This window comes from Durio zibethinus, chromosome 15 (genome assembly GCF_047325235.1).
Source record: "Durio zibethinus cultivar Kanyao isolate XHJ-2024 chromosome 15, ASM4732523v1, whole genome shotgun sequence".
Lineage (NCBI taxonomy): Eukaryota > Viridiplantae > Streptophyta > Magnoliopsida > Malvales > Malvaceae > Durio > Durio zibethinus.
Window position 1 is genome coordinate 13226980 of NC_143176.1, and position 65662 is coordinate 13292641.

At 29.9% G+C, this 65662-nt stretch overlaps 1 protein-coding gene across 1 annotated transcript; it reads right to left on the reverse strand.

The window, feature by feature from the left end:
• Positions 1-31655: 31655 nt before the first annotated feature.
• LOC111301800 (transcription factor Pur-alpha 1-like) lies at positions 31656-38594 on the reverse strand. Its single transcript, XM_022897773.2, has 4 exons — positions 37889-38594; positions 32714-32854; positions 32342-32581; positions 31656-32230 (listed from the first exon to the last, which is right to left on the reverse strand). Exons 1-4 carry the CDS (start codon positions 38258-38260, stop codon positions 32054-32056), a joined length of 930 nt encoding a protein of 309 aa, XP_022753508.2. The 5' UTR covers positions 38261-38594; the 3' UTR covers positions 31656-32053.
• Between the last annotated feature and the right edge of the window lie 27068 nt (positions 38595-65662).

Consider the following 65662-nt stretch of genomic DNA (forward strand, 5'->3'; position numbering starts at 1 on the left):
TGGCAATGGTACTTTACTTATTATTATATTACTTGTACAATTCTATATGCTTGCAGATTGCCTAACAAAACCCTAAAACCCTAAAATCTTAGATCTTGAAACCTTAAAACAGGTCCCTAAATCCTAAAAACCCACATATTTAACCTAGACCTTAAATTTCACTTCCAACTTTAAATTATCATCCAAAAATCATTTAAATTGTAAAAACCTCGACATAAGCCCATGCCCAAAACCGTCCTAAAATTCTAATGATACATATGAAAGTCTCATATGAAATAATCTATTCTCCAATACTGCCTAGAGGATAGGGTATCTAGAGAATTTTATTTCATAAAGTTATTCGTATAATTCCTTAACCTAAAATAGTAATAGGATTAAACAAAAGAATAAAACTAAAAACAGCATCTTCAGTATAATTAGTCATATTTAAACTATGCCTAAAGGTTGAAAAGTCTAGGTGGTCTTTTTATATCTAGGGAATCGATCCCAAAATTGCATTTCATCATGACATTCTTTTGTATTTTTTTAGATTATTATTTGCATTCATTCTACATGCTCTTATTTTTTAATTATTATTATTAATTGGTTAATTGTAGCATTATCGATTTTTTGTAGAAAATGTTAAAAAAATATGGATTTTGAAATAAAATTAAAATAACATTTCAAGAGTAATAATTTTTGGTACTTTGCTTAGATGTCGAAGAGTCATCAACAATTATCATCTTCAAAGGATGTTATTTTGATTCTAAAGGAATGTCATGGTGAATCTTAGGTGAAAAGAGTTATCTTTAAATTTTACCTAGATGTTAGAGAATTTTAAAGTAATTATTTAACCTAAAAATTTTATCAATATTCCTAAAGAGTTTTAATAAAATTGATTTTTTAAAAGTGAAAGGAATTGTTATTAAATTTTAAATGGAAACAATTTTCATCCAAAATAAAAAATAAACACATAATTAATTGGTATTATTTTTTAAACAGGTGATGTGGGGATGTTAATTCTTTCCTACGTATAAGCATACTCTCGAACCCAGCTCTGTTTTCAAAGACTAAAAATATCATTTTAATAAACCTTATTTTTTTTTTTTTTTGGTTTTATTGAAAGGATAGCTTTTAGTGGTCAATCACACCTAACACAAAAAAAAAAAGATTGGTGGCAACTCTCTTTGTTTTGAAACTTTTAAAATTTGTTAGTGATCCCCAAAACCGTTGTGACAATTTTTGTTTGCCAAATACATTTTTTAGAAAGCAAAAAATAGAAAATAAAAGCTATTTTCTAGAAAATGAAAATAAAAAATAAAAACAAAAAACATTTTTTAAACCAAACAAACCTTAAAATTTTGGTATTATTATAAATCATGTATTAAGTGGTGGAACTTGAAGTAAGACAAAATGTTATTTTTTAGGGATAGATTGGTAAAAGAGGTTAATTGGAAGCCTGATTAGGATGTAAAAGTAATGTTAAAAAATTTTCTATCAGCATTCAAAAGGTTACTAAAAAGTCAATTGGCAAATCTATGGATACGCACATTAAGAAAGGAATCTTAGTGGTGAAACGAGGATTTGAAGATGACAATTAAAGTTAAATAGGGGTGCTATTTGAATTTAAAAAGCACTAGGGATGAAATGAGTTATCTTAAGTATAAAACGGCAAGAAAGGAAACTAAAAAGTTTATTTAAGATGAGGATTCATGAGAAATTATATAGAAAACTAGAAATGAGAGATTAAGAAAAAAAGTTGTTCATAATTGCTAAGATGAGGGATGAAAAGAGTAGGGATCTTAATGGCATAAAATGCACCAAAGGTAGTGATAAAAAAATTATAGTGAAAGATAAGGAGATTAAAAAGAGATGGAGAGATTATTTTGATAATCTTTTTAATGGCAATTTTGAGTATGATATAGGTGAGCTTAACATATCTTTTAAGGATATAAATCATATGTTTAAATGTAATCTTAAAAAGGCTTTGAGAAGGACAAAGGTAAATAAAGTTGTAAGACTAGATGGAATCTCAATTAAAGTTTGGAAATGCTTTGGATAGGGATATGATGGTTAACATATTTTTTCAACAAAATTTGAGTACTCAAAAAATGCTAAAAAAATCAAGGAAGAGTACTCTAGTGCCTTTGTACAAGAATAAAGGTGATATACAAATTTATTCAAACGATTGAGGAATAAAGCTTATGAGTCATACCATGAAACTTTAGGAGAAAGTAATTGAATATAGGTTGTAATATGAGGTCACTATTTCTAAAAACCAATTTAAGTTTATGCTTGGACACTCCACAACAAATGCAATTCACATATTAAGGCTTTTATTTGAGGGTATTTGAGTAAGAAAGAAATATCTACATTTGGTATTTATCGACCAAGAGAAAGCATACAATAGAATTGCTTGAAAAGTGCTTTGGTGGACCTTAATGAAGAAATGAGTTCATTTAAAGTACATTAACATAGTTAAAGATATGTATGAAGGAGTTGTAATGAATGTGAAGACATTTGGGTGCTTGACTGATAGCTTTCTCCTTACCTCAGGACTGCATCAAGGCCAGCACTAAGTTCATTTCTTTTTCCATTAGTTATGGATGAGCTCACTAGACATATACAAGACAAGGTGCCATGGTATATGTTATTTGCCAAAAATAAATCTTAATTGTTGAAACTAGTGATGATCTTAATGCAAAATTTGAATTATGGAGGCATATGCTAGAGTCTCAAGGCTTTAGATTGAGTAGATCTAAAATTGGGTATATGGAATATAAGTGTAGTAGTCATAAGGAAATGAGTGTTAGTGTGATTAAGTTAGATGCTGAGGTAGTACTAAATAGTTGTCATTTTCGATATTTAGGATCAATTATTCAAAACTATGCTGAGATAGAAAATAATGTAAATCATAGGATTCAAGTAGGATGGGTGAAATGGCGAAATGCATCAAGTGTATTGTGTGATCGCAACATACCTTTAAAGTTAAAAGCAAAGTTGTATAAAACAACTATAAGGCCTACATTGTAATATAAGACTGAGTGTTAGGCCGTTAAGACACAATATGAGAAGGAAATAAGAGTAGCTAAAATGAGAATGCTTAGATAGATGTGTGGTAAAATTAGAAAAGACAAAATAAAAAATGAAAAGATTCAAGGAAAGTTAAGGGTAGGCCAAATTAAGGAAAAAAAGAGAGAAGGCACTTTTAAATGGTTTGGACATATGAAATATAGGTAAATTTGTGCACCAATTAAAAGAAATAAGCTTCTAGATTTGGGAGAAATCAAAACTTTTAAAGGTAAACCATGAAAGATATGGATATAAGTAATAAGAAATAACATAGAGATTAAGTAGTAGATGAAAAGTTATTTTTAATAGAAAAGAGTAATGCAAGAAAATTTAAAACTACGACTTAATATGAATTTTTTTTGGCCTTTCATACAATTGACCCTAGAATCATGAGATATAAGGTTCAGGTTGTTGTTGTTTTTCTATTGCTATGAAAAAAATATTATGAATATTTGAAATATCTAAAAAAATTAATAAAATATTAAAATATTAAAAAAAAAGGATATTACAATGAATTTTTATTCCATACATATTTTTTCACGACTAAATTTTTTGGTTTGGGTTTGCAAATTAAAATTTTAAACTAAAAAATCATATATATTTTTTGTTGTTTAGCATTAAAATTGAATGAAAACAGCTTTTAAAGTAAAGATTACTTTCAACAGCAAAAACTAAAGCTTAATACTATTCAATTAACCAAAACAAAAAATTATCATTAGTATTTATATTAATATGAAAAAAAAAAACTTTCTTACATTTAAGATTGAATATGAGCTACAATCGTACTTACCAACATGATATGTGTTTCATCTAATAGGGTATTGGGCTTTTTTCATGAACTAGTTTAGGTAAAAAACTATGTTAGCTTTATAGTTGAGATAGTGATCCAAGAGGGGAGAGTGAATTGGATTTCTCCAAATTCTTCCCAAACAATGATTTCAAAGTAATTGAATGAAAAATTAAAAACAATATCAAAATATAATGCAAATAACAATAAATTGATAATCTTAAACCAAATGCAAGGTAAAGAGATAGAGATAGAGAAATTAAACACAAGGATTTATAGAGGTTCAGTTTTTCTCCACAAGGCACCTACGTCTTCTTTTTAGGTTGTCCACACCAAGGCTTCAATCCATTAATCTTGAATTCAATTACAACCCTATCTTTTTCTCTCTAGAGCTTAAGATAGAAATCTTACACACTCTACCTTTCAAGCTAAGTAGCAACCTCTTAATTTCACAACTTCGAGAGGATACCTCACCTTTTGATTACAAAATCATTTAATAAAAATGCAAACTAAAAATATCTCTCAAAGGCTAGGTGTTTACCCAATGAAGTATATAGAAATTTGATGAATGAATAATAATAATGATTTGGATACAACAAATACAAAGATATAGACTTTAAAGCTCTAAAACTCTTAATTCTTTGAGAGAATGAATATATGACTTGTTTGATCTTGCTTTCTTGATTCATCAACCTTCTTAGTGTGTTGGAGTCGCCAATATATAGAGAAATTGAAGAGTTAGCCGTTATGGAGGCTTAGGAGAAGAAAATAGCCATTAAAAGCATGAGAAACTAGCCATTGGAGTTGTTCCAAGGCATACCCGATCGATCTCTATCATGAAGGGATCAATTGGTTTACTTTTGCTACCCATTTCACGCTTGGAAAACAAGACCCAATCAATCCCTTCCATGAAAGGATTGATTGGTTCACTTTTGGAAGCCAATTACACCTTCAAATCACACTACCCAATCGATTTCTTTATATAGTGGATCGATTGGTTCAAGGGGGTGATCGATCCCCTACATAGGGTGATCAATCCCTTCTTCAATTAGGAGCACAATGCAGCTTTCTAGATAAAAATACAATCGATCCTTTCCCTGAAGGGATTGATCATATCCATGGTTGCGTGGTTGTCTCTTATTTTGCACTTTACTTGCTAATTTGATCATATTTTGAGTTATACAAATCCAAATTACAAACTGTTTAAAGATTTAAAAACTAGACTTAAAAGGCTTTCTATCCATACATCACCTAATTCATTGTGTACAAATTATAGTGAATTTTCAAAACTACCCCTTATACACTTTTTAGACAACTACAAAGTGTCTAGTAAAAGTTCAAAATCTTTTCTTACAAAATTTGGATTTTCATTTTGTTTGATCCATTAGAAAGTACACTTAAAGAGCTTTCCAAACATATAAAATTCAAATATTAAAACTTTATGAATTAATACTGAAAAATAAAACAATTTTAATGTTGGAAAACTTTATTCTTGTAAAACAACTTTCTTAAGTTAATCTATTTCTCAAAACTAATATTATTAAAATTGTATTAAGTCAAAATGAATAAATTCACTTTAAATACAAAAATTGAACTTTCATTTAAACTCAAATATATAATCTTTAAAGATAGATTTGGTTTGAGAAATAAGAAACCAAGAAAGATTTGTTTAAACTTTGAAAATCATATTATTTATTTAGTACCAAAATATAAGACTTAAGAACATATACTAAATAAATCTTTTTCAAAATCTTGATCAAGCTTATTTAGCTTAATGTTATGTCATTTCAAAATAAGGATCAATTCTATGCTAACAATTTCTTCCTTTTTGATATGACAAAACTTAAAGATAAATTTGTTTGATAAAAAAAAACTTTCTTTAAAACGTTTACGATTTTGAAAAACATTTTGAAAAACTTCCCCTTAAACAATGCAAGGTAAAACTGCCCCTCAATTAATGCGTCTTAATCCAACACAACTCAACAAATATATGTTGTCAAATATATGAAATAAGAACAATAAAATATATGCATGTCAAGCACAAGCAAATTTATCTATATGATATTTCTCTCCTTTTTGTTATAGCGAAAAGGCATGAGCATATTGATGAGCGAATAAAAACAAAGAGGCATTATTAATAAATATATTCATGAAACATTTCTCCTCCTTTTTGTTTGTGCTTTTTATACCAAATGTTTAAGCTCCTATATCGATTGCTATAAGCATACAAGAAGAAATATCTCTAAACTCTCTCCCCCTTTTTGTCATTTCAAAAGAAAAAAAGATCAATTCAAGGCATGGAACAAAATGCTTAATATCAATAATATCAAGAATATTTTGAATGCATGTAATCAAGTATAATATGCATAATGAAGTTCACATACATGTATTCAAGCATAAAAGTATAAGTGTATCAAATTTTAACATTTTCGCACAAGTCATCAAATTTACTATATAAAATTTATGACCGAAGGATAATGAATGATATGCAATATTCTCATAAATCATGTTAGGATAAAATGTGCTTAGAACCTAAAACATCAATAGCAATTAAGCATAAATTCAAAAACATGCATACAAGCTCATACTAATTGTTAAAGATATGTTATCTTAAAGCATACCCATTGTTATCATACAACAAATCAAGCAAAATTATATTCTAAGATTTTTCCTCCTTTTCAAAACAAGGATTAACTAATTTAAGGCACACACATTTTTGCATGAAAGGTACAAGCTATATCAAGGATAAGCACATAAACAAGTGTCCATGAAAGTTAAAAAATTCTTTAGTAATTTTGATACCAATTGTTACCAATTTTATTCAACAACTTTCACAGACCATACATACTTTAAGTATATGAAAGATTCATTCAATGCTTGCATAAATAATAATAGTAATCTTTTAGAAGCTATCCTTTCCAAAAGGAACCAAAAGCTCATATGTGCATAATAAATCATAAGTACTAATAAGTAATGAGGTTCAATCATCATGTATTAACAAATATTATATAAGCATGATTTGCCAAACATGATGAGCACATATGCTATAGCAAAGAAATAATGAAGGCATAATTATTCAAATATAATCCAAATTATTTCAATGTATAGCAAAGTGCTTAACTCAAACATATACAAGTATTCAATCATATATTTCAATCAAAATCATACAAACATATGCAAAATACATAAACAATATGACTAATTCAAAAAATATGCAAGAATTTAGGCACAATTTGGTGCATGCCATCGCAATGATATTAATCAATGAACATGTATATAAATTTCAAATTTATAATTCATAATCTATGAGTCAAATCAATTTAAAGATGAAGAAATCAATATAGCCATCTCATAGTCACATTCAAAGATTCATCTGAAATGAATATTCTTGCAATATATATATATATATTAATCACATCAAGGCAATCAAGAACTATGCATAAATACTAGTGAAGGTGAATTAATCAATCCAAGCTTTCAAGAATATTAGAACAATATCTACCAAGTGGCTTGGTGATTAATTTGTGCAAAGTGTTCACAAATTCAAACATAATATCTCATTTGTGCACATATCAAAGCAAGCATTTATCAAATTAGGCATTAAACATTATAAATCATAGGCACGTAGCATAGATTCAATACAATTACCTCAATCTTTATCAAGCTATGTTGTTGTGCTCATTGTAGTTGAGTGAGGCTTTGAATCATCCATTCCACATCATTTGAGATAAGTCTTTGATGTACTTGGGCTTGATTGATGAAGATGACATGCTTTGCTTGCTATGCCTGAAATTTCAAAAATGTAGGCTCATTCAAGCTCATTTCAAGTTCTCCTAGCATATACTTAGAAAAATTTCTTGACAATAGATTTTCATTAGAAGTACCAAGAAAATCAATTGATAAAAATTATGCTAATTATTAGAAAACAATTCCATATTATAAGTCATTATAGGTAAAAGAAAATTTATTCACTAAGCACAAGTTGCCAATTGCAAGGGTGATATATTTAAGCTAGAGGTCATGTATCAAACTAAGTATCAAATATCACAATATTGGCACTAAAGCTAAAGTTCTCATGTAATGTGCAAAACATGAATAATTTCTAGGTCATTTAGAAGTATTGAACACAAAGAAGATATATTCAATATTCATGTATATTCAATAAATCACCAAAGAATATGTCAAAATAAATTTTAAGCCATATAAAACCTAAAAACTCAATGAAGACATTTATCATCAAAACATATTCAAGAAAGTTTTAGCACAAAAGCATAAATATGTCTACACAAATTATAAGCCATAATCAACAATAACTTAAGCTAAAAATAAGCATCATAAGAAAATCACTCACTTAAGTCATGTTGCAGCATGTCAAGTAAAGTTAAATAACATTTATCATATAAGCATACACTTGACGAGAATAATAGATGAAGTAACAACATATTTCATTTACGAACAAGTAATTTATTATATTCAAAATCACAAATCAAGAGATATATCAATTGAGCACAAAGGTCCAAAATATTTCATAAAATTAATAAAACATTTAAGCACAAAAATAAGTATATTTCGTAAAATATCTTTCACAATCAAGAGATAAGCAATTCAAGCAATTTAAACCACACACATTAAGATCAAATTGAATTAATGATCATACAAGCATATGTCTTGACCTAAGACTAAAGATGAATCAAGAATCAATATATTCCATTTAAGCATATAAAGTTCATCAATTCATCAACACAAGAAAAGAAATAAATCTTGAATTAATAAGGACAAAAAATTAAAGCATATTTCAAGACTATTAAAAAAAATCAAAAGATGAACAATCAAACATCAATATTTATGATTTAAGCATAAGATGATCATCAATTTCTAAAATCACAAATCAATAGTTATAACAATTATGTATAACACAATCAAGTTTAAAGAATTCACAAGATCCAAGCATTATAAACAAAATAAGTAATTTTAAACATCATGGTCATATAGGCATGTTCAACAATCACAAATCAATATGTATAAAAATCACAAAATCATTTCCATCATGCCAAAATCATTCAAACAAATATATTTATAAAAAAATACAATAGGATAAATCATTTGAAGCTTAATATTTCCAAGATTTTTATTTTTGATATTTTGAAGCTTATTTTTGTTTGAAAAAGACCTTAATAAATCTTATAACCAATCAAGCTCATTTTTAACCAACTTGAACTATTCCAACAAATTTCAAATGACAAAAAAAAGTTGTTCAAGTGATCATTTGACATTAAAAGCAAGGAAATCAAAATGTCAACTCCTAATCCCTATATTTTCTTAAAAAAGGCTATTAAGATGGGCAAATATGTTTAAACACATATTTAAGCTCTTCAAACCATTTAGAAAAATTTTATATCACACATTGAAAAAGTCTAGCATTCAAATGCTCTAGAAAGGGCATTCAAATCTTTGCTTTGTATTTCATAAAATTTTGGCGTATTCAAATGCCTTAAAGAGCATTTGAATACTTTTTTGCTGTTTTAAAAATTAACTATTACTTTTTAAAATTTTGCTTAAGGCATTCGAATGCGCTATCAAGCATACGAATGCTCAAATTCTAGAAACCTAAAACTTGATCAAAATATTCCAAACAACAATGGCAATTTTCATTTTGAATGTTTCAAAACATTCATAACAACTTTCCATTAAAAAATCACACAATTTTGTGTAATAGTTCAATAAATTTTCAAATGCATTTTGGTAGAAACTTAAGAACATATCAACAAATTTGGTGTTTTAAGACAAACATCGAAACAACAATGAATCAAACCAACTTGGCTCTAATAGTAATGAAGGATAATCTATTAATATGATGAATATGATCATATGTCAAAATACTATGAAAAACTTACTTGATTTGCAGAAGCATAATGAAAGCATTATAGAAGTGTTGTAGAAGTGACACTGACTTGATTCATTGGTCAAGAATGAGATCGTGCATTCAAAAATAATCCACTATCCATAAAGTAAATCTTTAAACATCAATGTAAGAGATTTCTTAAAGATTTTTCTTCTTTCTGCCAATTTTTTTCCTTTCTTTTTTGGTCTTTATGTTACTCATTGCATAATCCAATATCAATAAAATGCATTTCATACTTAGATTGGATGAACATATTCATCCTTTAATCATGACAAATTGTATGATGAATATTGAGAGAGGAAGAGACTCTAATTGCATCCTTTCATCCTCTTTTTATATGGCCAAATGCCATTTCATATAGACAAAGAATAAGGTGGTAGTTTGTGCATGGTTTGAATTCAAACTTCAAACAACTGCCTAACAATAGTGTATGTCTTGGTTTGATGGTGTATGTCTTGGTTCAAACCAAAATATTCTCAATTACTTAATAGGAGTTATATTATGGTTTAGGTTCTACCCAATATGGGTAGACCTTTCCAACAGTGACAATTAAAATATCATATCTTGATTTGAGCAACCTTTAAACATTAAACACTAAATTAAGAAATTAGCCAATTTTAAGGATATTAGAAATCTTGGATCATAGCAATATAAACCAACTATTTGCAAACAACAAAAATGAGCAAAAAGTGAAGTTAAAAACCTTGTATACCTAAAACAGTTTATAACCTTTGTCAAAGGTTTATTTGTAATTAGAATTTAGCTAGAAAATTCATTTTGAAAATGATTCTTGTGTTTTCAAATTCTAACATTTTGAGATTATTGGGAATGAAATGATTTATCCCAACTAGACTCTATTGAGTCCTAATCTATGTTTGTTAAGCTAGAGTATGTTGAACCTCAATCACTTGAACTTAAAGTCCACCATTGAAAACGTAACCTCTTTTCTTCAATGAAATTGCATTTGATTTTGAGTATATTCCTTTTCACATTGCAATAATGAAAGTTCAATGAAGCTGGATGAAAATTTTCCTTCATCTAAATTAATCAAATGATTAAAGAATAAAAAGAAAAAAAATTTCAATCTAAAATGGAGGAAACTTTAATAATTAATCTTGTAAGTAAACCTATCAATTGACCAAGTCAAGCTAGGTTTGGGTCGAGATTGGGTTATTTCGGGTCTTAAAAATATTAGGTCAATTTTAGGTTGGGTCATTTCAGTTTTGGGTAAGGTTGTTAATATCATAATGCACAATGTTTTGATTTTTTTTAAATGGTATATATAGGTGCCAATTATTTCGACATATTATTTTAAAATTTTCAATTTAATAGAAATATATTTATAAGTATACATGGATTTATACATAATAATGCTACTAATAATATGCACAATAAATATATAATATCTTCAAAAACCAAATAAATAAGTTTAAAACTACAACAAATTATATCATCAATTCATCATTATATTTCTAAATATTTAATCAGATCATGTGACACTTAAATAAGCATTTTTCTTTTTCATGTAAAAATATATTAAGATAAAAATAAAGAGATGGAAAAGAAACTAATTTTAGCTCTAAGATTTTTAAACTTTAAGAAGGAGCACAATTGCTTTATTGAAAAAGATTGAAATACTTGTAAACTTTCATTTGAAAAAATAAAGTTAAAAAAAAAAAGACAATGCAACAACTTTCAAGGGTTATTCGTTTAGTAGTTTAATTTTTATTAGGTTAAAAAATAGTCAAACAACAAAAGACAAGATAAAAATGACAAAATGTTTCACATTCACGTACAAGAAAAAATAAGCTATTCCATTGAAATTCATCTAAACCAATTAAAACCAATGAAAATAATCGATATTATTATGTACCAAGTCTATTATGAAAAACCAACCTAAGTGTATCGTATTTTCTAGTTTAGGCCAATTCGGGTTCGAGTCATTTCAATTTAGGTATTTTAAGTTTGACACTTACGTTATTTAAGTTTAGGTCATTCAAATTTAGGCATTTTCAAGTTCAATTTATGAACTTTCAAAATCAAATTAGATTAAATTTAAATATATTATTTAATCGAGTTAGAGTTAAATTTTATTATAATTTTGTTAAAAGATAAAAAAGTAAAAAAAAGATATTTTAAAAATAAATATAAAAATTATAATTTGCATGCTTTAAATTAAAGTTAATTTTTATGTAATTGAAAAAAATGTGATTTTATTAGGTTTGATATATTTAAATATGATACGATGGTATGACACCAAAATGATATAAAAAAAATATGAATTTTAGAAAAATAAATTTTCTATTTAGTAATGTTGACATAAATTTTGGCACATGTAAGACATAGAAAATACATTTAATTAAACGATGCCATATAAGTTCACCTATAAGATACGTGAAATATGTTTATCACGGTTGACATGTTTAATAGTTTTTTATATTTATTTTAATTTATATAAATAAAATATAAAGACTACTTTATATTTTTAATTACAATTCTTAATTACATATTTTAATATAATCATATAAAAATTATTTCAAATATTTAATTATGATACATATTTAATATGCAATTATTTTTTTATATTAACAATATAACTATAATATATATAAATAATCATTTTATTATAATTGTAACTCATTATTTAATAGCTTATTATTTTGAATTTTAGAATAATTGTAACTGATTGTATAATTTATTTTAAATTGCATGATTGAAAATTAATAATATAATTATAGCATAATCATAACATATATACACAAATCAATAACTTGTTTTATGTACTTTATTCTAAATCACATGATAGTTGATGCTCATATATAATTATAAAACATTTTTATATACTTTATTCTAAATCACATGATAGTTGATACCTGTGTATAATTCTAAGAGATTGTATAATTTATTCTAAATTATACATTGATATGTATACCCATGATAATTAAAAATATATAATTTATTTTTAATCATATTATAAGAAATTTTATAACATAACATATATAATTTATATTAGTTTGATATTAAAAATATATTAATTTGATATTTTCAATAATTTTAATAAAAATTCATTTGTGTTATATTTATTATTTTTATTCATGTTATATTTATTATTTTTATCAAATTAATGTTTTTTAAATAAATTACTTTTTATTTAGTCTCAGGTTATTTTAGGTTAATTTTTCAAGCTATTTCAATTTCAAGCCATTTCAATTTCATCTCATTTCAGTTTTGGGTTATTTTAGGTTCAAGCAATTTCGGGTTTGGATTGATTTTGGGTTTGGGTTGTTTCTAATTTCAAATTGGATAGGTTCATGTTATTGACTTTTTATGGTCAAATTGAGTAGGGATGGCTCTAGTTCGGGTGAGTTAGACAGATTTTCGAGCTTGGGCCAAAATTGACAATTTTAGTTGGAAGTGATGAAATACCTTCAACAAGTTAAAATTGGTTCAACTTTAACTTAGAAAAAAGTAATTCTCTAATTAAATTGTTGCATGAATTTAAAGACATTTAAGCATAGTCATGTAAAGATATACTAAGAATTGATCCTAATATTGGTTAACACATGATCCTAAACTTATTTTGAAATGAAACCTGTTAAGGAAAAAACTTAAAAGGAAATGAGGACTAGATGTGGAAAATAAAAGATGAAATCACTAAACAACTCAGTGCTTATTTCTTGATTATATCTAGTTATCCTTATTGACATACTAAAATTGTTGTAGCCCTAAAGAAAAATGACATGGTTAGGATATGTGTTGACTACTGTGATTTAAACAAACCCAATTTTAAAGATGATTTCCCAGTACCACTGATCGATATTTTGATAGACAACATTGCTAGGCATGAATTGTTTTCATTTATGCTTAAGTCATATAATCATATCTTATGGCACCAAAAGATCAAAACAAAACTACTTTTACTACACAATGGGAGATTTTTTGCTACAAGGTGGTGCCTTTTAGTCTGAAAAATGCATGAGCCATATAAGGCTGCCATACTTTTGCATAACTTTATCCATAATGAAATAAAAGATCATGTAGATAAAATGAATATGAAGTAAAAAAATTGGTAGGCACATATCCCAAATTTATGAATAAAACATTAAAATAGACAAAAAGAATATCAAATCAATTTTCAACAAACCACCACACACCATCAAAAAGGAGATCAAAAGATTTCTATTTATGATTTAGCACATTGGTAAGTTTATCTCAAAACTTATTATAGTTTGCAAGCAGATCTTCTAGTTTTTAAAAAAGAGTAAAACAAGAATGAAATGGCTAATGCCAAAAGCTTTCAAAAAGATAAAGACATATTTGAAGAGTCACCAGTGTTAGTCCCATGTAGACATGAAGTTTTTAATAATCACGGAAACAATGATTGGGTGTATGCTAGTGTAGGACGATGAAAAGAGATGAAAAAGTTATTTATTACTTGAGTAAATAGTTTTTTGACATATGAGATAAATTATTCATGGGTGGCAAAAACCTTTTTAGCTTTATTTTGGGTAGTTTAGAAATTGCATCACTATATGCAAACTCATGAATGATGTTTAAGTATTTTAAAATGCTTATTTGAAGCTCATAATTTCACTAAAAGGATGTCTACGTGGTTAGAAATGTTATTAGAATATAACTTGAAGTATGATGCAGAAAAGCTATTAAAGAAGGTGTTATATTCAATTTCCTGTCAAAATTACTAGTGGATGATCAAGCAAGCAAAGATCTAGAGTTTCTAACAAAGCCATAATAGAAATAAAGCCATATAAATGAAAAATGTATATTGATAGTGCTTTTGACCAAACAAGTAATGGTGCCAAAATTGTGATCATAGGTCTAGTTGGTGTAAATATGCCTTTATCCTTCAAACTAAATTTTCTTGTCCCCAACAATATGACAAAGTATAAAGCCAACTTAATTGAATTACAAGCCTTGGTATCTTTAAGGTTACATGTAGCAAAAGTTTATGGTAATTCTTTCCTAGTCATTGCTTAAGTTAAAAGAAGATAGAAGACAAGATATGAAAGAATGAAAGAATACCAATTCTTACTAGGAAAACAATAGAGTAGTTTTGAGAAAGTTTCCTTTATCTACCTTCACATGACACTGAATTGTTGGAAATTAATCATGTAAGAAAAAGTAACATATAGTGAAATTATGTTTTTTCAATTTGCAAAACCAAGGATCACATGTTAATATCATTAGATGCAAACCTATAAGGCAATAGCAAAAAAAATTATTTACCAAGTCTTTTTTGATATGGGAAGCACAATTCCTTCAAAAACATCAAGCTAGGTTGTAGCAAACCATCAACTATCAAAGTCTACAACCTCTAATGATAGTTTATACAAATAAAGAGAGAAAAACCTCCTTCAAGGATGAGAAAGAAAATCTTATCAATACTATGCTAGTAGTAATATCAATTGCTTTTTTAGTTTTCTAGGTATTTCCCAACATATGACATTGAATGAATGAAATAGGTAGAGGCATCATAACCTTCTTTATATAGAGGCATATTCAGTGAAGACCTATGCCAATAGGTTTGGTTTTCAAGGATTTTTTAATTATTTACACTCAAAGTTATAATAACTTAGAGTACTAATATATTTATTACTTGAAAATCACAAGCATGATCCTAGGAGGTTTAACTATCTTTCTTTTTTTGTGTTTCATCTATATTCGTTACATTTTTTTATCATGTTTGAGCAAGAGAATGAATCCATCATTGGTATCAAAGCATTTCTTAAATAATGGGTTTAAGGCATTGTATAAACAAGAAATGAGGTGAATTTTAAAGGCACTTTCACTAGCTTAGTTGCCATTTTGAAAACACTTCATTGGCTATAAATTACCTCATCAAGATCACCAATTAAAGCTTGAAGAAGTAGCAAGTATAAAAAGACTATAAAAGGCCAAAAATGTAGAAGGAAGTGTAGACTTTGGTGTACAAGTGTGAACACAAAAAGGAAGGCCAATGGACGTGTTAACTTGGACAATTGGAGACCCGTAATTGGCTATTTGAGAGATGCATTCGATCTTAGAATCACATTTGCTACATGACTTAAAGACGAAAATATGAAAAAAGTTGCAAATTTGGAGACTTTCGAAGATTTTAAATAAGTTCAAAATATTTGATTGTGATTGCAAGTGCTCAGTCCATTCAATTAATAAAGTGATAGAGTAAAGTATCATTCCCTTGAAGACTGAGCATTTGGGAAGTCTAGCCTAAGTACCCATTATCAATACATTCTAACTATATTTATCTTGATGAAAGGTTTAAAGAATGAATTACCCTACTCCTAAGCTAAACAAGTAAAGGCATGTAATGTAAAAACAAAAAATGTAAATGCTAAACTTAAGCATGTAAATGAATTAAAAAACATGCATTTAAAATCTAACATCTAGAACTTGAAATCTAATGAAAGAAATTTATAAAAGCAAAATATGAACTGGATTTCAAAACACAAAAATAGAAAACACTTAGAATTTAATACAAGTGAACCCCAATCTAAAGTAGTAAAAACATCACATGTAAATGTGCATGAGATTAAAATGTTCCTAAGCTAAGTGCAAGGAATTTAAGTGCAATTGAATGTAAAAACATCAATTTGAACTGGATCTAAGTACATCATATTGAAAATGCATGAATTAAATGCAAGGAAATTGAAGAACACATAAAATCAAAACTAAATCTAGTGCAAGAAATACAAATTTCTAGAATTTAAACCCTAGACCTACACTTATAGAAAACAAATGAACTTTAATCAAACTAAAAGAACATAAATCAACAAGTAAACTTTAAATGCAATAAAAGAAGCTAGCTCAAACAATGAATTAAAAAGCTCAATGAACTAGTAACAAAATTAAGTACAAAAATAGAGAAAACATAACATAAAGGAAAAAAAAGCCAAACAGCCATAAAAAAATCAATTAAATTGCAAGGAATTAAAAAACATGAAGTAAATAAGTAAAGGAACAACTATAAATCAAGAAAAAAATGGATCGATTGCCTAGCAAAAAGAGAAATCACTACAAATGCTGTCACCACCTGTTACTGCTAGATTACTAACCCAAAATTTCAAGATTTTTAGAAAAAATTTAGATTGAACTTGACAACAAAATTTTTTAGATCTAAAGTCGTATGAAATGAAAGTATTCAAAAAAAATTTGAAGTAAGAAAAGTAATAATTGAAGGAAAAAAGCTATGAAAACCAAATAATGTTTAAAACAAAATTTGCCAAACAACATTGAGATTGTAAAGGAAAAGAATGTGAAAGTTCAAGAAATCTTAAAGAAAATTAAAATGTATTGCAAGAATCTTAAAGTGCATGAAATTTAAGTGCAGAAAAGTAAATTTTGCAAAAAATATTAAAGGATTTTCTCTCCTTATAGCCCTCTAAATGCAAAGGGGGAAACTGCCTAGAGAGAAAAAATGTAAAAAATATAAAGTGCAAAAAATGTAAATCTGGCTAACTCTTTAAAACTCTCCCTCTTTGGCCGGTTCCTCTTTTATTAATAGGCAAGGAATGATGTGTTTAAATCAATCAAATTATAGAAAAATGCCACATAGGTTACCCACTAAGTTAGATATTTCAATGTCATTAAGATTCCTTCATAAGCTTCCTCATTTGCTCTCTTCTCTTCACTTATCTTCAAGCTTTCCTCCTTTGATCATTTGAGCTCCAAAATATAGCATTATAGCCAAAGGGAAACCTCCTTATTACCATATAAGTAGCTACTATTGGTCTCTCTAATTGAATCACGAAAATGGCACCAACTTTTCTTTATCATCAAGGATTGCACCCAATGGTTAAGCTTGGTTCCTTCCTTTCATTTAGGCCTAAATTGTTGTGGTTTCTCCTCTTTAAAATTCATCCAATAAATAGCCACACAAATGCCAAATAAGGCATGAACAATTTCAAAAAAATTTTGCTCCTAAAATTAGCTATAAATCCACTATAAACACTAATAGCACTTTTCCCTCTTTTAGATTATGTATGCTTACTATAAATGTGACCATTACTTCCATAAGCTAAAAGGGATTAAAAATCATGAAAATAATAAAAACTTCAAGCTTGAAATAGAGTTTCAATCTTAATCATGCAAAAGGGAGTGAAGAAGAAAAAGTAAGAAATTTTTCTCTAAAATGGCAAGCGAACATGGTTAGGACACTAGGTTGGCCTTTGAGTGACTTTTCCACCAAAATGCATCCAAAAGACTCCAATTCATGGGTTTTCCTATTTTTTCATGATTTTACCTACACATAGAACAATTGTGCCTTTAGGAGTATTTTTGCCTAATTTTTTTAAGGATAAAATGTTAAATCACTATAAAAAAGTTGTAGAAAGCTATGATAATTCTATAATGTCATCCTAGGTGGCATTTTAGAGGAAGCTCATTGGTTATTCTAGGTCTAGGATTTCTTTGTAAATGGGGTAAAAATGAGTGGCAATTGTAGTTTTATTTCTTGCATTAAAATTTTTTTTTTTGCTTGCATTTACATTTCTCTTTAGGCAACTCTTTCCATTTTCTTTTTAAAAGGCTGTTTTGGAGATTTTTCTTTACTTTTCTTGCACATTTTCTATTCAAGCACTTTATATTTTAAATTTTCTATGCAATTTACAGTTCTTTAAATGTTCTTTACAAATTTACATGCTATTTACTTCAAGTTCTTTTAATTTTACATTGACTACTTAAAGATGCTTGGTTGATTTCCTGCATTGCACAGCTTTGATTTCTCATTTGATCACTGTAATTTTCTTGCAATTTTTCTATAAAATTTGTATTGCATATTTGGAACTTGTTGATTTACAAACCAGGAAAATTTCATTACAAAATTTACATTACATTTTCCTTAATAAATCTTAGAAGTCTTGGTTGGTGTTACTAGTAAAAGAGAAGCAGCGATTGGTGCTACTATTGAGGCTTCTCTGGCAAGCTAGGCGATGGTCCACTCTTTTTCCTTCCTATTCCTTGTTAATTCTTGATTTTAGATGTTGTTTTACTTTTGCTTGCTTTTAATTAATGCATTTACTTATTGATTTCTTAGTTTAAATGTTATTTGGTTTTGTGTTCTCTATTTCAAGTTTTGATTTTAATTTAGTTCATTGAGTTTTCTTTTAATCATTTTAAGCTGATTTTTTCTTTAAATCTTGTATTTTACTTATTTGAATTCATGTCCTTAGTTTCTCTTAAGTTCATTTTTTTATTTTGAGCTTGGATCTAATTTTTTGTACAATGCACTTTCAAGTTCAATTTTGAAATTTCATTTTTGGTTTTGAATTGTTTTCATGCATTCATTTTAATTCCTTGTTAGATGTAGGTTATATTAATGTTCATTTACATGTTTTCTATCAATGTGCTTAGATCTTTGGTCATGTTCATCTTCGTTTATGCATTTTAATTTTCAGTTTTAATATTCTTACATGTAATTTTTTGTTTTCGCTCTTTTATGTTCAATTGCTTTAGTTTGAATTTTAATTCATTTTCATTTCAGTTGCAGCACATTTTATGCATTCTTTAATTATAGCATTACCTTTCTTTCTTTTAGATTAAATATAGTTTGAGATATTGTCTATTATCACTTAAATCTAGGTTGACCCCTAAATCAATCCTCAAGGGAACGATACTCAACTCATTACTTCTATTAGTTATTACTTGAATGTCCTGTGTACTTGAAATTTACACCCAATCAAATTTTTAGTGTCATTGCTGGGGATTTATTGCTAAACCTTAGGATTAATATCAATACCATAACATGCTCAACTATAGTTTAGTTCACACTTTAATTTATGTAGCTTTAATGTAGATAGATAGTGTAAATAGCTTTAGTACACACAGCTATTAAGTTTTTTTTTTCTCATATTTTACTTTACTTTCTATGTAAGGATTCAATACATATAAGGCCTAGCACCATAAGGACCTTGCTAGATTTTCTTCTAATGATTACCTCATGCAATAGCCTTTATAAGAAAAAAATGCTAAAAGAAAGTCAACCCTTCAAGCCTTATTCACAAAATTAAACTTTTAGTTAATACGATAGAGGCCATTAAGGCTAGCCATGATCCTAAACTTAATCTTGTCCATTAATTCCCAAGCCAATATGAAAATAGTAAAGTGTATGATGGAGACTACTATAGTGATAGGTGTTCATATGATCAAAACAAAACACCTACACTACTTAGAGGTGAGAGGTTTTCTTAATCACATGTAAGACACTGGTTTGGGGTAATCTTTTAGTTCACCACCTAGGTACGCCCAAATTTATCCTATAAAGCCTTCATTTTTGTAATACCTTAAATTATCACACTACTCTCCACTATCACCATAGTGCTTTCAAATTTTCCAACATCTTAATCTATCACATTACCATCCTTTACCATAGCGTCATGCTCCAAAGCATCATGTTCTCAAATTTTACAAGATCTTAATCCAAAATAACATGCAATACAACTTCATGTTCCATCAACATTACCTCTACAAAAGTATAAAGCATCACTTGAAAAAATGTCAACCAAATTCCAAGATAACATTCTCCAAGATCATACTAAATTCTTCCAAATCTAGAAGGCTTTTCTTAGGAATATTGAGCAATTAGGTCAAAATGTCACTGTCATAAATAGTTGCTTTCAAGATTCCTTGCCTGGCAAAATAGAGCCAACTCTTATATGGATAAATAAAAAGAAGTGCACATCTAAGGATGATATAAGGAAATGAGGTATAGTGTATTGGGATGTGATGACATAAAGGAGCTATTATAGTGGAGTTGCCAACATTTGTTATAGTTGTGAAAGAAAAGAGAGTGGAAATTAAAGATAATGCTAGGGTTAGGGAATTTGATGATATTGGATCACTTAGAGAAGTTGAGAAAAAGAAATACATTCGAGAAGAAATTAAGCCTAAGATTCCACTCGTGTCACTTTTTGAGTTTTTTAAAGATCAATTACCCGTTTATTTGAGAATCGATGAGGTGGATAGATATGTTGATAAAGTGAGCTTACCAGATAGATCTTTTAAGCTTAAGGATGAGAAAGAATTTATTAGTAAAGAAATTACTTATCTAATAGCTTATTCACTTTATAAGCTTATGCTTTAGACATCTTATTTTTTGAGCTTCCTCAAGATATACCATATATGAAAGAAAAGTTAAGTGAAAAAGACTTTATAGATGATGGATCAATTTCCTATAATGAATCGTAAAAGGGTCATAGTAGTAGCCTTATTCAAAAAAAAAAATTTGAGTCTCGTAGTATACATATGCCATTTCTTCGATTCTTTGAGATTTCTTTGTACTATGAGTTAGAAAAGCATGTGTTTGCAAATCCATTATTCAAAGATAGTGATGAGGGTTGTTTGACTTAGCCCTTAGACACAACCCTTGTCAAGCTTACATTTATACCATTCATATATTTTCCATTGGGATACCAATATCATTTGTATTGAAGCCAATGACTACCAATATTAGTCTATATTGTGATATATTTATAACGTTTTTAAAGTGAGACACAAATTTACCATTAAGCATCGCATCTATTTAAAGCTTATCATTACATATTTGGTGCTAAAAAATAAAATAAAATGGGTAGATGCAAGAACAAAGTCTAGTGTGATTCTCTAACACTAATGAAAGTCAAGTTGTGGACTTTAAACAAGTGTTTCTTGGGAGGAAACCTAAGCATTTAAAGTTTCATGTTCTTTTCTTTATGTTTTAGTGTTTGTTTTTAGATTTTCTAAGTTTTAACTTTTTTTTTTCTATTATAGGAATTTTCTTTGTTTTGTTGGTTCAATAAAAAGGCAAATTAGAAGCTTCCAAGTTGTGGCCATTTTGCTTTCATAATGATAGAGGAGTTTCCTTCACCTTCTTTTATACTTCATTTTTTTTCTATCTATACATCAAGAAAATTTGACCTTTCAAGTTTGGGTGTAATAGAAAATTTTGCTCAAAATTTTTCAAAAAGTTTTCTTGATATGTGTTTGACATGTTTTAGCTTGAATCATTACTACATTTTTTTTATTAGTTATTCATAAATCTAATGATAGGTAAAGATTAAAACTGATTATAGCTTTAGAAAAAGATTGAGTATTGTGTTGAATATGAGATGAATCCTTTAATTAGTGACTTTTCATTATGAGTTTTAATTATGAGATGAATCCTATTTTTTTCTTTAAACTAAGTAAACTTGTTTGAGTTTTCTATAAAAGTTGTATAAAAGCTTAAAGAAGGAGGTGGCATAAAAAGTAGGTTCAAGCCATTGTATAAGTAAAAAATGAGCTGAATTTTGGAGGCATTTTCACATGCTTAGTTGGCATTTTGGAGAAAATTTATTAGCTATAAATTACCTCACTTGGATCAACAAGTTAAAGCTTAAAGAAGTAGCAACTGCAAAATGACTACAAGATGCCAAACATGTAAAAAGAAGTGGAGTTTTTGGTGCACCAATGTGAACATAAAGGCCAACTGACATGCTAACTTGGACAATTGGAGACTCTTAATTGGCTAATTAGGAGATGCTATGGAACCTAGAATTACATTTTCTACATGACTTAAAGAAGAGAAGAAAAGAAGAGTTACAAACTTGGAGATTCTAGAATATTTTAAATGAAATGAAAAGATCTTCTCTAAATAGCATTCTAGGTGGCATTTTGGAAGAAACTCATTAGCTATTCTAGATCTAAAATTTGTCCATAAGTAGGGGTAGAATGGGCAACAATTTGTACTTACTTTTATATTTTCTCTCTAGGTAGCTCTCTTTATTTCCTCTTTTAAGAGATTGTTTAGGAGAATGTTCTTTACTTTTCTTACACATTTTCTATTCAAGCACTTTAAATTTTATGCAATGTACAACTCTTTTAATGTTCTTTACAATTTTACGTGCAATTTTATATTGATTACTCATTGTTTGGTTAATTTCTTACATTACATAATTTTTGTTTTCTTATTTGATCATTGCAATTTTCTTTTAATTTTTCTCTGAATTTATTACTACATATTCTTCACTTGTTGAATTACATATTTGAAAATTTTCATTACAAAATTCACAATAGATTTTTCTCAATAAATCTTGGAAATTTTGGTTGGTGTTGCTGGCAAATAAGGAATAGTGGTTGGCATAGTTGTTTAGGCCTCTCCAACAAGCTAGGCAGCAGTTCACTCTCCTTTCTTTTTTATTCCTTGTTGATTCTTGAGTTTAGATGTTATACATTTGCTTGCTGTAAATTGATACATTTACTTGTTGATTTCTTAGTTTGAATTCTATGTGGTTCTGTTTTTTTCGTTTTCAATTCTAATTTTGATTTAGTTCATTGAGCTTGCTTTTAATTATTTTGAGCTAATTTTTTTTACTCATTTAATTTCATGACCTTAGTTCTTCTTAGGTTCATTTTTTTTGTTTTAAGCTTGGATTTAAGCTTTCATACAATAAAATTTCAAATTCTATTTTGAACTTTCATTTTCGGCTTTGAATTGTAGTTTCGATTTTTCATTCTTTTCATGCATTCATTTCAATTCCTTGTTAGGTCTAGGTTGGATTAATCTTCATTTACATGCTTTTTATCAATGCATTTAGATCTTAGGTCATGTTCATTTTTGTTCCATGTATTTTAATTTTTAGTTTTAATTTTCTATCTACGTATAATTTTCTGTTTTTACTTATTTATGTCAAATTGCTCTAGTTTGAATTTTAATCATTTTTATTTCAATTGCAACACATTGTAAGCATTTTTTTAGATTAGATCATTACCTTCTATTTCGTTCAGACTAGATATAGTTTGAGATATTGTCCATTAGTATTTAGACTTAGGTTGACCTCTACATCAATCCTCAAGGGAATTACTCAACTCAGTACTCTTATTACTTAAATAGCCTGTGCAATTATAGTATTTACCTACAATCACCAATGATAAGGCAAAAAAGGCTTATAAAGTTCATATGGATGATATCACACAAGCCACATATGTCAAGTTGGCAAACATGTCTCCCAAGCTTCAAAAGCATCATGAAACCATGAATGCTCAAGACATTATCCTTAACCACAAGGAAAATTGTAGTGAGAGGTTCAACATCTCTAAGCAATTATTCCAAACTAAAATGTTTGAAAGTAGTATTATAAGGCCTTAAATACTTAAAGTGATTGGGAAGATCATAAGGCTTAAGCATATTGGTTGGACTATGGATCATAAGCTAAGTATTAACTTAGTTATTTCTTCACTTCTTGAGAGTTATTCATAAGTCGTGTTAAATTTCAAAATAAACAAAGTTGAAACCACCTTGTTAAGTTTGTTGAATATGCTCAACCAAAATGATAAGACCATTAACAAAAAGAAAACCTCCATTAATCTTGTTTTTTTTTTTATTTCTAAGGGCAAGAATAAGAAAAAGAATAAAGGCCTTTACAGGGGAAAAAAAGATACGTGAAGGTTTTTTAAAAATCTAAAACTTAATGGTGGAGTGAAGAAAGATGAAGTAAATGGGATATGCCATCATTGTGGAAAGCCAGGTCATTGCATGCATAATTGCAAGGATTATCTCGAGATCGTGAAGGGGAAAAAGCTTAAGGAAGTTTCCACTTCAGGTATGAATATAAGATCACCACTTTTGCAAGTTTGGTATATAATACCTTGGTTTTTAGATTGGTTCACTAATATGTTTGACATATTTTAAGAACCAAGACAAAGGAGCAATGAAGATGAATGACCAAAAAACTTGTAGGAAAGATGTGAAACTTCCTAGCTAATTTATTTGAGTTAGTTGTTAAACATTTGGATATATATTTAGACTTTGATGCCATGTTAGATGTTTTGAGGATTTTGTTTTGGCCCTATAGCTAACTTTGGTTATTTGATATGTTTTGGACATATGAATAAATATTCATATAGTATATAAATTGTTTTGGCTAACATGGGATGCTTAGCTTTTCTAAATCTTTAAATTAGGAAACAAATAATATGTTATCTTGGATTAATCTTTTCTTATATATGGCTTTGATGAATTATCACTAAGATAATTCGTTTATATGTTTACATGCATAGTCAATTGAATAAGGATTAAAAATGGTGATATTAGTTTTGATTATGAATTATAAAAATGAACTTCTTATTCATGGAAACATGATAATGTATGTAAAACAAACATAAACTTAAGTTTCACAATATGATTATGAAATATATAATCGGTTAAGCTTTTTGATAGAGATTAATAGCTTTTAACTAAGGATGTACTATTATCATAAATTTATCAAATAAGAGACTCCAATGGCAAACCCAAAATCCACTTAGCACAAAAAAGATTTCAAATTGTGATAATAAAACAAGTATCCACATTGGATGTGTATACCTAATTTTAAGATCACAAGTAAAAATTCAAAAAGAGTTTTGAATGGAAGTCTCCATAAAAGTGAAAGGTTCACTTACATATATGAAACAATAGAAGACTAATAATGCTTTAATTGTTAAAGTATATTTGTTTGAAATTCAAATGCATAATATGCATGAATGCATAAAGGCTTAAACTTTAGCAAGATGCATTATGATGCATTACTCAGATGAGATAAGTATACTAAACAAAATAATGTATGACATTGGAATTTAAAATCTAACTTTTGATTAGAGAGTTCAAATAGGTTGAATTTTTGAAAGGTATAAAGAAAGATGCCAAATGTGCATATGGAAATCAAATGGGTGTAGTAAGACTACCTCACACAACTTACTATAATGAGATGCATAAACATACAATTGGGCTAGTGATGGTGAATAACCAGTTGATTACTATAGAGAAGTGGATGCATATGAGATGCATGGACTTCAATTGGAATAATAGTAGTGAATCTTAAAAGATTACTACATAACCATGTTAAAAGAGTTTAACACACAAAATGACGTAAATGCCACGGTGAATATATAACCAATTTGGAATAATTCTAAAAGGTAGATGGGATTGCATCTTTATGTTCATGATCAAATACAAACATTTTTGTTTCAAGGCTACAAAAAGGTACACATTTGAGTCATTAGCTTAAAAAGCTAAATAAAGAGTTAATGATTTGTTAAAGGAACAATCAAGCCATTAAAGGATCCAAGTCTTATTATGATTCAAATATGTATTATGATAAAATAATATGATCATCAAAGATATGAGCAAATGTAATCCTAAAAGGATTGCACTAAAAGCTATCATAAAAAAGACATAATTGCTAAGTGAAAGAGTTTGGTATTGGATACGTTAGCAATTAGCTCAAGTGCAAATGGGAAATTGTTAATGTATGTACCTTATAGCCAATCGGTTGGCCAATGGACATACAACTAAGTTGTATCAAATCACTATATTTTAGTGATTAAAAGGTTTTTCTCCATGATTAGCATGAGAATAAAGATTTATCAAGGTGCTAATTGGATAAAGCTTTTGCAACATAATGGCCTTGCAAAAGAATTGTAAAGCATTATATTTATGAGATCCTTATGCATCAAAGTCATATATTTAAAACTATTCCTGATCAATGTATTATTGAGATAAGGCATCAATAATACTTAAAGATTGGTACATGTTAAGCCTATTTACATATGAAGTAAGTAACTAATCTTATACATTAAAGTATAGAGATACTCTGAGAAAATATGTGGGTGATTGTTAGAGAACAAGTTCATTGAACATAGCCTGCAATAAGAACTCCATTTGGTATCTCACTCAAGTTTCTATACAAATGTTCTCATGTGTCATTTGTATAACTAGTCTTTTTCACCTATAGGGCTCAGGGTGCTTGATGCCTAAAAAAGGTGCTTTTAGGTATGATCTCAAGCATGTGAAGATGGATAAGTGATCATGAGAGGATTCATCACCCCAAGTGATATGAGGAGACATATCTCATTTGTTATTGGCTTTTGTTGACTTATAAAGTTTTTGGCCAAAACATGTTGATGAATTTAAAAGAAAAAATTTCTTGTTAAATTCATGCATGTTGATTAGAAGCTATAAGTACTAATATGAAGGGTGTTCTTGAGTAGACATTACACTATGCTCATGCCTTTTGAGATATATGTTAGAAGGATCAAATTATACTGATAGACTGAATATCAAAAGTTTAGGTCGAGACAATCTTAACTCTTCAATATTTGGGTGGTCATGATGTATTGCTAAATATTACTCATGATTTATGAATAAATGTTGGTCATCTTTGATTAATTTGAGTTTAGATTCATTACCAACATATTGGAAAATCTAATTGGTTATACATTTAAGGTAACATTGTTGAATTAAATTCAGATTATTTAATTAAGTTGGACTTAATTAAAGAAAAAAAAAGGTTCAAAATTAGGATTTTCAAAGACCTAATTAAAAAAATATAAAACTTACATTTTTAAGTGTTAGGGCTTAAAATTAAAAAGCATTAAAAATGCTCCTCATACTCACTTGGCCAAATACAACACAAAATAGTAGGCAATTAAGAATTGCAAGGTTGTAACACAAAAGGAAAGTTATAGCAAAATTAAGGTTTCTCTTCAGGTTTAGCTGCACCATATCTTCCATTAAAGAAATTTTGTTTTCTTTCTCTTTTTGATACCTTAAGGAATTAGGCCAAGATAGAATTGGTTTCCCCTTTGATTTGTGAAATCAAACACTTGCTAGCACGACTTTAGAATCCTACTTTGAAAAGGTTTTGACAATAATTACTATGTGAATTATCATTAGAGGCCAAACAATTGGGTAGCTTTGGTCTTGATCACCTTTAGTTTCAATCACTAAATAGGATTGGTTTTACTCAAAATTACAATACCTTTAAGTATTGGTATGATTGTAATTAGATATGTGTGTTTACATGTTTTATGTTGCAACACAAACACAAGTATGATCCTTGGACATCTCAACTTGATTTTTTTTTTTTTATTCCACTGCATTTTGTTTACATATGATGTATGCTTTCATGATAATTTTAATCCTTGATGTAGAGACAAAACCAACACCAGTAAAGTAGGTCAAATCCTAACTAGTTTTATCATGATTTGTTAAGTCACTTAAGGTTACGGTAGAATGAAATAGGTTCTAGCTCACCAAGAAGTTTAGGATTTAAAATAATGAGAATAATCATTTAAGATTTTAAAACAATATCTTAATGATTAAAAATTGCATAATGACTTATATGTATTGGTTTATGTAGAATATAAATATCATGAAAACAGTTTGTCACTATGCAACATATTTGATGCAAACAAGCTTAGCTTACTAGGCCAAATTTCATGTAGTGGTTTCTCAATCTTAAGATTCTGTTAAAACAAGAAAAGAAGACCTATGACTTCAATAATCCCATCCTTGAGAAACCTACTACTAATGCTAATGAGAAGGATTGGGAAGCCTAACGTGTTCATTAAAATGACCTCAATCTAGCCACATATGTGATATTGGCCAATATGCCTCTAGATCTCCAAAGCAACATGAGACTATTAATACTTAGGAGAAAATCCTAAACTGTAGAAAGTTGTTCAATAAAGAAAGCCACACTAAGAGGTTTGATATCTCAAAGGAATTGTTCTGATGTAAGATGTCTGAAGATGGCCTTGTGATTCTTTCTTCACTATCGGAGAGCTTTTTTCAATTCGTCTTGAACTTCAAATGAATAGCTTGGAGGTTACCTTCCTAGTGTGGCTGAGTATGCTTACACATGCTTAAAATGCCATCAACAAGCAAAAAGCCACCATTTCTCTAGTTTCTTCCCCAAAGAAAACCAAAAAAAGAAACCAAAGACAAAGTTACTCAAAAAAGCAAAGAAGGATAAGACTTCTACCTTAAAGGCTTTCAAGCGTACTGGTTGGGTGAAGAAAGATAAGGAAAATGATAAGGGGATATGCCATTAGTATGGTAAGTCAAGGCATTGGGGAGCAATTGCAGAGGTACATTGATTTCATGTAGAGCAAGAAACATAAGGAAGTTTCTACTTCAACCATATTATGACAGTATTGTATTTAACTACTTTGTATATGATACTTTCTTTAAAATTTTGGTTCTCATTTATGTGTGACATATTGTAGGGATTAATGACAAGGAAGAGTGAAACAGAATGGATCAAAGAGGTGACAATCTTAATATTTTGCCGACCTAGAAAATGGATGTTTTAGAAACGTTCGAATTACTATTTTGATTTTATGAATATTTAATGTTTTGTGGTTGGCATTAAAGCTACTCAATAGAGGATGTTTTGTGATCACTAGCATTGGATGCTTAGCTTTTATTATTATTCTTCTAATAATAAATTGCATAGCCTACGGAATTAGTTCCATATCTTGGTGATAATTCTATAAAATAATAGAATTATCATAGGGTGATTTTTGCTTGATTCTCAAGTATATTCATGTAAATATATTCCTAATTAGTTAAATTTCTCATGTCTAGGTAAATTTTAGCAAAATAATATAAAGGAGACAAATGTGCATGATTTGGAGTAATTTTGGATCATTTTGGAAGCAAAAATAGCAAAGTGGTCGAACCTAGTGCAATTGGAGGAGAAACTGAGTAGCAAGGTGTTTGAGTTAGAATTGTGCTAAGCAGAGGAGTAATGAAGCTTGTTTTAAGTGTTCAAGTTATGCTAGCAAGTGAGTAAAGTACCTAAGTCTGCTATTAAGCTAAATGAAGATTGAAGGAATTAAAAGAAATTACATTTAATATCAATGAAGAGAGGCAGCAGCTATGTGCAGTTTATGAAACTATCAGGAGCTGGAGTTTAGCTTATTTTGGGACAAGGAAATTATTGATGAGTTGGAATTTTGATGACCTATCGTTGGCTGAATTTTGAGGAAAAAATCACAATATTTTGGAGCTAAAATTTGGAGGAAAAGTGGCAGCAATTTTACTAGCAGAAGTGGAGTTAGTTTTTCACTTCTAGTGTGAACACAATTTTAACACTCTAAGACTCTAGGAAGACTTCCTATTGGCTGAAATTAGAAGCACTTGGATCCCTTAAATGAAGCTCAAAGCCTTCCAAGAAGATGAAAAGCAGCTGTTACCACTTGAAGCAGATAATGTGACGGTTAGGGCTTCTTTAGCTTACATGTCAGCTGAGTTGGCAGAATAAAGCTCTCTCATTAGTCCGAACACCTCACCATTTGTCTAGAAATACCCTAGTTGCTGCTATTTGAAGCAGAAAAAGTGTAGAGAAGTGTTAGAGTAGCTTAGAGAGCTCATTAGAGAAAGATTAGCATAGGAATAGTGTAGATTTACTTTCTTGCATATTTTCTAGAATTTTCTTTTCTTCCAAACGGCTTTTATTTTTTTTTCTTTAATTTTTCCAGCAGTTTAATGTTCCTCTTGTTTTTTTACATTTAGTTACATTCAATTTACTTGTTAATTTCTTTCAATTCAACTTGTATTTTCTGTTCTTACATTTTCTATTTTCATTCACTTTCTTAGCTGCCAAGAACTACATTTTCTTGCACATTTCTTTTCATTTACTTACATTTAAAGCAATTTTTCATTTCCTTTGTTGTTCTAAGCAATTTTACATTTTATTTTACTTCAATTAAATGCAATTTCCATTTGATTTCACTTGTTGCCTTTGATTTTCAGTTGTGATATTCTTAGAATTTCTTAAACTTTTCACCATGATTTTCTTATGCACTTTTTGGGAATTTTTACTGCAATTTCTTGATTTCTTGATTTACATTTCTGCAAATTTTCACTTTCAAATTCGTTCTATATTGCTTGCAATAATTTTTTGAATTTTTGGTTTTTGTTCTCTGCCTTCGGCATTGTCCTGTTCAGTTTTGGTTGTTGTTTTATTGCATTTCTTTTATATTTTGCATTCATTTTAGAATTTTATTTTAATTACATGTTCCTTTATGAGTTAATTAGCTTGAATCTAAGTTTGAGAGCTAAACACCGTAGGATTCTAGAGAAAACCGATAAATGAAGAGCATGAGTACAGAATTACGTTTTCAAGGAATTCTTGATGATTCGTGGCTTTTTGGTGATCTTTGAGGAAGGTTGGTGATTTTGAATCAAGCTTTAGGTAAGAAGGCGTAACTGATGATATTATTAGCCTCAGGTTATTTCCTTTCTCACTTGGGAATAGAGGTAAGAGTTAATTAACATCTATGCCACCAAATTCTATTACTACTTAAAATGATTTAGCATAGAAATTCTTGACCAAAATTTTCCGTCCAGCGAAGGCGGCCAATTTGAAGAATAAGATTACAAACTTTTTGCAAAATGATTTTGAGACCTTCTATCAGGCTTGGAAAATATACAAGGAGTTGTGAAAGATATGCCTAAAAAATGGTTTATTCACACCAAACGATGCGAGATATTATTTATTTTAATTAAAAAGTTTTAAAGTTTCATTTTATAAAAACTATCATTCAAATTTAGATTTAACTCTCTACATATATATCAATCTTTTATGAAAAATCTTGAAATGTAACTAAGTCAATTAGCTAGTTGATGTACTAACCTTTCACAGGATACTCTATCTAGTATCACTGAAACAATTCTAGGAAGGATGGTAAGGAGCCCTATAAAGCTATCAGCCTAAGATGCAGTAAAGGGCTAATTACTGACCTGATTAAGGTTATCCCTGATTAAATAAAAATTAATTATTAAATAATAAAAAATACTATCGGGTCAGGCCAACCCGGATATATTTAATCATTCCTCAACCATTCATATTGGCGTCCTAGTTCTCAGCTTTTGCAACTCGGGCAACCAACAGCACCCAACTGTCAATGTGGAGCGCATGGCAGCCAACCATCAACATAAAAGGTTTTTTGAAAATGAAAAATATATATGTTTCTTTTTCTTAACTCCTTTTTGTATTGATTGAGGGAAAGAGTCAAAGACTTAAAAGCCTCTATTTTGGACGTCCACACTATATAACAATGTTTCCAAAGTATGAACCTCTCCTGCAGTTTGCGATCCACTGATGAAGTAAAACACAATAATTTCAAACTGTCAAAAAGCTAAATCCAAAGCTATATTTGTTTAAACTTAAAATTAACATTCGATCAGTGTTTGCTTCCAAGGCTGAAAAAATAAAAACACATGAAATACCCGAAAAAAAAAAAAGAAAAAAAAAACACATGAAATAAGCATTATTGAGAAAGTAATGTGGGTGCCACACTATCAAACTAACAAATTACAATTATCTAACTGTTGTTTGTTATTTCTATGAATCTAAAGCTTCACAAATATGTCCAATATTTCTCTGTCAACCAAACAGATAAAATCGGATTATTTTCAGGCTTGAATGAGAGCAGAAGGATGTAAATAACAGAGCGCAAGCACCTCTTATCAAACAACTATCAAGGATTGGAAGCAAACTTGAGAGAATCAGAATTATTTATTTCACCAATTCTACTGGCATTCTCCTTTGAGGTGGATCCACTGTTCGAACATTTGCACCAATCATTCCTTCAATGCGATCCTTCGTTATCTCCACAAAATGACCCAATATTTCATGGAACTGCTTTAATCCTGACAGTGGGAGAATGATGGAAGACCGATCGGAACCTGCAACCTGCACTTGTTGAACCATCCTATTATCAACCTATTCCATGCCTACACCTTAATAGAGTTTATTAAAAATATATATTAAAAAAAAAAATGAAGAGAAAGCAAGAGAAAATACTTCAGATATCCTCAAGAAGTGTCCTCTGTTGTTGCTCCCAAGATCAAAGAAAAATCTCTTCTGATCAGCTCTGATCACCTTTGACACCCCCATGTTACCAATTTCATCCTGCGCTGCCAATTCAACCGATCTGTCTGCATTCAGTTCAGAAATTGAAGCAGGCTGGCTGAGTCCAGATATGAAGCCAGCCCCTACATCATCTGAAAGCCCAACAAGACGTTCTGAAGGTTCAGAACTTTGCTGTTTCAGAAAACCCAAATAAACACAAAAACAACCAGATTGACAAATTAAATGAGACTCCGAAAAAATGAAGCTGATATATGACAACAGAGACTGGAAAGGAAGGCGCATAGGATTAGAGCACAAAGGTACCTGATTTGGCAATATGAAGAGCCTTGATGCCTCGTTGATCTCAGCCAATATGTTCCTGAATGCTGCCCACCCTTCATCCCTGGTACTTCCTGCAGGCACAATAATGGTACTTCGGTTTCTGCTGACAGATGCTTCAGATACCTTCAAAAGATAATTTTATTAGAGAAAGATTTTCTCAAAATGGTGAACTCTAACTTCTGTCTTTTCCCATCTTCCAAACAATTCAGAGTTAATGCAAAGAATCAAAGATAACATAAAAACACTACCAGCAAAAAAAGAAATTAAAGGCACTACATCGTAACAAATATGCACTTAAGCTTCATTCTCATAATTCTTTGCTCCAAATAATCGAACTTTTTGCATTATTTGTGTGTTCACAAGAACGCATGCATTGCGTGTGTGCATTTTTAAATGCATGCCTATGTTGTAGCATTATTCCAAAGAAATTACCATAACCACAAGATTTTACAAAATTTCCAAAACAATTTATGAGAATGATTTGATTGCTCTTTAGTTCAAATTCCTTCTTTCTTTAATGATGTTTGCAGGTTATTTATTTATTTTGGCCAAAACCTATTAACATTCAAGTTCAGAAACCTACGTTGATCCAGCTCTTCGTTTTCCTTTAAGTACCCATGCCTCACGCATATCCAACAGATAGCAATATGGAGACTGACCCTCTAAATGTAAGGAAAATTTTAGAAAAAATTTAGCATTCCTGCCTCGGACATGTACACATATCTGACACCCTTGAGTCACAATAACACAGACAGAAACAGCCTCAGTAAAGTAAGAACAAGGCTGTCCTCATTTTTTCACTTTCATGAAGCACCTAGAAGAAAACATATGAAAATAGATACCCATATTTCTTTCAAGTTACAGAAAGAATCAAGAAAATTTACCTATCAGCAACCAATCACAGCAAAGAGAAATTCATAACAATCTAGTTAGAAGAAAACATATGAAAATAGATACCCATATTTCTTTGAAGTTACAGAAAGAATCAAGAAAATTTACCTATCAGCAACCAATTGCAGCAAAGAGAAATTCATAACAATCTAGTACAATACCCTTCCCTAATTAACAATCTAAACTGCTGACCTCAACTTGGATGACTTTACCAAGACTGAACCTGAACATTCACTTTAACAAAATCCTCATTAACTCCAGTTTCCTACAATTGGCATTTCCCCACTTGTTGACCAAATAAAACTTCATAGGATTAACAAGAAACTTCTCCTCACAAACTGTAAGTACATATTTTGACATTTTCTTCATCAGCTTTCTCTTCTATGTTGTAAATTTCTTTCCCTAGCAAAGCTATGGATAGATAAGAACAAAAGAGAAGATACTTTCTTACCAATGTCATTAAAGCTATACTCAACTTTTGTCTAAGCCTCTCATGGGAATTTCTCACAGATAAGAATCATGGAATCACAAGTTCCAGCATCACAGAATCACAAGATTCCAGCAAGTTCCACAAAAGAAGGTGGTAAATACGCATTGCAAGGAGATCTTTTCATTGCACTGAAGGGATATCTATATGTTCTGATTGATTGCAGCAACAAGTTGCAGCGCTAACAGTAGATAATTCCCCCATGCAATTTGGAAACATGATGTCTCCTAAATTTTTCAGGCACCAGCAAATCTAGACTTGTATCATTTTTTTTATATAAGCATAATCCTTGGATTGATTTCATAAAAACTTTTATTGTGTGGAATCTAGATTTCCAACTTTTAATCGTTTCCATGGCATTGTTTGTCAAATTGGGGTTCCAAAAGGGTGCTAATTCTTTAGGAGTTTCCTAGAATAGTCTTTGGTGAATAATAAGTATATTCTAATTTTAATCATTTTAATGTCTTACAAAAAGTGATGCTTACTCCTATTTTCTGGAGAACCAGATAATTAAACTTTCTGTTTTCACAAGTTGTTGAGTCATGTAATAGCCACTCTACTTCCATTATGCAACAGTTGGTTTTAAAATGAGTACAAGGATATTCACCAATTGGTTGGTTGATCATAAATTTCATATCCAGTACATGAAGATTCCTAAAATGAATTGTATTCTACAAACTTGAACATTTATGAAAGTACAAGGCTCAACAAGGTAAGAGAAAATTCATCGTTACCGAGATTCAGAAAATTGTCAGCTACAATTACTGCTTTTTTCGACAATGATGCAAAGAACAGAAAACCTGATGTAAGTTCTAAATATGATTGGCAGAAAAAATATGTTTAAGTATAATTCGCTCTCATCCAGTTGCTTACAATTATCATTGAAAAAGTTGTTTCTCAAGCTGCAGAAGGGAAAAAGAAAAGCAACAGTTACGAAGAAATTCAATAGATTCAAAGAGAAAACATGTTAAGTGTAATTTGTTCCCAAATCGATTGCTTACAATTTCATCATTGAAATAGTTGTCCTCTATTTTATGAAGAAGGAAAAGCAGTGATCCCTCTGATTGAAAGGATTCCCTTTCCAAGGCTGCCCATCTCACTTTTGTTTAATTTTTGGCTCCTTTCTAGGATCAGTTGGGTCTTCTATGAATCTCTTTGAATTTATTATAGTTTTTTCATTAAAAGAAAAAAACCATTTTGTGAAATCTTAGGATAAAGGAAAGGAACTTGTATCAGGGCTGTTCGAAGGCATGTGAATCTACCTGTTCTTCCTTTAATATTTCAAGTCTGAAAATCAAGGAAGCTTGAGGCTGTCCAAGTCTAGGGTTTTGTTCAGCCTTTTACCTGTCTCCTTTATCAGGAAATATAAGCAAAAGCAATTAAAAACAACTGAAGTTTGTGCTTGGTTTTTTCTAGAAGTTTTGCTTGAAGCTAGGGCTTAAGATACAATTTTTTGCTAGAAAAAGGCAATCATCAAATAACAACCCATGGTGTGGGAAAATATTATTTAAAAAATAACAGGAAAAATGATAATCCCAACTGTCTATGGCTCAACCGGTTTATGATGACTATGAGAAGTTCACATCAAGACAAGTTAGACGAAGAACAATTTGAAGAGATGGACAGAGATTTATAGTTATCCTTTGATATGAAATAAATCTGAAGACAGTTCTGCTTTTGAGGTGTCTTGCTCATAGTAAGTTGAAATGTGGACAATCAATGTTTTGCCACCCTGTGTTTCAAGAGATGCCTTACTGAAGCTCTTAGGCCAAGAAGGCAAAAGGTAAATTGACCCGAAAGACCAACTCAGTTCACCCAAAAGTCTGCCTGAGCAATCCAAATATATAGGACAGAGGTCAACAACACCAAACTCAAGGTGTCTCAAAATGTACTGGCCTAGACCAGATCCAAACCCAATTATTATTTACTGACTAAGCAATGCGGTAAAAGTTTAGCCCAAAACAAATACCCATTCAGAACCCAAGATAGCCCAGAAAGAATTGACTCGAAGGCAAAAACCACAATTTTATCAACTAAAACCTGAAATGAACTAAGAATTCAAAAACAAAAATGCCTAAATCCAAACCTAACCCAACCAATCCAACTGTGAACTCTAATTAAAGGTAAAAACAGCAGAGTTTTAGAAGGATGAAACAAAAGTTAGAAGTTAAGCAATAATCAACAAGACAAAAGTCGATTAAAGATGCAAGCTTCAGGCAGCCAAAGTTCTTTCTTTCTTCTTCTTCCTTTTTTTTTTTTTGTTCTTGCCATCAAGTAGCCACAGTACTACAAATGAACGACAAAGCAAAACCAGGGAGCCAGAAACTAGATATCACCATCATTGTGCTCTGAATAAAGTTGTAAGTGCTAGCAAGAAAGATTGAGAGAATAAGCACCAAAGATCAGGCTTTGTAGACAAGAAATATTTAATTGGAGGAGCTAATACTATTGTTATGGATGGAAAATCCTGAGTTGCAACAAGCATTCACTTGAAGGTATGAAAAAAAAGCTGATCAAAGGTTCAGGTGGCCACATTTACTTTGAAGGAAATATAACGAAAATCATGGTGCTTGAAAATATCTATTAGGAGCTTCAAGGCAACATTATTGTTGTAAGGAAATAAAAGCATCAATTCATGCCAGAAGGCTGACAGAATCAAGCATGACATCTCAGACAAGAAATATTGAATTGAAGGAGCTGATATCATTCTCATAAAGGAACATTTGCAGTTGCCACAAACCTCTAAATTGAAGGTATGGAAAAGAAGCTTCATTAGCAAGAAACGAGGTAGCTGTCATGCAAAAAGGAATCAGCAATTTCAATATTTCAAGGAGTGCTAAAATTGACTCACCTCCGCTAAAAGGTTTTGCATTGTAAAACTTATTAATGAATATGTAGGCTTATAGGTTCAGTTCAACCATGAAAAATGTTTTTAGAGTCTGCTCTCAACTTGTTGGAGATGTGCACCTATATATTAGGTGCCAATTCCCTCACAACTAGCTTTCAGCAAGTCATTCAAGTCAAGTCAAATTTTCTAGTTCATGGTTTTGCCCTTCCCCAGTACCAGCTAGTCCGGCAGTTCTTGTTCATCTATTCTCTTCTCTAGCCAAGAAGAAAAGGGAATTGGAGATTTTTAAGAAAGCCCACTACTACTCTTCAACTTGACGATGGGTGACCTGCAATCACTTAAGAGGAAAACATGGCAGCAGCAACTGTCTTTGACGAAAGAGAACAGATAACATTCACCATTCTGAATTCTAATAAGGAGAGGGCTCTTGATAGCCGCAATGGTCAACATTTACAATAGCTGGTTGAAGACCAATTTGAAAAGCGTGTAACAATCAAAGTGCTATCAAACCCGAACTTGACCTTAGTGCAGCTTCATGTGATCACCCTTAAAAGGTCGTATTCAGTAGGTGTGAAGTCAAAATCTAGCACCTGCAATCATTTTCCTTATCCAAGTTGTGGCCTCCTTTGTAAATAATAAAAAAAAATGCTATCAAAGCTAAGGCTTGGTCTAATACCATCATAGCTAAGAATGCCATTCTCCAGCATTCTCCAATTGAAGAAGAGATCCAAGCCCCAAAACAAATTCTACTAAAACTGTACATCATATATAGGAAAGAGAAGATTGGAGCAAAATTTGGGCCTATATGTTATTCCATGAGAAAATCTTAACATCAAAAGAGAAAACAACAACAAAAGGCAGTTATTTGCTGTGGAATTTGATTATAGGAAAGAGAAAGAAAAGAGAAATAGAGGTGGTTGAGTGAATGTACCTTCAAGAAACGACCCCTCCGGTTCTCGCCAATGTCAAAGTAAAAGACTTTAGTGTCGAGCTGCAATTCCTTGCTGAAGAGGTCGCGGTCGTCGGGGTTGACGTAGTAATTGAAAAGATCGAGGAACCAAGAGATGCCAGAGGAAGGGACGATGATGGTGGACCTGGTAGCCGATGTCTTTTCGGAGATTTTCAGATAACGCCCGCGTGGGTTCTCCTTGAGATCGAAGTAGAACAGCTTGTGTTCTACCTGAAGTGTTTTGCAAACCAGCTCCACGTCGTTTCCTCCCCTTTCTCTTCCTCCTCCTCCTCCTCCTCCTCCTCTGTCTGTTCCGCCGCTACTGCCTCCCCCTCCTCCTGAATTCCCTTCCATTTCCCTTTCTTTTTTTATTTTGGTTTTTACCAAAATTAAAAAAAAGAAATTGGTATACGCCTATCAGTAGGCTCAAACGTGGGATTAACTTGGCGCTAGTTGCTACCACCAAAGCCTACATCCGAATCCTGATGAATAATTAAAAGCAAAATCTTTATTAATTAATTAATTCCCTATTACTAGTTTCGATTACATTATCACTGGAAGGGATTTTAAATGAATTGTTAGGGTTTGGATTTGGATTTGGACTTTGGAAGAGGGATAACGATATCACATATCAATATATCATTCCATTATTGATTATTGACGATGATGGCGAAATTTGACCAACTACATCATTTTTTTTTCCTTGAAAACAAAATTATTTAAACCTTTTAGTAATTCTTTTTCCTATATCTATAAATCTTTAATAACTCTAAATATGACAGTAGTTGTACTTACTGTTAGGAAAAAAAAATTAACTGCTTTCTTTTTGGCCAACTAGATTAACCACCTTTATTATAGGTTAAGCCTCATACCGCTTTTTTTTTTTTTCTCCTTCTGTTAGCGGTTCAGTCCAATTTTGATCAATAAATTCAATTTTTACTCGTCAATTAGTCAAATGTACCGTACGAAATGCATCCTCCAAACCCCTCTCCTCCAAAAAAAAAAAAAAAGAAAACCTGAAGCGTGTGGGTTTTGATTTAGAACAAACGACCCACTTGGATATTTTATGCTCGAATTTTTTGAATTCAAGGCCTTTTGAAATTTGATAAGATTCGACTAAGCTTATATAGTCTTTTTATATTTTATGTAAATTGTGATTATTTTATTTGTTTTTTTTGAATTCAAAATTTTACGAATTCAAATTTTTGGCATTCAAATAATTTTTTATTTAAACTATTTTGATTTTTAATTTTTTTAAATTTGAACCTTTAATTTTTTTTATTTAAACTAAATTGTTAGAATTTAATCCTTCACAAGCTACATTATATATATATGTATATATGTGTGTGTATGTATGTGTGTAACTTATTACGTTCCTTAATATATATATATATATAATAAATATAAAGCTTGCAATCTTTTTGTTTGTGTCTCTGATCTTAAGATATTCTTGAAAAGACAGAAGAAAATGAAGGTTAGAGGCAAAGACAGGAAATATTTCCTACATTTGCACTCTAACGTGCAAATCAAAATAGATAAGGTCGAAAAAAGAATAGTAACGAGAACTAAGGGTAGAATGAACTTGCTTAATGGTGCCTAGACCTTCATATTTATAGATAAATGATAATAAATCATTCGGGGATAATAAAAATAATGCCGAGCTGATGTGACACTGAGTATGTCAAATCGACCTGACATATTGGTCGGTACAAAAATCAAAATTACCTCTATTCTTGTTAGAAAAATGGGGTCCAGCCCCATGTAAGTGGTTTTGAACCAAGTAAAGGCCATGGGTCTTAATTTTTCATTTTACACAGAACCCTAGCTACTTAATAAAAAAAAGGTGGGATTGTTTTAAGGATGTGTCGAAAACTAAGTAGAGAAAGAAGAAAAGCTAGAAAAAGCATAGAGAAAAAAGAAAAGGGAGAGTTGGTTGAACGAAAGTCGATCCGTGATCCGATTGAGTTGGAGCCTTGTCAGGAGGTTTATGATTCAGAGTTCTACATTCTGAACGGTGAAGATCGGGTTTGAAGCTTTTTAGGAACAAATCCAAGGTGTATTTGTTGAGTCACTTATTTGGTGAGATTTCTTCAATTGTTTCTCTAGTTGTTGATTAGTTCTAGTTTTAGCTAGAGAAGAACCTTGTATATCTATTATTTGATAGTGAAGATTTTTTTAGTGGTTCATGGTTTTTTCTTTCTACACTGGGGGGTTTTTCATATAAATCTTGTTATGCTTTATTTTTCTTACGTTTTTTTATTGTTGATTGTTATCTATTGCTTCTGTATTGTTGTGATTATTACTTCAGGCTTAACAGTTGTCTGTTAAAGGCTTCTAACATGAAAAAAAATCACAATACCCTTTTGACCACTAAATGCCTCTAACATTTTGTTCTCCCATCCAGCAGTTTGAGTATCAGACTACTAAGTATACAATCGACACATTCCATGTAAGGCAGATAAGTAAAAGAAGATGACATGAAATTTAATTCCTCGTAACTGATGTCATAAAAGAGATTGGCATAAGGAGACAAGAAGCCTTAAGTCATGGTCTAATCTAGTGGGATTTTGATCTTATGCATATATCTTGTGTTGAGTGCATAGTCGACTCGAAAGTTGCTAAGACGTTAATTACTCAAAATGATCCAAAATTAATGTTGGAATTCATCTAGTTGACATGGGACTTGTGTTTTATTACTTGAGGAAGGATTCGAGTCTTTATTTTGAACTTTGACGACGAATCAAGTGTCTAGTTTATCTTAGGGAGTCGTTCAATTTGATTAGTATGACTTATGGTTCATTCAATTTGATCAATCTAACAACATTAAATAAGGAAATAGGTGGTTTGAGTGAAAATTTAAAGAGGGAAGATGAAAAGGTGTCTTCCCATATTTGGTTTGACACATGACGTGGTTTGTGCCATTCATCAGATCTACGGCGTGGCTATATAAAGGGCTGTTAGGACTTTCATTTTCCACCTTTTTACTTTTTTTGCCTTCGGTTCGATTTGAATTGTTTGATCTTAAAAACCTTTTGGCCTTAAAGTTATTTTTCTTATCGCTCATTTTTTTTTTGCTTTTTTTGGTATATATTTTCAATTATGTCTTCTAGTTTAAGTTCTGGAGAAGTTAGGAGTTTTAGGGTAAAACCTAGGGGAGGTTAGCTTGGGCAGGATAATAATGACTTGATTCCACCAATCATCAGAGGTTGTGATTGTCAGAGGATGGTCTTTTGGTTTAACCTGATGTCTAATGAAGGGCAGTAACAAAATGAGAACAATGCTCGGGCAAAAAGAGAATGAGTCTTGAGCACAGAAGAACTATGTGGTCAGATAGATTTTGAACTACAAAATCCATTTTTTTCTTATCTTTCAAGTTGATCCATCTTTTATGGCTAACCTTCCTTCATCTTTGGTTGTTTCCCCTTCTGGGTTTGGTCTCGACAGTTTTTTTTTATTTCTACTCTCTCACCTATTGATGCTCTGATTGTCATTTTCATTCCACTTTGTTAGTTTTTATTGATATTACTTTTTCTCTTAAAAGGCTTCCACCTTATCCTTCTTCCTTCGAAGTCATATTGCTCTCAGCCACGGTTTATTCTCAAAATCTTACTTTTGCTTACGAGTCAAAGTTTTTTAACGATGAAGATTCTAATGATGAGGAAGGTTCTGAGGAGAAAAAAAAAAAGAAAAAGAGCACCATGGTTGGGGAAAGTGGTGGTGATGAGGAGGATCCTATGGAATAGGATGAATTGGTCGAGATTCTTGTATACTCATTGTGACCTTGGTATGATGTCCAAGGACATGATGAAGAAACTAAAAGGCAGGGCTAATCTTGAAAACAGTCCTAACACATGTTCAATTCATCACATTTACGCTTTAAAGATGACTTGTCTTTTTTCCAAAGAGGGTAAAACATATTAATGATGAACTCCGCAAATCGAGTTACTGATAAACTGTAGCCATATTAGCTGTATGTATATTAGGATTCATTCGTAGCTAGTTTGAAGTTTCCACTTCACTTTTTATTTGTTTTTATTTTTAATTTTTAAAATTTGACTATCACTCAACTCACTCTTAACTCTATATAGTACATAGTAGACTTTATTATCATTTGTCAACATCTACACATTCTTCCTACTCTCCATTTATTAAGGAATTTTTTTTCATTAAAAAGCACAAAAGTGATAAAAGGTGGCATTATGTAACAGCTCGACCTAGTAAAAAATTGTTTGCTGATTGCTTAAGCTTAATAAAGCATTGAAAATTACTTTTTCTTTGCCTTCAAAAACAAAAAATAAATAAAGATAGTGAGATCGAGGTTAGGGTCACTACTAAGGTTGAGGCATTAGAGATAATAAATTAGCCCAACATTTTTATGGATACACTAGTAGCCCTTTTTGTTCTAGATCTAATAGATCGAGACAAAATAATAAAGTACACTCATAGGGGAGGCTTGTCATTAATACCTACAGGCTTACCTTTCTTGAAATAATAAATAAGATAAAGTATTAGAGTATGTGTGAGGTAACTTCGTAGGATTTTATTTTAACTTAGATTTTATCAACTATTAGCTTAATTTTACAAAGATGTCTGCTAATGAAAGCTTTGAGTTCTCCCTATACCAGTATGCCCTCTAGCCTAAAAAGCCTCAAAAGAAAATTCAACTTGGGGCCCCTTCTCCAACGCTCCCTAATAATTCGAAAAAAGAAGTCTTTAGCTCGTCGAGAGCTTTTCACAACACCTCTTGCCAAAATACCAAGGGTCAAGGTCTCTATTTCTACCTTGAAAAATCTTGAAATGAAGGTGTTAAGGCCCAGCTCAGAGATGATTTCCAAAAGGTTGGATTATACTTCCACCGACAACCTCATCGAAAACCTCGATATGGTGAGGAGGTTCTATAAAGTCACAATCCCTCCCCTTGGTAAGTACTATCTGACTTCAACTTGGTATTTTTATTGTTTTTCATTTTACTCAAGTTTGAGTTCATCCTATGTAGTCCAACAAAAGCTCCCATCTTAGCCCTAAAAAAACACTAGCCAGCCTTTTTACCATGCCTGTCTGGCTATGACCCACCTAGTCAAGGTTGAAAAAGATGTGGCTACCCTAACTAAGAAGCATAAGAATAGCTCAAACGCCCTAGGCAATGTCAAGTTTAGCCATAGTGAGTCGTATAAGAAAGAAGTCGAGCAAAAAAAGAAAAATGACTAGTTGACAACGAAATTGAAGGCTATCTTACTTGAAAAAACCTTGATTAATTCTGTGAGAGAATAGGCTAAGCTTAAGCTCAATGATACTTAGTTGAGATAATGAGGTTGAAGTTTGAATTAAAGGCCACAAAGAGAGAAAAAATATGAAAAAGAAAGCTGTTGAGGACTTTAAGGCTTTTAGTGAATTCTTTCAGCTAAAAGTGGAGTTCTCCTGAGTCAACATGCTCGATGATTTTGATCTAGCGAAGGATGAAGTATAGTTTAAATTTTTTTACCTCAACCTTGATCTCTTTGATATTGATATCAATAATATCATATGGAGGCCTCCTTTAAGTCAGCCCGAGAAAGAGAAGAAAGAAGAAGAGGATGATGATAAGGCTTTGGACATTGAGTTTAAGGTAGCTTTGTGTCTGATCACAGGTGGATGAGGCTGGAGAGGTTGAGGTCATTGTTGTTGTTCCTATTGATGAGGATGCTACTGTTGCCGCTGTTATTACTGATGTAGCTAACACATAATTCTTTTTACTTTTAAACTTTTGTAAATTTTTGTTTTAGAATTACTGATGTATGAGGTTATTTTTTTTATGACTTCAGATAAGAATGATTTGCTAACAACTTTTGTACCAATAAAGAATTAAATATAAATTTTTACTCAATTCAGTTTAAGTTTTAGCTTAAATTCTTCTATTATAATTTTTATAAGTTTAACCCAGTTGATCACGATAATCATGATAATTTTTTCTTTATTTGCACAAGTCTAAGCTTGGTGTTTGATTTAGTAGAGGTTAATTCGATCAAGCCTGATTAAGTGGGCTAAGGGTTTACCTAATCACTTGAATTAAGTTAACTTTAGAATCCATCTAAGAGTCAAGTTAGATTTTATTAGATCGGTTAGGATATGAGCTCAGTGTAAGCATAAGTGTCATCAGCTAAGGGTAATTTGATTTATATATTCAAGTACAAAGTATGAGCTCAGTTTAGTCGGAGTTATTGATAATTGACCTTTAAATTATTTGCATTTCTCATTTTTTGGATGACATTGCCATTCATATCCTATAGTTTATAAGTTATGTCGTGGATGATCTCTTTAACTACATATGGTCCTTTCTAGGTTGAGGCTAATTTGCCATTTCGGTCATCACTCCTGAGGCTTTAACTTTTTTGAACACCAGGTCACCTTTTCTGATATGTTTATATTGGACCCTTTTGTTATAATAGCTAGACACCTTTTGCTAATAAGCCGCTATCCATGTTAGGGCTATGTTTCTCTATTATTCTATGAGGTCTAGGTTGGCCCTTAATGTTTCTTTGTTTTCTTTTTCTAACCCTAATTTGACTCTTAAACCTAGAAAGTCAATTTGACAAGTACCACGACCTTTGTTTTAATTATCAGGTGGAATGAGGTTTTCACCAGTTAGTACTTTAATGGTCATCCTCAGAGCCTATAGCTCTCTTGGTAATTCATCGGCCCACTTCCCCTTTCGCTGCATCCGATTTTTTCTTCAAGACTTTTAATATTGTCTTATTCCTCACTTTAGCCTATCTATTAGACCGAGGGTAGGTGACCGATGTAAATCTCATGTCGATGTGAAGGTTCAAACACCATTTCCTAAACCTTAAATTTTTTAAATGTTTGCCATTATCTATTATTATGGATCAAGGTAGATCAAATCTACAAACTATATTCTTCCATACAAATTTATCTACTTGGGCTTTTATCGTAGTGGCCAAGGCCTTGGCTTTAAGTCATTTCATGAAATAATCTATCGCCATTAAGATAAATTTTTTTAACCTATGGTAGGGGTGAATGGTCTGAGGACATCCATTTTTTACTACATAAATGGCCATGGGCTAATGATAAGAGTGAGCTCAATCAAGGAAAGATGCTGTACATGAGAAACCTCTGACACTTATTGCATTTTTTGACTAATTTAGTCACATCCCTTCTGATAGTGGGCCAATAATTAACCTTGCCTAAGCACTTTATAAGCTAATAACTAAGGTTTGAGGTGGTTTTCACATATTCTTTTATGGAAATCTCATAGGGTATAGTCTATTTCTTTTTCATCAATTCTTCTTAAGTAAAGTAGGCTAAAGGATATTTCATATAATTTTCTCTTGATCATCGTGTATCGATGAGCCTTCCTTATCAATGTTTTAGCTCAGGTCCTATCTTCGAGTAGCATTCTCGTAGTCAGATATGTTTTGATCGATGTTATCTAAGTTTCATTTTTTATAATATGTTCTATAAGGTTTTTCTCGATGCTTATGTGTGCCAATTCCTCTACCAAGACTTTGTTTGGACTTTTTATTATTATTCTTGAAACCAGCTTAGATAAAAAATTTACCAGTAAGTTTTTTGACGTTAGTATTTTCTTGACCTTGACCTTTTTGGAATTGGCCACCAAGGCCAATGTTTTATTTAAATATTTTCAAATTCTTTCTTTCTGAGCTTTGAACTCCCCATTGATTTGGTCGACCACTAATTGAGAATCACTATATGTAGTTATATGTTGAACATTTAGCTTGGTTACCAATCTTAAACCAGTTATTAATGCCTTATATTTTATCTCATTATTAGATGCCCTAAACTTAAATCTCAAGGCATATGGATACTACAGTCTTTTTGGACTGATTAGAATAAGGCCAACTCTTCCACTATTTTTCATGGTTGATCCATCAACAAAAAGCTTCTAACTTTCCTTGTTTGGGGATTCCTCATTTTTCTTAGGTTGTCTTTCAATATATACCAAAATGAGCTTAACAATAAAGTCTGCTAGCATCTAAGATTTCAAGTTCAACTTAGGTAGCATGTGCAGGTCAAACTCACTACGCTCCACTGCCCATTTGATAAACCTTTCTAACATTTGTAACTTCTATAAGACTTGACTTAATGGTTGATCAGTCAATACGTATATCATATAGGCTTGAAAGTAAGGCTTGAGTTTTATGGTCGAACTGACAATTGCATAAGCTAATTTTTTTATACTATTGTGGTTAATTTCTAGCTTTATCAATACTTTGCTTATAAAATAAATCGATCTTTGCTTCCCCTATTTTTCTTAGACTAAAACCAAGCTGATGGCTTGGTCTGTGATTACTGTGTATAAGGATAAAATTTTGTTGCCTCTTAGCTTAGATATGATAGGTAAAGAAGATGAAAACTTTTTAAGCTCCTTAAAAGCTTTTTGACATTAAGGAGTCCACTTAAAGTCATAAATATTTTTGAAAGTTTTGAAAAATGGAAAACATTGTTCTACCAACCTGGACATGAATCAACTTAGGACAGCTGTTCTTCTAGTTAACTTCTGTAATTCTTTTATTGAAGTAGGTGCTTTCATATTTAAGATTGCCTAAACCTTTTTTGTATCCCCTTTTTATTAATCATGTAACCGAAGAATATACCAAAGTGACCCTAAAGGCATATTTGTTCTAGTTAAGCCTTATATTATACTTTTTCAAGGTATTAAAAGTCTCTTTGAGGTTTTTTAGATGTTCAATCAAGCCCTTGCTTTTAACTATCATGTCGTCCATATATACTTTCATGTTACAGTTGATCTGATTTTTAAACACCTTGTTTACTAGCCTTTGGTAGGTTGGTCCTACATTTTTTAATTCAAAAGGCATCATGTAGTAATAGTAAAGGTTTTTTAAGTAATAACAATCATCTTTTCCTCATCATCTTTTAGTATTTTGATTTGGTTATAACTGGAATAGGCATTTATAAAGCTAAAGAGGCCATGCTTGACATTATCATCCACCAACCAATCTATGCTAAAGAGAAAAAAGCTATTTTTTGGGCATGCTTTGTTCAGGTTAGTAAAGTCAACACACATCCTCCATTTTTCACTATGCCTTTGAACCATGACCACATTGACTATCCATTCTGGGTAATAGACCTCCCTAATAGAGCTTGCTTGTAGTAATTTATTAACCTCTTCCTTAATAACCCTTTTGTCTTTTAGGGCCAAAGGTTCTCTTCTTTTGCTAAATTGGTTTTACCTTGAGATTAGTGTGTAGCATATTGACCATCACCTCCGTATCAATTCCAAGCATATCAGATGGTGTCCAAGCGAATAGATCGACATTATTTCTTAAAAGTTGAATCAATTGATCCTAGTGCTGAAGTTTTGTTTTGTTTTTCAAATATGCCATTCTAAAATGGTATGGCTATGAGATCTTTGGTTGGCTTAAATTAGTTTTCATTCGAGTATGATCTTTGGTCAATTATCTCTTTTTGTTCGGTTAGGTTGGGACTATTTTCTATCAAAATAGATCCTGATGTGATGATCAATATATTATTGATAACTTACTGAATATGTATATAGTAAAATTGTTATGTATTTTTCATTCCAAGCTATATTTTGGTTAGCATATTAGCTCAGTCCAAATGATATATAATTGTTCATGCTAGCTCAAGAGCTCTGTTGTCTTTAAAGTTACTTCAAAAATTTAAAAGATAAAACAAAAGATTTATTTTTGTTCAAGCTTAAAAGCTCGAAATGGCTTAAGAGCACATTTCTATCAAGTAGGCCTTACATTGTATGTTTTTGCTCATGTTTCTTGTTTCTTTTTGTTTTTGAGATTTGCCCTTTCTCAATGCTTTCTGTTTCGATTGAATTGTCAATTTGCTTCCTAATCCTTCCTTTTATTATTGTAATATAACATTGTCATCCTATGGATTGGTCTCTCCTAACTTCTTTAATCCCATTGGGTGTTAAAAATTTTACTTTTAAATGGAGAACTAAGCCTATGAGCTGCATAACAGATTGGTTAGGTTAGCCTAATATCATATTGTAAGTTGATAAGACATCCATAACTATAAATTTTATGATTAAGGTGATAGTCTTCGATTTTATCCCCAAAGATATTGATAGCTTAATGGTTCATTTCATTGGTACCTATTCATTATCAAATCCCACTAGTGTTATGGTGATTGGTTGCAACTGTTCTTCACCAATTCTCATTTTCTTCATAGTGCCATAGTACATGACGTCGGTTAAGCTCCTATTGTCGAATAGGATTTTTTTTACTATATAATTGTGTACTATAATTGTGATCACTATAGCATCATTATATGGATGCTGGATCCTTTCCAAATCTTTTATTTGAATAAGATAAGTCATCTTTCTAGTCTTTTTCTTTCTTTAACAAGGTGCTTATGGCCATAACCATGCCTGGATTGAATTTTCTTTTAGCCCTACCTCTAATGATCACATTTATCACTTCAGTGATATGCTTATTGTTATCAGTTTGAACTTTTTCATGTCTCAACTCGTCTCTTCGGACTTCCTTTCTTCCATTTTTAATTTTTCTTCTTTACCTTGGGTGGACTTTCTTTGGTCCTATCTGTAGTCCGTTTTAGGTTGGATTTACCTTTATTATTCTACAAACTTCCTCAATTGACCTCTTCTTATCAAAGTTTTGATCTCATTTTTTAGGTTAATGCAATCTTCAATATTATGGCTTATGTACTTAATAAAGGCACATCGTTTGGTTGAATCTTTTTTGTGTTCTATTTTTATGGTTTCAGCCATTTGAGGTCAGGATTTCTTTCAATTTACGTCCAAATCCTCTCTCAGAAGAAATTCAGTACAGTGTAGTTCCTTGCTCCATTAGGGTTTCTAACCTTACGTCATCTTCCTTTTGAGAGAGGATTGTAAAAATCTTTGCCTTTCTTACGATCGAAAAGAGGGAGTGAGCCTCTCTCACCTTGGTTGTTTCTGATCATAGCTTCAATATTTATATATTTTTCAACCATCAGTAAGATGTCGGCTAGAATTTTAAGGAGTTTTAGCAACAAGGTTAACTTCAAGTGGTACTTTTTGTCATTAAGTCTACTTGTTAGGGCAGTTACAATGATCGTTTGCTCTAATTCTTTAACTTGCAGAGCTTCCACGTTAAAATGCATGACATAGCTCTTCAAGATTCATTACAACCTTGGTGGATCAACATTAAACTTAGAGTTGTCTTTTTTGTTTTTCGACTACTTGTAAATCAAGACAAGAAAGAATGGTTGAGCTCTTTGAATATTGTAATTGACCTTGATTCTAGGTTGCTATACCATAAACAGGCTATACCTTTTAGAGTGGCAGTGGCCTTTACACATCGAGCTTTATTTATACTTGGCATCATCATGTTAGTCTTATAAAGTTTCAAATGATCGAAGGGGTTAAAAGTATCATTGTATATTTCTAAGGTCGGCATTTTAAACCCTTTGGATGGTATGCTTTTATCAATTTTTTTAGTGAAGGGCGAGGTCTCCAGAACTTAAGCTCATTCTCGAATGCCACTACTTTTGTTTTTAGCTCTTTCTCCATAACTTGCATTTAAGCTTTTAAGTCCTTGTTTGGTTGGAGTTCGAGGTTTATCTATTTGGATTTTTGGGTTGTGACATGTGTTGAGTTATGACTGGGATAATAACAAACAAGGGTGCTATGTTTTTCTTTTTTGGAGGTCGATGAGGCTTCCATTTTTTTATAACTTAACTGTCTTACTATAGCTTCTCGGCTAGGGGTGATTAGGTTAAGCACTTTCGAAGCTTGTGGTGGAGTTATAGTCTGCAACATCTATTTAAAGGCCTGGATCTACTTGGTCAAGGCCTGGAATTATTCCATGGTTCGGTTTGTCTATAGTGGGAAAGGTTATTCTGAGTGTTGGCTATTATGCATTTATGTTCTAGCAGGGATGGTTGTCTTTCCTTCCTTTAAGGTTTTTTTCCTTAGTGGCATTGTTTCGTGCTTGGTTAGTGAGTGGAAAAAGAGTCCCTTACTTGGTGCGCCAAATGTTTGTGCCGAGCTTCAATCTCATGTTACTCCTGGAAAGACAAAAGAGAAGGATGATTAGAGGTAAAAGCAGGGAATGTTCTTTGCATTTGCACTTTAACATGCATGTTAGAATATGTGAGGTTAGAAGGAGAGTAGTAATGAGAATTATGGGTAGAATGAACTTGCTTTAATGGTGCCTAGACCTTCATATTTATAAATAAGTGATAGACGACCATAGGGGATAATAATGACAGTGTCAAGCTGATGTGGCACTGAATATGTTAAATTGACCTGATATATTAGGCCAATACAAATATCGAAAATGCCTTTGTTTATCTATTAAAGGCTTTCAACATTAAAAATAACTATTATACTATTTTGACCACTAAATGCCCCCAACACTTTTGTAGCTTTTAGATTAAATAAATTAATTTTCTATGAATTTATCTATAATATTTTCATTAATCAATTTTATATTTATAGATCATCATAGTTATATAATATTAAGTCATCACCACCAATTATTAAAGAAAAATGAATGAGATTTCACTAACTTATCTATGTTTAATTTTTCAATATCATTATTATCTTTTCATCACTTAATATCCACATTTAACATTGAGTATAAATTAATATTTACTCAATATGTCTCATCATATGAAATTTTTGACTTTAAATCTTACTTCACAAGTAAGAATATAAGCATATATAGCATCTATCAATATCTTTTTTTTTTTTAATAAAGTACTGACTAAAAATAGTTTAGTAATAATACTTTTTTTGGTACAGTTTAGGATGCAATAGTAATTTCATGATTAACTTTCTTATAATTCTTTATTTCAAAAACTTTATCTAAGAAGTAAATGACGATAATTATATACAAACTTGTAAATAGAGGATTCTTAAAATAAAAAAAAGCAATGTTTCATAATTACAATTGGCTAGGACATTTCTCTCATAACCATTCCGATTAATTACAAAAAAATATTAATATAATGAGATATGGATATTGATTTTTTAAATAATTTTTTTAAAATGTTTTTTTTTTTAATAATAGTTTGATTTAGAGTTATGTAAATTGTGGTGATTTTGATAAAATATATGGATAAAGTTTTAAAATTTTTAAAATTTGATTTGTAAAATTCTTAACTGATTGCATATGTGTAATTAGAGGATTGAGTTTCAAGTAATTAAAATTTAGGCCCAACTGAAGATCGATGGTGTTATTATTATTATTATTTTGTTTCGATGATTGTTTAAATTTAGCTTTTCATGTTTCTTGACAACAACACACTGATCAGACTTTACATATGATGTCTCTGGATTTTTATCTCTAGAAATCAGACTTACATTTTTTTTAATATAATGCTAATAGAATTTGTAATTGGAATATTAGTCTGAATACATTCTTTTGCATATGGCTCTCCAATGTCAGTGACTGTTATATTTTTTTAAGCAGAGAAAAATCAGAATTTTAAAAGCGTTGCCCATTTAGCTAGAAAAAGGCCCTAGTTTCAAGATTGAGCAAGTGTAGATGTTTAAATGGATGGTGACCATGATACATAGACTATTAACTATAATTTTGTGAATGAGGGCATGACTCAGCGTTAATGACCAACAGTCCCTCATCATCTTTTGCATGGAAACTAAGCCTTGTAATTCTAAACACATGTGATGATACAAAAATAATAAAAATAATATGATTTAAAATTTTAACACAAATCACATATAAATTTTAAAAAATAATAAATATATATTTTGTGTTTGATATATCAATATGGATTATAATAAAATAATTATTATATTTTACATGTATTAAACAAAAAATAAAACAAACAAAATACACGAATCATCAAATTTATTAGAATCCTATCAAGACTATCTTCTCCGTTGTTTAAAATTATCACTATAGCATTTTAGATGTATGTGCTTCGATCGGATTATTACAGTTTATAAAATTTAATAGTTTTTAGATGATTGTATTTAAAAATGGCATCGAGATATGTAGGACAATTCCTAGAGGATTGTGAAAAATCAGATCTCAACGCAATTTCACTTTCTGTTTTTTTTCCTTTCTTTTGAATCAATATAATTGTTGTTTTGTTGTTTCATCACTTGATGAGTTGGGATTTTTCTTTTTTCTTTTGCATACTTGGGTTGGGAGTTTTAATTCATGAGAAACCATCGTCAATCATCAAATGAGCAATTTGTTTTGTAAACTCGCTTTTTGCTTATTAGCTTATATCAACAGTGATTAAAAATAAATTGATTCATTTTTATATAAACTTGTTATAAGGAATAAAACTTGAAAAATGATTTTGATTAGATGAAATTTAAATCATGAAAATGCGATAAATTTATGAAATTGAAGAGCCTCTTGGAACTTCAGTAGGCCAAATTCATTCAATTTTTTAGTGATACATTTTTTATTTTTTACAAGATATAATATCTTCGTTGTCTACTATTGTTGTACATAACAACCGCGAAGCAAGTTAATACAATAACATGCAAATTCATAAAAAAAAAAAAAAAATCAACATAACATAAAATGATACATGAAAATAACAATTAATAAAAATATTAAGATTTATGTTATTCTAGTTTAAATTTATATCCATGTAAGGAAATCATGAAATATTACATCAAAATCAAATAAAATGAAAATTACAAGAGTTTTGTCAATCAAAATTCACTCATGTCATAATATTGAGATTCGAGAATCAGCTTATTAGATGTTAAAAAATATAAAATCGTCATCAATCTTTTTTATTTAAGTTTGATTGACCATTTATGTGAATTTATTATTTTTAAGATTTTCCTATGTTTGATTAAGGTTTTTTTAAAAAATAGGTTTGGCTTATATTAACAAAACTAAATTCTGGAGTCTACATGTAGGGAAGGTTTTCGCACCTCCACAAGATCAAAATCGATACCAAATTAGTCTTATATTATCTTATCTAAGCTTTAAGTAAAATGGTCTTCATTTCTTATTTTTATTAATTTCAGTATTTAAATATTAAAAAAAAAATTTAGGTTTTCACAAAAAAAAAAACTCAGCTCAATAGTATTCAAGATAAATTCATTATTTATTGGATTTATTAAATATATTATGACAAAAAAAATCAACTTATTCACAACCATTTTATTAATTTATAAAATGTTAATTACAAATAATGATACAATCATATTTACAATTTTCTAATCATAAAATGATATATTTACACTTTTCTAAAAATTCAATTCAATTTTTATTTTCATCAATTAAATCAATAGATAGGTAAAAAATAAAATAAAAACAAACAATAATGAATAAATAAATGAATAAGTAAAGAAAAACTAACAAAACAAAACAATTTCATAAAAGAATTATTATCACAAATATTATTCCGAGTTATATTAGACATCAAATAAATATAACACAGTAATAAATAAAAATAAAGAAAGTGTACCTAATTAGCACTCCTAGACCTTTAAATTTTAAATACAAATAAAATCACAATCATAAAAAAATCAAAATTTATGTTATTTTTTTATCATAAATAAAAATAAAACACTTGTGGACTTTTATATTTTGGCTTTAAAATGGCTTTTAAAATCCAATATTAAAATGCAATTTGAGATTCAATAATATTAAAAAAACCTCGGACAAAATTGAATGTTTATAGTTATAACTCTTTTGCATATTTTCTATGAAATAGAAATTTTATAAAAATAAAAGATATCCATTTTGTTTGGGGTAAAAAAACATTATCAGAAAAAAATTATAAAAGCTCCTTTTCAATAGGGGTTTTGAAACTTTAGGAAATTTAAAAAGCTTCTCCTAAATAGAGGCTTTGAAACTTTAGAAATTCAAAATCTAGAAGTTTCTCCTCAATGGAGGTGTTGAAACTTTAAAAAAGTTGTGATGAAAAAGTTCCTCCTCAAGAGAGAGAGACATTGATACTTAAAAAATTCACAACTAAAAAGCTCCTCTTCAGTAGAGGCATTAAAACTTTAAAAATTAAAAAAGCTCATCTTCATCAAAGGTTTTTAAACTTATAAAATTCAAAATCTAAAAGCTTCTCCTTAATAGAAATGTTGAAACTTTAAAAAACTCCTTCTTAACAAAGATTTTGAAACTTTAAAAATTTAAAGAGTTTCCCTAACCAAGAAATTAAAACTTTAAAAAACACCTCCACAACACTCATTAAAAATGGTACCAATTGATTGCATGCCATCCTTGGGTTTTTATAAAAGTGATCCTATTTTCAAAGTTGTTTGCCTTGAATTGATCCTTATTTTAAAATGACAAAACATTCAGCTAAATAAGTTTGATCAAAATTTTGAAAAAGATTTATTTAGTACATGTTCTTAAGTTTTATATTTTGGTACTAAATAAATAATATGATTTTCAAAGCTTAAACAAACATTTCTTTGTTTTCATATTTCTAAACCAAATCTACCTTTAAAATTATTTATTTGAGCTTATATGAAAGTCCAATTGTTGTTTTTAAAGGGAACTTATTCATTTTGGACTTAATACATTTTGACAATATTGGTTTTGAGAAATAAATTAACTTAAGAAAGTTGTTTTACAACAACAAAGTTTTTCAACATTGAATTTTTTTTATTTTTTTGTATTAATTCACAAAGTTTTATTATTTGAATTTTATATGGTTGGAAAGCTATTTGAGTCTACTTTCTAATGGATCAAACAAAATTAAAATCCAAATTTTTTAAGAAAAGATTTTGAATTTTTACTAGACACTCTGCAGTTGCTAGAAAAATTACACAAGGGGTAAATTTGAAAATTCACTATAATTCATACTCAATGAATTAGGTGATGAATTTTATATCGATAGAAATCTATTTAAGTCTAGTTTCTAGATCTTGAAACAGTTTGTTATTTGGATTTATATAACTCAAGATATGATTTAATTAGTAAGTGGAGTACAAAATAAGAGAAATCACCTAGCCATTGATAGGATCGATCCCCTCATGAAAGGGATCAATCAGATCATTTTTTTTAAGCATGAGATGGCATAAAACTTAAACCAATTGATCTATTCAAGGAAAAGATCGATTGGGTCTGGGCAAAGACATCTCCAATGGTTATTTTATCAAGCTTTCAATAGCTACTTTCACTTCTTAAGCATTCCTAACGGTTATTTCCTCAATTTCTTTATAAATTGGGCACTCTAACACACCAAGAAGATTGATGAAGCAAGAGAGCAAGTGCTAACAAGTTATATTTTAATTTTCTCTTAGAATCAAGAGTTTTTAGAACTTAAATTCAATATATTTTGTATTTTTTGTATCCAAAATATTGTTGTGTTTTCATTCATCATTTTTTTTATACTTCATTAGGCAAACACTCAATGTTGAGAGGTATTTTAGTTTGCAAAAATTATTTGGGTTATCTTGTAAGCAAGAGATGAGGTATCCTCTTAATATTGTAAGGGTAGAGATTGCTATCTAAGCTTTGAGAGAAAGATAAAGATTTAGTACAAGATAGTTTGTATCTTGTAAGAATTTTTCTTCAATTAGTGGATTGAAGCCTTGGTGTGCACGACCAAGAGAGAGATTGTAGGTGCCTTATGGAGAAAGACCAAACCTTTATAAATCATTGTGTTTAATTTCTCTATCCCTATCTCCTTACAATTTGTTGTTGTTTATATTTGATTTTAGGTTCATTAATTGTTGTTGTTTGCATTATATTTTCATCAAAAGTGCTTATCGTTTTAATTTTCATTCAATTATATTGAAATCATTTGTTTGGAAAGAATTTGGAGAAATCCAATTCACCCCCTCTTGGATCACCATCTCATCTAAAAGGCTAACAATTAGTATCAAAGCTTTGGTCTCTTTTTGTATGTTTAACGACCTTGAGTAAAGATCCTATGGCTCAATTTTGGTTCCAAGATGTTGAGAAAGTCCTCAAAGCTCCTATGGTTGATAGATTTGAATTTTATGAATGGAAAATGAGGATAAATGTGTTCATTATAGCTCAAGATTTTAGAGCATGGAATGTGATGAAAAAAGGGCTTAATACTCCTTTTAAAAATGCAAAATATATGAAGCAAATAATAGATGATGCAAAGGCCAATTGCATTCTCTATGAAGCTTTAGATGATTGCAATTTCAACTTGATCTCAAAATGCTTAACCTCAAATGAGATATGGAGAAAGTTGGATGAGCTACATGAAAGATAAATTTCCAACCAACATTCATCATGTCTCATGGCTATTGAGGAACCAAAGGTAACCTCTAACTCTTGTGATTCAAACTCTTATACTTTTGATGAGTTACAAGATGCTTACAATGATTTAATAATTGAGTTTGAAAATATGCATTTGAAACATAAGAAAGGGATTTCAAAATTGAATGTTGAAAATGATCTTTTGATGAATGCAAAAAATATTTTAGACAAAGAAAATGGAAAGTTGAAAATAGATTTAAAAACCTCTTAAAGTAGAAATGAATTTTTACAAAAAGAAAATTTTGATTTGAAAAAGAAATTTGATGAATCGATGAATGAAAAACAAAAGCTTTTAAAGAGTTCATTAAGTACCAAAATGATTAAATGTAATTTTTATAATTTTCATGGTCATACTATACATACATGTCCTATTAGAAGAAAAATCCAATTTAGAATTAGGCAAGTATAGGTTCCAAAAGAAACAAAAGACTTGGTGACTAAATCTTAACGACCCAAAGCAATTTAGGTACGAAAAATCAAATGAGATTGTTTTTTGTAAGTGTGCTAGAGCAAGAAGCTACAATGTGAGATTGAAGATTGAATACTCTTAACACACAATGGAGATGGGTAACCTCTAAACTTTTATTTGAAGAGAATTTGAATTTGGTTACCTATTCATGATGAAATTTGAATGCTTGATTAATAATGCAAAATTTGTTTGCCTATTCTTGTTGGACATAGAATGCTTAATGGATATTGGTATATACTTTATTGATATATCTTGAATATACCAATTTTACTTGAAAAAATGTGAGCTTGAATTGAACATTTATTTATTTTGCTCTTAAGTATGCTTGAGATACTTGTTGAAATTGATTGTGGTGTTAAATTGCTATTTGCTTAAATGATTTTGGCATAATGAAAATAATTTATGATTTTTATACATATTGATTTGTGATGGTTGAATATGCCTATATGACCATGTTGATTAAAATTACTCAATTTGCTTTTAATGCTTTGATAGTGAGAAATATTTTTTTAAAACTTGATTGTTATATTCTAAATTATTTTAACTCTTGATTTGTGTTTTAAAAATTGATGATCATTTTGTGCTAAAATCGTATATATTGATGTTTGATTGTTCATCTCTTGACTTCTTATGAAATAATCTTGAAATACGATTTAATTCTTTATCCTTATTAATTCAAGATTTATTTCTTCTCTTATGTTGATGAATTGATGAACTTTATGTGCTTAAAAGATATATATTGATTCTTTGTTCATCTATGTTTTTGGTCAAGATATGTAATCATAAGATGATTGATTCAATTTAACTTTAATGCTTGTAGTTTAAATACTTGAATTGTTTATCTCTTGATTGTGAAAAATATTTTGTGAAATATGCTTATTTTTGTGCTTAAATGTTTTATTAATTTTGTGAAATATTTTGGATCTTTTGTGCTCAATTGATATATCTCTTGATTTGTGATTTTGAATATAATGAACTACTTACTTGTAAATGATATGTGTTATTGGTTCATCTATTGTTCTTGTCAAGTGTGTGCTTACATGAATATAATTGAGCTTTACTTGACATGCTTTCAATATGACTTAAGTAAATGATTGTCTTATGATGCTTATTTTTAGCTTAAGTCATTGTTGATTATGGCATATAATTTGTGTAGACATATTTATGCTTTTGTGCTAAAATTTTCTTGAATATATTTTTGATGATAAATATGTCTTCCTTGAGTTTTTAGTTTTTATATGGAATAAAATTTATTTTGACATACTCTTTGGTGATTTCTTGAATATACATGAATATTAAATATGTCTATTTTGAGTTCATGAATGATCTAAAAGGCTTGATTTTTGCACATTACATGAAAATATTTGCTCTAGTGCCATTCTTGTGCTATTTGATGCTTAACTTGATATATGGTCTTTATCTTAAATTTATTATTATATCTCCCTTGCAATTGACAACTTGTGCTTAGTGAATAAATTTTCTTTTGCCTATAATGACTTAGAATATGAAATTGTTTTCTAACAATTGGTATAATTTTTATCAATTGATTTTCTTGGTTCTTCTAATGAAAATCATTTGTCAAGAAATTTTTCTAAGTCTATGTTAGGAGAACTTGAAATAAGCATGAATGAGCTTACATTTTTGGAATTTCAAGTATAGTAAGCAAAGCATGTCTTCCTCATCAATCAAGCCTAGTTTTGCTCAAATGAAGTGGATTGGAGAATTCAAAGCCAAATGAGCACAACAACAAAGCTTGGCATGGATGGAGGTAAATGTATCAACTTTATGATATGATATATGAGTTTGAATACATATACATGCTTGCTTTAATATGTGCAAATATATGATTTTGTGGTTGAATATATGAACACATTACACAAATTAATCACCACTCGGTAGATATTGTTCTAATATATATATATATATATATATATTAAGCTTGAATTGATTGACTCACCTTCATTGATATTCACGCCTAGTTCTTAATTGCTTTGATGAGACTGATAGTTTTAATGCATGAATATTTGGTCAATGCATGAATCTTTGAACATGGATATGAGTTAAAGTGATTGATTTCTTTATACATGTTCATTGATTGAGTCCATTGAAACAACATATACCACATTATGTCAAATATTTGTATCTTTATTGGTATATTGCTATATGTGATTTGAAATATTTTTGCATATGCTTGTATGATTTTGATTGAAATATATATTTAGATACTTGTATATGTTTAGATTAAGTTCATTACTATGCATTGAAATAATTTGAAATATATTTGAATAATTATACTTTTATTATTTCTTTGCTATAGCATATGTGTTCGTCATGTTTGGAAATTGCTTGAATAATCATTGTTATGACATGATGATAATTGAACCTTATTGCTCATTAGTATTCATGCTTTATTAAATCCATACGAGCTTTTGGGTTCTTGTTTGGATATGATAGCTTATGAAAGATTACTATTATCATTTATGCAAGTATTGAATGAATTTTTCATATGCTTGAAGTATATGTGCTCTACGAAAGTTGCTGAATAAAATTACTAACAATTGGTAACAATTGATATCAAAATTGCTAAAGATTTTTTTTTAACTTTCATAGACACTTGTTTATGTGACTATCCTTGATATAGTTTATACCTTTCATGCAAAATTGTGTGTGCCTTAAATTGATTAATCCTTATTTTGAAAAGGAGGAGAAATCTTATAATATAATTTTGCTTGATTTGTTTTGTGATAACAATTGGTATGCTTCTTGATGACATATCTTTAATAATTGGTATCCATAACAATTGGTATGAGCTTGTATGCATGTGCTTGAATTTATGCTTAATTACTATTGATGTTTTACTAAGCACATCTTATGATAACATGATTTATGAATAGGTTGCATATATTTTATTATCCTTTTGCTCATAAATTTCATGTAGTTAGGTTGAATGAATGATTCTATGCTATAACATCTTAATTGGATACACTTATGGTTTTGTACTTGAATATATGTATGTGAACTTCATTGTGCATATTATACTTGATTACATGCATTCAAAATACTTTTGATATTATTGGTTTCAAGCATTTTGTCCCATGCCTTGAATTGATCTCTTTTTTTTGTGAAATGACAAAAAGGGGGAGAGAGTTTTGAGATATTTCTTCTTGTATGCTTATAGCAATTGATATAGGAGCTTAAGCATTTGGTATAAAGAACATAAACAAAAAGGAGGAGAAATGTTTCATGAATATATTTGTTAATGATGCCTCTTTGTGTTTATTTGCTTATTAATATGCTCATGCCTTTTTGCTATGACAAAAAGGAGGAGAAATATCGTATGGACAAATTTGCTTGTGCTTGACATGCATATGTTTGATTGTGCTTATTTGATATATATGCTCTAACATATGTTTGGTGAGTTGTGTTGGATTAGGATGCATAAATTAAGGGGGAGTTTTGCCATGCATTGTTTAAGATGGAGTTTTCCAAAATGTCTTTCAAAATCTTAAATGTTTCAAAGAAAGTTTTTCATTAAGCAAATTTATCTTTAAGTTTTGTCATATCAAAAAGGTGGAGATTTTTAGCCTTGAATTGATCCTTATTTTGAAATTACAAAACATTAAGCTAAATAAGCTTGATCAAGATTTTGAAAAAGATTTATTTAGTACATGTTCTTAAGTTTTATTTTTTGGTACTAAATAAATAATATGATTTTCAAAGCTTAAACAAACCTTTCTTTGTTTTCATATTTCTCAAATCAAATCTACCTTTAAAGATTATTTATTTGAGCTTAAATGAAAGTCCAATTGTTGTTTTTAAAGTGAACTTATTCATTTTGGACTTAATACAATTTTGACAATATTGGTTTTGAGAAATGGATTAATTTAAGAAAGCTGTTTTACAACAACAAAGTTTTCCAAAATTGAACTTATTTTATTTTTATGTATTAATTCACAAAGTTTTAATATTTGAATTTTATATGGTTGGAAAGCTCTTTGAGTCTACTTTCTAATGGATAAACAAAATCAAAATCCAAATTTTCTAAGAAAAGATTTTGAATTTTTACTAAACATTTTGCAGTTGTTAGAAAAACTACACAAGGGATAATTTTGAAAATTCACTATAATTTGTACTTAATGAATTAGGTGATGTGTTTTATATCGATAGAAAGCCCTTTAAGTCTTGTTTCTAAATCTTTAAATGGTTTGTAATTTGAATTTATATACTTTAAAATATGATTAAATTAGTGAATAGAGTATAAAATAAGAGACAACCACCTAACCATTGATAGAATCGATCCCCTCATGGAAGGGATCGATCGGGTCATGTTTTTTAAGCATTAAACGGCATAAAACTTGAACCAATCGATCCCCTCAAGGAAGGGATCAATTGGGTCTAGGCAAAGACATCTCTAATGGCTATTTTATCAAGCTTTCAATGGCTACTTTCACTGCCCAAGTATTCCCAACAGCTATTTCCTCAATTTCTCTATAAATTAGGCACTCCAACACACCAAGAAGATTGATGAAGTAAGAGAGCAAGTGCTAACAAGTTATATTTTCATTTTCTCTTAAAATCAAGAGTTTTTAGAGCTTAAATTCAATATCCTTTGTATTTTTTGTATCCAAAATATTGTTGTGTTTTCATTCATCATTTTCTTTGTACTTCATTAGGCAAACACTCAACCTTGAGAGGTATTTTAGTTTGCAAACGTTATTTAGGTTATCTTATAAGTAAGAGGTTAGGTATCCTTTTGATATTGTAAGGGTAGAGGTTACTATCTAAGCTTTGAAAAAAAGTTAGAGATTTAGTGCAAGATAGGTTTGTATCTTGTAAGAATTTTTCTTTAATTAGTGGATTGAAGCCTGGGTGTGAACAACCAAGAGAGAGGACGTAGGTGCCTTGTGGAAAAGGATCAAGCCTCTATAAATCATTGTGTTTGATTTCTCTATTCCTATCTCATTACAATTTATTGTTGTTTATATTTGATTTTAGGTTTATTAATTGTTATGGTTTGCATTATATTTTCATCAAAAGTGCTTATCGTTTTAATTTCCATTCAATTATATTGAAAACATCTTTTTGGAAAGAATTTGAAGAAATCCAATTCACCCCCTCTTGGATCACCATCTTGCCTAATAACCCAACAAATGTTTACGAACTAATTTCTTTATTCAAACCAAAAACCAACAAATCATTTGTTTTTTGAAAACAAAAAACAATTTATTGTTTCGAATCAAGATGAAAATTCCTAACTATCGAAACACTTCCTACACTCCCCTATCTTTTGGTGAAATTTTGAAAATGTCCCTCACTTGAGAGTTTTCAAAATGCCCCACAAAACCAAGATAATAGTTCATGTAAATGATAACCATTAAAAGTCTCCCTATGTTTAGGCTAGATCTCAAGGGTTATTTTCTTACTTGAAATATTTCCTTATTTTTATTATTAGTTTGAAACATTTTATCTAAAAGGTTCTATTTACAAAGCATGTGAATGATAGGTATGGACATAATAACAAATATATGAGTGACAACTAAAATCATGAATGACAAAATGTAAATGCATGAATGAAGTGATAATTCAAAGATGTATGTGATAATATATCAATAAAATGCAAATGCATGAGGATAGATTAACGGTTGGCTTTTATGGTTTGTAGTTGGTTTTGGGTTCATTTAGGGTTTAGGGTTTGGTTTGGGGTTTAAGGTTTGGTTTAGGATTTGTTTTAAGGTTTAGTTTAGGGTTTAGGGCTTGATTTAGGGTTTAAGGTTTAGAGTTTGTATTTAGGGTCTAAGGTTTGTGTTTGGGGTTTAAGGTTCATTTAGGGTTTGGTTTAGGGTTTGGGTGAGACAAAATAATCATTGTGCCAATATAAAAATGTAACCTTTATTGCATGAAATGAGACTAAACATGAAAACCAAACTTAAGCATATTCACAAACATATAATGAACTAACATGCAAGCAAAAACCTAACTAAAAATAAATGAAATACCAAATGCTAAGGTAAGGAGCAGGGTTCAACCTAGCCATGAATAAGGCTAATCCGAAATTTGTATAACCATATGATCTTCCCTTAAGTGGCCGAACCTTAGTGATCATGTATCCACCATGACATGTCCACATTCATACATGAAAATATGGTTGAACATACTAAGAAAAATCACTCATTCAACATTTTTATTCTTTGAAAATTTTATCAATCACATAGAAAACATAGAGTTATAGCTAAGAAACAAACAAGTAGGCATGAAATATCAACTTTTGACCATGGTAAACAAGGTTGGCAGTTTTGGCCAAGCAATATGTAATGCTAGGTCAAAAGCTTCCCATGGCTTACCCATAAACATTCCATTATTTATTTAGCTAAGATATATATTAAACAAATAGAAAACTGACTTATGTAGGCTTTTTATTATGAAAGAAATTTCATCAAACATGTAATAAACATGCCAAGTAAGAACATGCTATAAACTTACATAGTTGCCAAACACTAAGCATAGCTCAAAAAGATTCATGTATAATGCAAATAACAATCAATATAACTAAAAAACCCAACATAATGCATTAATCCAAGTAAGATAAACACATAAACCAAGCAAGGGGAGGGCTTGGCTGAACTTCCCATGGTGGACAACGTTGATTTTCCTTGATCTTTCTCACTTCAATCCATACTATTGGCTTAGTTGGTTGATTTTAATAGATCAAGCTTGGAGTTATGGAGGTAAGCTACTATGGAATAAGTTGTTTCCTTTTGAAAAATCTAAAAAATCAAAGAAAAATAATATGAAAAGATATGAAAATGAGCATGAAGATCTATGAAACAATAGAAAAAAATTATACCTTTCAAAGCTTTTCCAAAAAATTTTCCTTTTCCTCTTTTCTTTCTTCTTTCACACCATAATACCGCTACCTCTTCCTTTTCTTCCAGCCTTCAATGATGAATATAAAGGCCATGTAAATGCATGCTAGCCTTTGATCATTTTTCCATTCAAAGGTTACCACTTTTCCTTCAATTTTATTCACCAAGCAACCACATTTCACCCTTGTCTCGTAAAAAATAACCTTTAAAAGATCAAATTATGAAAATACCCCTAAAAGCTATTTTGGTCGTTTTATAGCTTTTGAGGTACGATCAAAGTTTTTAATGCACTAAAAATCATAAAAATAATGTCAAAACATAATCTAAATCTTATCATGAAAAATTATCCTAAAAAAAGGCTAGATTACAAAAATACCCTTAAAAGGTATTTTGATAATTTCACACTTTTTAAGGTACAATTAAGGTTTTTAATGCATTAAAAACCATAAATTAATGTTTAAACATGATTTGAAAGTCTTCAAAGAAAACCAATTTCAACAAAGTCAAATTATGATTCCTGGTAAGAGTTGATTCTTACTTGCATGAGAATTTTAGACTCTTATGTTTGGTTGAAGGGAAACTCATATTACTTAATAAAATCTTTTTACTAGAATGTTCTTCATTGCTTGTTAAAGAAAATGTTTTTGTTAAAAATAAACAATATTTAACCAACAAAATATGAAGCAAATATAGTTAAAGACCACATTTTTATTATTAAAAAAAAGTAAAACATAGTCAAAGACTACATTTTTCTTATATAAATGCAGTATTAATATCAAACACTGTGTTTATATAAACCTAAACATAGTGTATAATATGTGTAAATCAAGTAGCTTCATTTAACTAAATGATGTTGCTTAGTTAAAGACGATGTTCCTAGAGGAAGAAAAGCAATATTTGATTTTACATTTATAAATGTGCAAATATAGTCTTTGATATAAAGACGACATTTCCTCCTTGAAAAACATTGTTTTTAACATGAAAAAAAATTAATAAAGAATACATTTATGAGATTAGAAATGTAGTCTTTGTTGCTTTCTTTATTAACTTAACAGAAAACCATTTAGAAAGGTAAAATCAATTTTAAAGGTAGCAAAGGATTTAAACTAAACTACAAAACCCTATGCTGTTGATTCTTGTCCTATTTGCAGCCTTTGTTGCCATTTTTGTTATCGCTATTGTTGCCATCGTTCCTATCATTGTCATTGCAACTAACATTACCTTTACCATACTCTGCTTACTGTTTGATACTATATGTCTAAACATAAGATTTCATTCTTCTTTTCATTATTCTATTTTTAATTTGAGCATAATCTTATAGTCATGTTAAGTGTATGCATTTCTATATTGTAAATTAGGGCCAATTGTTTTAAATAAATGATGGTCAATTGTTAATTCTTTATGTCAGCTTTGGATCAAACATCATGATAATCTTGTTTACCTTTATTTTGTGCTTTTTTACTATTACCAAGTAGTATTTATTTAATGCAAATGCTTTAAAGAAAATTTCTCTTTATTATCATTGTAATGTCATACCATGCCTAGCATGATTAAGTTTTGATACTTTGAGATGTCCAATATAATATTTTTGACCAATCAAGGTGAATGATAACGGATTTAGGGACATCTTATTATTTAAATTATGATAATGCCATATGGAATCAAAATGTTATTTGAAATCTTTATAAAACAAGACAGAAAGTGTGATTCTAGCTTGAAAGTTTTAATGCACCAAGGGATATTAAAAATGAAAACATCTAAACAACGTTGAAATATAAAAGGCTTTTCATTTGTGAAGGCTTTTGTCAAATTATAAGCTTATTGTAACTAGCTACACTTTGAAAAAACCTTTTTTTACTGACTATGAATTTGTCCCAATAATCATTAACTTCTTAAAGCAACTTTATAAACATGATCCTTTACTTGGATAGATTAGTTGATATAATGGTTTTTGAAGAACACATGTCTACCTCAACCAATAGGAAGAGAAACATTTTGACACATCATGTTCGAAAAAAAGAAAAGTTAGGGGACATTCTAAGTTGCTTTAAGCAACCAAAAAAAAAAATATACATGTTGAGTTCAATGTCGATGGCCAACCTATCTTAAGTGGTGCATCGAAAATGGCTAGCCATATTGATGTCTGATCTAAAAGATAATATCCATTAACTATAATAGTTGGAGAAATATTCTAGCAAATTTAAAAGACTAT

What these genes read in the sequence shown, in the direction of transcription:
- LOC111301800 (XM_022897773.2), bottom strand. Translation starts at nt 38,260, where the DNA reads ATGGAAGGGAATTCAGGAGGAGGGGGAGGCAGTAGCGGCGGAACAGAC. An exon ending in GGAGGGGTCGTTTCTTGAAG is followed by an intron (nt 32,855 to 37,888) that starts GTACATTCACTC and finishes TATCTTTTGAAG; the next exon opens with GTATCTGAAGCATCTGTCAG. An exon ending in TCTTCATATTGCCAAATCAG is followed by an intron (nt 32,582 to 32,713) that starts GTACCTTTGTGC and finishes TTTCTGAAACAG; the next exon opens with CAAAGTTCTGAACCTTCAGA.